The sequence below is a fragment of the Barbus barbus genome, assembly GCF_936440315.1.
Source record: "Barbus barbus genome assembly, chromosome: 32".
In the NCBI taxonomy this organism is placed as follows: Eukaryota; Metazoa; Chordata; class Actinopteri; order Cypriniformes; family Cyprinidae; genus Barbus; species Barbus barbus.
Genome location: NC_136760.1, coordinates 16,766,198 through 16,823,896, shown reverse-complemented (window position 1 = coordinate 16,823,896; position 57,699 = coordinate 16,766,198). Strand labels below are relative to the sequence as shown.

Below are 57,699 nucleotides of genomic sequence, written 5' to 3'. Positions count from 1 at the left end.
AAGAGTCTTAACTTTTAGAAAGAATATCTCTTTGGGTTTAAGACTTTAATCTTTGTGACTTTTACGGATCTTATATATGCACAAACAGCTTGTAACACTCCAACGACAAAGGAAAACATGAAATCGCATCATATGACCCCTTTAAATGAGAGACAATCACTCACTGATCTTTACTGAATTACTTTGTAGTTTTAACAAGAATTAATCTGTATTTAATGTATACAGTGAAGACTATGCAATGATATTATACATTTGATTATTCAGTTTCTGTATCTGGAGTCAGACGTCTACAGACTTGAAAAAACTTTAAACATTGTTATTTATTTGTGCTATTTACACAATTTCAAACAGGCCTCACGGGTAAAACCAGCACCAGAGCCCTGCAAATTCAGCTATAGTTCTGGATGGATGCGCTTTATTTTGCTTGACAAATTCTTATACAACCCGAAAATGTTTGGACGTTTTTTCAATTTGAATAAAATGAAAGCTAATAGGATTCCAAATCACCTGAGCCAATATTTTATTCACAATAGAACATAGATAACGTAACAAATGTTTAAACTGAGAAATTTTACAATTTTATGCACAAAATGAGCTCATTTCAAATTTGATGCCTGCTACAGGTCTCAAAATAGTTGGGAAGGGGGCATGTTTACCATGGTGTAGCATCTCCTCTTCTTTTCAAAACAGTTTGAAGACATCTGGGCATCGAGGTTATGAGTTTCTGGAGATTTGGTGTTGGAATTTGGTCCCATTCTTGCCTGATATAGGTTTCCAGCTGCTGAACAGTTTGTGGTCGTCTTTAACGTATTTTTCGTTTAATGATGCGCCAGATGTTCTCTATAGGTGAAAGATCAGGACTGCAGGCAGGTCAATTCAGCACCCAGACTCTTCTACTACGAAGCCATGCTGTTGTAATAGCTGTAGTATGTGGTTTTGCATTGTCCTGCTGAAATACACAAGGCCTTCCCTGAAATATACATCGTCTGGAGGGGAGCATATGTTGCTCTAAAACCTTTATATACCTTTCAGCATTCATAGTGCCATGCAAGCTGCCCATACCGTACCATGCACCCTATACCATCAGAGATGCTGGCTTTTGAACTGAACGAGATGAGATAATGAGATTTGCAAAGCCTTTGCAATTTGACATTGAGGAACGTTGTTTTTAAGGTATTCCGCAATCTTTTTACGCACTCTTTCACAGATTGGAGAGCCTACTTCTGAGAGACTCTGCCTCTCTAAGACATCCCTTTTATAGCTAATCATGTTACAGACCTGATGTCAATTAACTTAATTAGTTGCTAGATGTTCTCCCAGCTGAATCTTTTCAAAAATGTCTTGCTTTTTCAGCCCTTTGTTTCCCCTGTGCCAACTTTTTTGAGACCTGTAGCAAGCATCAAATTTGAAATGAGCTCATTTAGTGGAAAAAAGTGGAAAATTTCTCCGTTTAAACATTTGTTATGTTCACTATGTTCTATTGTGAATAAAATATTGGCCCATGTGATTTGAAAGTCTTTTAGTTTTCATTTTATTCACATAAAAAAAAAAGTCCCAACATTTCCAGAATTCGGGTTGTATATCTCCGATTGTATTTGTCTGAAAGAAGAAATTCACATACATTTAGGATGGCTTGCTTAAGGGTGAGTAAATTATGAAGTACTTTTCATCTTTTGGTGAACTGTTCCTTTATCACCAGTCGAGTGCCATGGGAGCAATTATAAAAATCTTGTTCATTAATTGCTAAATAAATGGTAAATATAGTGTTTTTTCTGGTAGCCTATTTTTCCTTCATTTATTTTCCTCAATACATTTTCAACACAAAAAAATATAAATGTAACTAAGTAATCTGACAAGAGAATCTGCACAGACAGTGATGTCAAAGCGAATGGGCGCGCCTGCACCACACCGTTTTATTGGTGCTCGCCCACACAAATCCATATACACAGAGCACAGACGCACACAGGCGCTCACAAGGTATGAGGTAATTGTTTGGTCACGTGACTCCTGCAGTAGCTGTCAAAAGTGATACAGCAGCGCATCCTTGACCAGCCTGCCCGCTTCCAGCTGATTGGACTGCGATCAGGTGTTAGGGATCATCTAGAAAGTGCAGAAACGAAAAATATGACTCTTGCTTGTGATACCAACAAATTATGATCTTATGAAGAAGAATACTTACTTATTAGTCTTTGTCTGACTCCCTCAAGATCCTAGCTGGTTTTTGTTTAATGGCTGGTTGATTCATACATACACAAAACAACGATAACCAATCTTTATACTTGATCCCTTGATCCAGAGTTATTACCCCGCCTATGTAGCAAGTCGATCCGCGTTGGGCTCAAGAGTCAGAGGAGGTGATACTGGGGTTGGAAAGTAGGGAAAGTGGGACAGCAGCGAGGCGTATGGTGTTGAGCACCCGGCTTTAAGCTTGATGTCTTGACAACGAGAAGCCTTCCAGTATTGAAAGGGGAAAACCTCAGTCAATGCCACATTTGGGAAGGTGGAGTAAATGGCATTTCAGCTGTTTTTGCTGCCCGAGCGCGGCGCTGCTGCTGGTGGTGACGCCTGAAGGGAGCTTTAACAACGCGGGATATATCTCTAGCAGCCGAAGATGGTGAATTCAAGTGTTTTATTATCGTCATGGCAAACGGAACCAGCAGCATCATGTTGAAATGCGTGGTCGTCGGCGACGGCGCCGTTGGAAAAACTTGTCTGCTGATGAGCTATGCCAACGACGCCTTTCCAGAGGAATATGTGCCCACTGTCTTTGATCATTATGCAGGTAAATATGCCAGCGTGTTACTGCGACATAATGAATATGAATCAACATTTCAGTGTCTGTTTGATGTATAAATGAATTTAACATTAATTTAGCGGTTTTCACCAGACCTCAGAGTGACTTGCATTGTATTGCGCTTGTGTTTCTATAATGGAAACCACCTGTGGGCTGAGGATGCAACTGGTGCACATCAGCATCCTTATGGCACGATTCATCTTCCTTTCACTTGATCAGAAATAAACAAAACTAATTTGCTTTCCTCTTTCGTTTGATCAGAAGTAAATAAAATCTGATTGAGAACCTTGATCACAAATTTGCATCCCTCTCTCACAGAAGTAAATAAAGCTAAATTGAGTAGCTTACCTCTTTCACTTATAGACTGCATCCCTCTTTCACTTGATCAGAAATAAATACTAATTTACATTATTCTTTCACCTTTTCAGATATAACTAAAACAGGACCAACAACATTTCTTAATCTAAATGCACGCACATTTAATCATGTAGGATCATTTCAGTCCCGTATTTAAACTAATAATTTGTGATTTTGTTTTCAGTGAGTGTGACGGTTGGGGGAAAACAGTACCTGCTGGGGCTTTATGACACTGCGGGTCAGGTAGGGTTATACCATTCCTCTCTCATTGGCTTGAGGCATTTTCATTAGCAATAGCAACTTGATCAATTCAGGCAAAGTACACAGTGGCCTATTCAGATGCGTTCTAAGTCTTTTTGGTATTATATGCATGTAATTTAAAGAGAGAGTTCATCCAGAAATGTAATTTGTCATCATTTAATTCACCTCATGTCATTCCAAACCTGTATGGACCTACTTTCTTCTGTGGAATGCAAAATCTGAAGTTGGCAGGGTGATAGTATGATTTGTATCAAAAACAATGCAATAAAAAGCTGTCTGTCCCAAAATTCAACTTCTTCTTTAATGTTCCACATAATGAAGAAAGTCATATGAGTCAAAGTAAGTCAACATGAGTGTTAGATTACAGATTTTTCTCATTAATCACTAAGCCACTGCCACACTCAACAGGTGAGTACACACTAGCGTCTCTCAGAGGAAAGCTAAACATGTGAAGCAGTTGGAATGCAACAGCTATCTGAAATCTTTCCTCTGTTTTAACCACATTGTTTTAACCTTCTTTCATGAAAGTGATCATGAAAGAAGATCTCAAGTTGCCATTCATCCATTGAACACTTCTTCCCAGAGATAGTCTAGTCTTGAAGAATAACTATCAGGAGGTTTAGCATTATAAATGGGAAGTTTAAAACTTGTGACCTGAAAGGCAAAAGCTGTGTCTGAATTGGTGTTTCTTTGATGTAAATGAATGTACTAATCTGGATGTACTAAATTTGTCATGTTGTCTTGTGACCTACTGCGTCAGTTGCGTTGCTTCACTGCTATTCATACATGTACCAACACATAGTTTGGTGTTGTGAGAACAACCTTACGAGACAGCCTGACATACAACACATACACTCAATTAAAATCCACTTGCTATTAGGGAAGTCGTGGCCTAATGGTTAGAGAGTCGGACTCGTAATCCAAAGGTTGCGAGTTCGAGTCTCGGGCCGGCAGGGATTGTATGTCCAGCGCTCTCTCCACCATCAATACCATGACTGAGGTGCCCTTGAGCAAGGGGGCGAACCCCCAACAAGCATAAATGGCTGCCCACTGCTCCGGGTGTGTGTTCACGGTGTGTGTGTGTTGTAAGGTGCAGGCTGTCTCGTAAGGTTGTTCTCACAACACCAAACTATGTGTTGGTACATGTATGAATCTACCAAACGAGTAGCTTTAAATGTAGACTGAGCTCTGAGCTTGATGCCTTCTCGCCCAAGGCCAATAATTCAAAAGTGGTATCGGGTGGAACTGTTAAAAAAAATCTGAAAGCTGAATATCTGTCAGCGCTCATAGTATTTGATCTCTGATGATTTATTTATTCAGTGGATTTAATGTCTAGTGAAATTTTCTTTGCTCTTTCGTTTGAACAGTTGAAGATGGCTGATTTCAATTAACATTCCACGTAGTTCCAATAAAGACATCAGAGCTTTTGTGCAATATGATTAGTGTGCGTAAGTTTAATTCAGATATGATATAGAAAACTGTATCCTCATATCTTCAGTGCTGTTTGAATGATGATGACAAAAAATGATTGCCAGGACTTCAGGACATACCAAATCCATGAAATCCACTTTGAAGTTCTTAGCTCTTAAACATAGTAGTGCATCTGACACGGTTGGCTTTTTTCCATTGAGCGTCATCCTTTAATAAGACAAAGAATGTGAGTAGTGGGCCAGATGTGTGGAAGTGTCACTGAGGGCCAAGCAGTGGGATTTAGTTTCGAGGCAGTTCAAACACACAAAACACTCCTCACGTTCACCCTCTCTCCACAGCTGGCACCAGTTAGTACCGTACAGAAACCATGACTGATCACTTGATCAAGATGATTCATTTAGCTGAAGAACTGGAAAGAGGTTTAAATGCAAAGCTGATGTTCAGTGTGGTATAGGACAGACTTAAAGCAGTTCACCCAAAAATGAAAAAATGTTTTAGAAACCTGCATGATTGACTTTCTTCTGTGGAACAAAAAAGTTAGTGCAATGGCCAAGCAGATTTTCTCTGTGAAAGTGAATGGTGACCATCCCTATTAAGCAGGAGTTTTAGTGAATAAAAACTTCCCTCACACAAAGCTATCAAATGGACACTCTGAATGTAGTGCAGAATCATATGGACCACTTTTATGACGATTTATGGCACTGTGGATATTTTTGGAGCATTTTGATGCTGAAGAAATTATGACAGTTTCATTTTTGGGTGAGCCATTCCTTATAAGTCACTTGGAAAGCAAAGGAGATTATGAACCGTGCAGTGGTTGAAGCATCAAGAGGTTGTTGGAAGAAACCAGATAGGAAAAGCATGTCTACTCCGCAGCGGTTCCACCAGTACCAGTCCGAATATAAAACTTATTATAGGTGTACCGTAGTGGTTCAGGACAAGCCAAAAACACGGTTTGGAAAATGGATTCATGATGTACTCACTTACTATATTAATTTAGTAAATTTTGAACTCAAAAAAGTTACGGACTGCAGCTTTAAGGTCAGGAGTCAGATACTTTGTTGTAAAATTAAAATTGGATTCCGCCTATCAATTCCTGTGTGCGCATCTATTTTTTTTTTCTTTTGCTGAAAGGTGGCTGTTGAAAATGTATTTGTCCTTCAAGAGATTCATTCAAAAACACAGATTCAACAAGTAAATCTTGATTGAGTCATTGAATCATTCCATGAGATTTTGTTGTCTAATATTTTTTTCTTTAGAATTGCAAGAGAACTACAGCCTCCATTTACAAAAAAAGTCTCAATTTATCCAGAATCGTGCAGCTCTATTTTTGTATGACAATGGGTGACTTGCCCTTCTCAGACATGTGTGTTAATGAGTGTATGCTCCATAGCCATGTGATTTCAAACCTCACTGGAAGAAGAGCAAGGAGCGACAGTTTTCTGGCACATTTTGTGCAGTGAATAAAGAGTATCAATATTGGAAAAATAGACAGGCGTTCATTCTGTTTTAGTATGTGAAAAATAGTTTCAAGCCTGTGGTTGCTAAGAAGGACGGCGTCACTTGGCTCATAAGCAGATGCATGTCTGTTGGATGCCTTCACTGGCTCTTCGTCTGATTGGTCCTGACATGTTAATTGCCTCAGGAGGAGTTAGAGAGTAAGCTGGCTAGTGTCAGTAAAGGGGCAACCTCTCAGATGTTGGCATCTGTCTCACAGCTCCATCGAAACCATCTAATCCTGACCTTTCATCCTCTACTCTCAGTCCTTCAACTTTTTCTTTCTTCACTGAGGTGATGTTTTAACATGGCTTTGAGTTGACAGGCTCTTAATGAGCCTCAGAGAGGGAACTGGGCCCCAGATGTGAAGTACAGCTGCAGTTTGCATTTCTTTTTCAATCCAGGAAACCCTCCCACCCTGGAGTACCCTACTGCTTTTTGCCCCTGCTTTTTATTTATAATTTTGTTCTATGTATGTATGTGTGTGTGTGTATGTATGCGTGTGTGTGTGTGTGTGTATGTGTATGTGTATGTGTGTGTATAAAATGTTATGATTTATTTACTTGCAGAACTGTCTGTTTCTTGGTTGTTATGGTCTCAGCAGAGCAGATCAGGTGGGGTACGAAGCAAGTCCCACCACAGTGGAACCGAGAGAGTGAAGGTTCTTGTAAATGAATGTGTCATTGTGATGGTAGCACCAGGCACAGCTCACTCACTGACATCAGGACGGGAGAGAGCATAGACCTATAGGAGTGTGGGAGAGTAGGAGGATGCTGTTCCAGAGTCAGTCACGAATCCCAGGTTAGAGCATTGAATTTGATGCTGGCAATTACAGGGAGCTAATGGAGTGAGAGCAAACATGCCATCGCATTCTGGATCTTAGCAGCAGACTGAGACCAATAATGTAACTGAAATATTGTGGATTCTTACCGAACACATTTGCTCGCACCTCAGGTGTTATTGTTTGTCTTGGTTGGTTGAGAACGTGTAGTCCCAGTCCGATTCAGCTCCTGGAGGAAGAGTGAGAGGAAAGACCTGACTGAGCTTCATCTGGGCTAAGTAATCTGCCTATGTGTGTTTATTCAGTGTACCACAAAGCAAGTTTCAATTAACCTGCATTGTCCGAGTAAACACAGCCATGAATTATTCTCTTTGGATAAAGGCACAGGAGCCTCTTTCTTCCTTCCTTCTCCTTCCCTTCTTCAAGTCCCCTTCTTGCTGAATACACTCGGAATATAAAACTTTCTGTAGAAAATCACCCAACCATTTCTTTCTTTTTCAACTTGCATGACTGGGCCTTGTGGTAATTTTAGTTTGCTGTATTTCAGTCTCTCCCTCTGATTCCTGTTGTCTTATGTAAGGAATGAGGTGCTAACAGCAAAGAGACTATCAACTGCAGATTGACCCACTTATTTCACTACAGCAAATCCATACAGATACATTCACATATTAATATTATAATTATTATACAAACGATTGACAAACAAAGACAGATTTCAGAATGTATACTCACACACACACATACACACAAACAGAGTTTAAATCTGATTGAATAAAGAGTGCAGGAAAACATGCATACATGCAGTAAATGGAGAGCAGGGGGGCTCTGGAGATAAATGTTTCATAGGAACAGCAGTGTAAAAACACTCTTTCTCTCTCTACCATATTGGTCTCTCTCACTCTCTCAGCTCATCTTTGTGTCTGTGGGAATCTTACAGAAGGAATGTACAGACAGACCGATTGGAATCTGATCTAAAAGACAAAGGGTGAGGGAAGAGAAAAGGGCAAGGCAATTGCACTCTGAGTGATGGATGGATAGATCCCTGCTTTATTAGCCAAGTGTTGTAAATTGTGCTGCAATAAAAGCCAGACACAGTACGATTAAAACACAAAACAGTTTAGCATAAATTTCAATAGATGCTGACTGATGCAGATATAAAATGTATATGTATGATGTATAATATAAAATACATACATATATTTACACAATCAAAAGTTCTGAATTTTTGGATTTTTTTTTCTGGTAGGAATTAATACTTTTTTATTCAACAAGGATGCACTAAATTAATTAAAAGTCACCTTTGACATTTTGTAATGTTACAAAAGATTTCCATTTCAAATAAATGCATGTTATTCATCAAATAATTCTGAACAAAAAAATATCACTGTTTGCACAAGAATATTAAGCAGCACAACTGTTTTCAGTATTGATCAAAATAAGAAATGTTTCTTGATCAAATCAGCATATTAGAAAGATTTCTGAAGGATTATGTGGCAATGAAGACTGGAGTAACGGTTGCTGAAAATTCAGCTTTGCCATCACAGGAATAAATTTTAAAATTTACCAAAATAGTTATTTTAAATTGTAATAATATTTCACAATATTGTTGTTTTACTGTGCTTTTGATCAAATAAATGCAGCCTTGGTGAGAATAAGAGACTTCCTTCAAAACCATTAAAAATATTAAACAATATAAACAACATTTACACAATAGCCATATGTTTTAGTACAAAATAGTATTTTTATTTTATATAGTCTTTTATATTCAACTGAAGGACAGAATTAAGAGAAGGAAGTGATGAGTAGGAGAGGTAGGGCATCTTGAAATGAATTCAAACTCATGTCATCTGTGCTAACCACTGAGCTGCTACTCCAACATACAAACATATTTTAAACTGAGTGTGTGTTAGGCAGAATGAAGGAATATATAGCTCTGATGTCTGTAGCAAGTAAAGCACAGTGACTAGGCATGTCAGAACAGATAACAAATGCCTGATAGTCCTCTTCTATCCTATATCAGATATTTGCTTTTGTAAGAAACAAAAAGGAGAAGGACAGAGGCAGGAGTTGTGTTATATAGTGGTATGTGTGGAGCAGAAACTGTACAATTGACTGTATTGTCACTGTGTTCATCATACTCCAGGAGAAATGCGTGCATTCAGAGGCTGTCTGTTGTCAGTGGTATCAGCTGGAGGGAGAGCTGTATGGTAATGACGGCAGCAGGCAGCAGAGAAGGGTGTTTCCAGGTTCACTGCATTAGACTGCAGTCTTGCTTTTTTCAGTCCATTTCCCTCAGCTCTCAAAAGAGCAGGGCGCTCACGCACACAGGTACACATACGGTTTCCACAGAAATGTCACATTTCATTATTAACAAGCTCTGGATCGTGATAAGCCGTCACAGGGTGTTTTCAAGGAGGTAAAGCACTCATATAAAAACCTGTTTAATCAACTGGTTTTCACAAGCCACAATCAAAATGTATTTTAACTTCATTACAAGACAGTAACGCAGCCAGCTGACTTTTTATGCTACAATAGAAACCAATGTTGTGGAAACTACTTAAAATTATGGGAAGCTTGTAGCGTGACAAGCTGCAGTTTGAATGTAATTCTTCTACAATAAACTACCTTCTAATTATAATTTTCTACATAACTTTATGTACAAATGTACCTTACGTGCATTTCGTATTATAAAGGCTTTTGCTTTTCAGATGTACTTCGAGGCTTTAAAAGCCTCGAAGTACATCTGACGTTTTCTTTAAAATTAGCAGCATTACTTTCTAGCTTCTATGTAGGCCTATAGGTTTCTATGTAAGTACTGGTACTTCTGAATGGGTTGAGGCTGGGATTTAGTGCATTTGAAGTAAAAGTACTTGATGAATATATACCATGTGTGGAGAGCATTCGTTACCTCATTTTTGACCAAGATGGCTTTTAGAGACTTTTGCATTGGAACTCTTCTCTCTCACACACACACACACACACACACACACACACACTAGAACTGTGAAATCAATAATATTGCAAAATATTATTACAATTTAAAATGGTCATTTTCGGTTGTATGACATTTTTAAATGTTTTAAACTATTCCTGTGATGGCAAAGCTGATTTTTCAGCAACCATTATTCTAGTGTTCATGATCCTTGAAGCAGTCATTATTAAGTTTTAGGTATTATTTTTTCATATAAACATTATGTACATTAATGTGGTCAGGGTTATAAAATACATTTATTATATTTTTTTTAGTGTGTATGTGTATATATAGCCTATATATGTATGTATGGAGTGTGCACTTTCAGTGCCACTTGCAGCACCAAATGGAATTGTAAAAATAAATGAATTTTCCCCTTTTGCCATTGTTTGGACAGAAAGGGTTTAATTCCACAAATTCATGCCATTCTTTGATCCAGTGTCAACTTTGTGACTTTTTTTTCCCAAAAAGATTATTTTAGGTGCTGCTAGTGCTTTGACAATTATACATTTCACCTTTAAGTTAGTAGCATCGCTACATTTCATTAGCGACTCCCCAACACGGACTTAACTCGTGTTAAATGTGTTCTCAGGAGGTAGCAGGAGTAGATAAGCAGGAGATGTGGGTGGATGATGTGTTGGCTTATTCTACATTCAGTTTTGGCAAAGGGCAGCTGTAAATAATACCATCCCTCCCACTCTGCCCCCTGTAGAATGTTTGAACAGACCAGAGGATGGGCAGTGAGTGTATTTATAACGCAGCCACCCCGCAGGGGCAACACAAACTCACACAACACTCTCACTTACACCACAGATGCACCTGCTCAACTTTTTGTTAGGTTATGTAGCAACAAATCTTGATTTATCATGTGGCAGGAACAGGACGGTCTCCCGAAAGCAGAAGCAAACCGTTTTGGGCTATAATTCTTAAGGTTATATATCGCAGGTTCATATCTGAGCCACATAACGCCACATTTGGCCTTGAAACATTGACAGATGCAAGAAAAAACATAAGGTTTATATCACTCGCCAATCTTCTTGATGAATGAGTGACTGTCTGGGTGTGTTGTGTGTAATGAGTGTGTGCGTACTTAATGTTGTTCAAAGTGAGCTTTCCTAAACTGTCCTATGACTATCCCTAAAGGCCCCAAAACACTGCAAGCTAATTCGAGAAAAATTGTTGGATAAAGTCGTAATTTGATTTCGTTGCACACGGAAAGTATTCTCGTAGCTACATAAAATTACGGTCGAACCACTGATGCCACATGGACTATTTTAATGATGTCCTTACTACATTTCTGGGCCTTAAACATGTCAGTTGCATTGCTGTCTCTGCAGGGTCAGAAAGCTCTCGGATTTCATCAAAAATATCTTAATTTGTGTTCCTAAGATGAACAAAGGTCTTAAAGGTCTGGAGTTTGGAACAACATGAGGGGGAGTAATTATTGACAGAATTTTCATTTTGGGGTGAACTATCCCTTTAGAGGGGAGGTCAAATTTAATATTGCTCTGCGAAGTTTCACAAGCGGAATCAAGTCATTCCGGTTAACACGCAGATTTCTGCTCGTGTCACACAAATTCAACATGTTGATCAACAGAAAACTGCTTGGTTTTAAAGTGACTACATCTCTGTGCAATAGACAATGGAGTTTTTTTAATGTTTTAATCTGACTGCACCTTAAGGCATCAGAAATCCTGAAGGGCTGCAAATTATGGAAACTGGCAGCAGTACTTTTTCACTCGCAATCTTCAGTTGGCAGTTGATAGTAACGTCCCTCGCGGTTCAGATGCAGAGGTGCTCCAAGATGAGAGACGCCATGGTAAATTACACTCTGAAGCTTAAACTCTGGCTCCACATTTCTGAGGTTTCATTTTTGGAAGCCCAGGATGGTTCCCTGTCGCAAATGAAATGTTTATACTGCAACGCATGGCCAGAGGCACATGCTGTTATAGTTTAGACACACTCTCATTAGATAGAATAACCATGGATGATTGCATACCAACACACATGCTGCCTGTGGAGAGACACAAATACACACGTCGGGAGAAATCAAGTTTCCAAAAATATCAGTCACATGTCCCCTGTAAATCCAGGCTTATCTGTTGTAGCGTCTGGGGTTTCTGGTTTCCAGAGGACATGTCTCTGCCGCCGCGCTGCTTTGGAGGATGAATGGGGAGATGGAGGAAAACGCTATTGAATGAAATATGGATTTATGGGTTAGGAGCCGTAATCTAAATCGTATTAATCTCTGCTCGATCATTGGGGTCAGCGTAATTTCTGGTTGCTGCTTAAGTGATTGTTGATAATGTTCCATTGCAGAGCGTTTGTGGACTGTGGTTCAATACAGCAGTGGATGCTATTCGTTACAATTTGTAGAGAAGAAAATACACTTTGAATTCAAAGAAAACTCATATTAGGGTAATTTACTAAAGTAAATGTTTCTGATAACTTTTGAGTGCATTCCTGATGCGCTTTTGACCATTGTTGACCTGATGAACAGTAAAAAAGGCGCAATACTTGTTTTTACCCAGTGTCCTCTGCTCTGACAGGAGGACTATGATCGCCTACGACCCCTGTCCTACCCCATGACAGATGTCTTCCTCATTTGCTTCTCCGTGGTGAATCCGGCTAGCTTCCAGAACGTGAGAGAGGAGTGGGTCCCTGAGCTGCAGGAGTATGCACCCAACGTCCCTTACCTGCTCATCGGCACTCAGGTACGCACACCTGCTGCTATATACAACAGCAATATAATATTCCATATACTGTAACTATATACTTTTTGTAATTGTAAGTGAAACAGTGCAGAAATTTAGCAAAAAACATTTCAAACACTAGTATGCTACAGTATACTGTTGTTGCTACTAGGGCTTTATTGTATTGTGCTATTGTCCTGGGGGGTATTAAAGAGAGATTTTAAAAAAGGGCTAAATCTAAAATAAAATATAGTTAAAGTTACAATGAAAAAACCTGGAAGGCTGTATCTTTTATGAAATTAATGACAGCAACAGGACTGACCAGAGTAACAGGGATAGCAGGACACACATTCTTCAACACAATGCACATATTTGTTTACATAATACTGTGAAGTTTTACCATTTTAAATTGCATTATATTGTTTTGCACTTAACTTGGCATAGTTGTATGACAATAGTAAAGAGTAAATTTTTCAGTTAAAGTCATTGATTTAGCATTAGATCTCTTGCGTTACTAAGAGATCCAATGTTTTAAGGGTATTGTAATTAGATAATGCATTCCATCTGTTTAACAGTATGGACATTGCATGATGCCTCTTCTCAGTCAAGCCTCATAAAACATCAAAAATAGAATATTATAGAGGAGCGAGAGAAACATGCTTTTGTTTTAAGTGTTGGAATCCTGGTTGAGAGATGATGTAACCACCTAGAATGATGCCACTTGAATGTACCATTATTTTACAGGGGTTTTTTGATGAGGGTAACAGGGCTGACATGACATTAGGGGACACCAATAAAATGATTTATATTTTATAGAAAAAAGCATGTGCTAAAAACATTGCTTAACACTGAGACTGTATTTAGAACAATTTGCAAATGTGATTTTTATATCATTTTGCCTTCATTTTGCTAAATAAATGTCCTGCTGAAAAAAGAAAAATCATGTTGAGGGACAGGCCAAAAACATTACCCTTATCAGCATAAATGATATTTAAATTATTTAAAATAATATTTAGTTAACTTTTTTGATGTAATATTGATGAATACATAGCATTATGTTTTTAAATCACAAATTTATTTATTGTAATAATTTTATGTTTGATTATTTCTTAGGGATGCAAAAGGCACTGATGTAGTGGAATGACCCATATTTGCAACACACAAACTAAAGACAATTTGTTGTTTTAAATGCTACAAGTGAATTTAGGCATCACAATATTATAATGTACAATTTAATATGGATATGCATTTTGAGAAAAATGACATTTAACAGTGGTATTAAATAATTTTTGTTGTTGTTTTCTTTTTTGCAATATTGCTCTAGGTATCCAATATCAACCAATATCAATATCAATCAATAAGTAAAAATATATCTACTATCAGCCAACGACCAATATAGTTCAATATATTGTACATCCCTATTGCAGATGTAGCCCAAGCACATTTATTTATTATTCTGTACCAACAAAATTACTGATGCCTTATTTATGTTCTGGGAAAATTTTATGTGATTTGTAACTGATGTGTGGTTAAACTGTGGTAATATTATTGATTGAATATATTGATTTGTGTGCCATCATGAAAGGTTCAGTCACACAGTGTTCATGGTATGATATTGTCCAAACGGCTTATGACTGTGGTTTGGCAATTACTATAACCTGTGTATGTGTGTTAAGAGTGAGGGTTTGTCATCAGCCCCAGTCTTGGCAGGTCATGTTTATTGCTGTGTGCATGCCTCCTGTCTTTATCAGACCACAGAATGAGATGAATACAGATGCAGTGAAATCAATAAGAAAGGGTGCCAGAGAGAGCCACAGGAATAAGGACCCTGAACTAGGACTGCACCATAAACTGGGATAAAACCAAAATCATGATATGGCTTAGTGCGATTATCAAAGCTGCTCCATGCAAACTCATCTGTATTTGTGAGTTTGGGTCACTTTAATGGGCATTTGGGAACGCAAAATGCTTCCCATATTTGTAATGAGGATCGCTTATCAACAAAAGAGAAGCTTTAAGGGCTCCCAGTGGTTTTCCCTCAAAATAAAAGTTTGATGATTTAACGTTTAGAAATAATGTCCATAAATATTAGTATTGTAATTTTACAGCTGCAATGAAATATAATCCTTTTTTGGATATGCAGTAAATGAATTCCAAGTATTGAGTTTAGAAGAGTTTATTTAATGTAAAACTGACGTCAGTGAAATATTAGTATTTATATCAGAGTATTATTTCTTATTTAGTTTTAGTATTTTTTTATTTAGTAGTAATAGTAATAATAATTCCACAAAAAATAATCATTCTATAGCCATATTTTTTTATAGCCATAATGATATATAACCACAGTTTTTGGACCAAAATTCAGCAAACTTTTCGCAGTCATGATTTTTATCCAAAACTTCAGTTTGATTGATAGAGCCCTACAAAGCTTCACTTCTGCTGGTGACATATTTAAAGGAAACCTGTTCAATTTGTGCTCCACAAGCCTAATTGGAAGATGTGAAGGAAGTACTACTCTGTGGTGGTTTTGGTAATACGTCAGTGGATGTATGGAGAGTGGCTTTTTGTGGAGAGGAGCTGGCAAAAACTCAAACTTAGATGAAGTGGAATTTTAATTGGAATCAGTGAAGACGGAGACCCTCCTAGACCACTGCAGTGGTACATTTTAGGTGAAAGGGGAGTTTGCAGACACATGCCACCATCTGGTCTTGGGTTGAATTTCCTGGAGCCTTCTGCTCTAAAAACAAACCCCATCGTATGGAATCTCATCTGCCGTCCTCAAAAGAAATGCAGAGAGCACATGTGCTTGTACAGTTAACCCCTCATGTTGAGCTTGCTTAACTGTGAATTTGTCTCCATTTTTGACTGTAGATTGACCTACGGGACGACCCCAAGACTATTGCCAAGCTGAACGATGTTAAAGAGAAGCCCATTGTGACAGAACAAGGCCAAAAGCTAGCAAAGGAGGTGAGAAATGGATAGTTCCTTTTTCTCAAGAACAAAATAAAACTGAAACTTTGTACTAAGAAAAACTCAGACGTGAGTCAAAAGGAAAGCAAAAGATTGTCGTGACTTACTGGTTTGGGTCTCATTTTCTATTCCTTTCCAGATTGGTGCCTGCTGTTATGTTGAATGCTCAGCACTGACACAGAAAGGCCTGAAGACTGTGTTCGATGAGGCCATTATAGCCATTCTGGCTCCTAAGAAAGGTGCACTCAAGCGAAGACTGGGCCCACGCTGCATCAACTGCTGCCTCATCACATGATACACCAGCTCAAGGGCATCCAGTGAACTGACGGTGACCAACTGACGACCAACCAGATTTCAATCTGACTTCTGAACTATAGCAAGCGAACCAATGGGCCCAGTCACCTATAAGTCCAAGTTATGGGCGAATGACAAGAGGAACTGACAAAAAGACACATTGTTCAGGGAGAAATAACACAAGAACACTAAACATTGAGAATGGAATACAAAGAAAATGGACAAAATGACTTATTGAACATACAAGCACAGAGAACAGACACCATTTCTAATTACTAAAAACAATCGAACTGTATTTCTGTGTCTGGCTCAGCAAGTATGAGTTCATTTGAGAGATGAAACCCAGACAAGCCTAAACAGCACAACCAAACCCATCGGCCATTTACAGAAGTAAGACTTTCTTCAAAAAGGGAAACTCAGCATCTCAATTTGGATTGCAAAACACTTGCTTTTTACAAAATGTCTCAATGACTTTATTTACAGGAAGAACGAGAGGAATGATCGAGTAAATATACTGCCATTAGGATCATACAACAAATTAAATATTTATTCTACAAAAAACAAACACAGAAACAACAGATTTTTTAGTGTTGTAAATGGGACCTCCGAGTCAGGCAGCATTTCTTGGAGCACGTACTGGGATGGACAGACTCCAGCCTGGATCTCTTTCTCTCTCAGTTCCTGGTGGCCTGTGATTGTGTCCTTCTTTTCCTCACTTGAGCTTGTAGGTGAGTTGTTTGCGATGCCAGTGGATCCAGACAGGAGCAGCGAGGAGGCCAGTCAGAAATCCAGTAGTTGCCCCAAGGGTACAGGAGATGGGCCAAACCTGGATATAAGTACCAGAAAATGAATATCCAAACTCTCATTTTGCAGGAGCACAAGTGACTGACTGCAAATTCTACAGAATCACTGTGGTGTTTTACCAACCAAATTTTCTATTTGAGACTCCTTTATTCCTCTTTCTTTTTTTAACGTAGAGTTTTGAGTGTTACATATTGGTGGCCTTGCCTCTCAGGTGTGTGCCGACTGCTTTGCATTTTGAATTTTTCTTCATATGATCAAGGTGATTTTGAATGTTATTTGTTTTTTTAATGAATTTCTTGCAGTCCATGCAAATATGTTGAGTGGTCTGAGTGGTCTTTAAAGCTTCCAGCACATCGTGAGCAACAAAAAAAGCCTTTATAAATAGCAGATATATGGAATGCAAATCTAAAAATTAAAAGGCACAATGGTTTTATGGGGGTACAAAATTAACATGAAAACGTGCTGTTGATGCCCAATGCGCAGTGGATAAACAATGTAAATTTAATGACTTGCATCAAAATCTTTACTAATTATAAAAGTTTTTTCTAAATCTTTGCCTTTTTTTATTTAGTCTTTTTGCTTCATACATATTTGAATGCCTTATTTCAGTCTTGCACATAAATTAAGATATACAATTATTTTTCTGTTATATTAAGAAAAATAATCCTTATATTATACCAATTAAATGACACACACACACACACACACACACAAAGATACCGTTCAAAAGTTTAGGATCAGTAAGAATGTTTTGAAAAACATTTCTTGTGCTTACCAAATCTGCATTTGGTAACACTTTATTTCGATAGTCCACTTTAGACATTCTACTAACAGTAAGTAACTTTGCAACTACATGTCAACTAGCAGTCATTAGAGTATTAGTAGACTGTCTGTTTAATATCTTCTAACACTTTATTTTTATGGGTCCACAACATGCAATATACTAACTATCAGAAACGTTGCAAGTATACGTCAACTTATTCTACTAACCCTAAACCTACCCTAACAGTCTACTCTGAGAGTTAGTAGATATGTAGTTACAATTTAATGAGAATTAGTTGACATGTAGTTAAAGTTACTTATAGTTAGTAGCATGTCTAAAGTGGACTATAAAAATAAAGTGTAACCCTGCATTTTTATTTGATCAATAATATGGTAAAAACACTAATATTATTGCAATAATTATCATTTAAAATAAAGGTTTTCTATTTTAAATGTAATTTATTTCTGTGATGGCAATGCTGAATTTTCAGCATCATCACTTCAGTCTTCAGTGTCACATGATCCTTCAGAAATCATTCTAATATGCGGATTTGGTGCAACATTTCTTTTTATCAATGCTAAAAATAGTTGAGCATTTTTTTTGTGGAAACCAAATATATTTTGTGATTTCTTTGATGTAAAGAAAGTACAAAATAATAGCATATATTTAAAATATAATGTACTTGTCAAATTTGATCAATGCCTGCATACTTTCTGAATAAATGTATTAATTTATATAAAATAATAATAATGACCCTAAACTTTTGAATATATATATATATATATATATATATATATATATATATATATATATATATATATATATATATATATATATATATATATATATATATATTCCCTTCTCTTCATGCTTGATCTCTAAATGACTGAAGATTTGTGTCTCAGAATTAAAAAAAAAAAAAAAAAAAAGTCGGCAAAATTGATTATTCAATTATCTCAAGACCATAATATGGGCTGCAATATTTCAAGAGTGTCATGGCAATGAGAAGGAGAGAGTCTGTGTGAGTCACTCCTCTCTTCCATTCTCTAAAGCTATAGACATCTGGATTGAACCACGCCAGAGTTTCTCGTTAGTTCACACTCCCATCATCATGTGTTGAGGAATCACTGTACGACAGCTTCCTCTCTCCCATAATGAATCAGTCTCATCTCTCTGCTCTCGTCTAGACATCTGTGTGTAGACAGTGTCAAAAAGCACACATGGGAGACTTCAGTGTGACATGTTGAGGGCAAAACGAGGGCAAACACTGGCCTCTGATCAATGTCTCTGTACCACACATGAATAATTGAAGTACCAGTGCAGTCTTTCTATGCTTTGAGAACGTTACATTTTTCATGAAGATTGGTTCATTCTCAACAAAACCTGTCTATGACTTTCCTACATGGTTGAGAGGATGTGCATGTTGTCTAAAAGTGTTTTAGTGTTAACTACACATAATTTGTTTTCTATTTGACAATGATCCCTAGTATAATGATTTCTTTCTATTTTTTTTATATATTTTGAAAAGTCTCTTATGCTGATCAAGCCTGCATTTATTTGATCACAAAACCGTAATCTTGTGAAATATTCTAATTTAAAATAACTCTTTTATATATTTTAAAATATTATTTATTCCTGCAATGGCAAAGTTGAATTTCCACTAGTCATTACACCAATCTTCAGTGTCACATGATCCTTGCAGAAATCATTTCGATATGCTGATTTGGAGCTCAGATATGATCAATTATTATTGGTGCTCAATTAGCCACGGCAGAAATCTGCTCTTCACTGAGCATATCTATGGAACTAACCAATGCTCTCATTAAGCGACACAGTTTTGAGGGGCTTATTTTGCTTAACACATAATAGAGAGAAGAGGGTGGAGGGGAGGCAGGCTCAAACCTGCCTCACCCAACTGAGCATCACATTTCAATGAGTCAGAAGCATGTACGTTAACTGCTAATTGATATTTCTATTGAAATGACTGGAATTTCTGAGAGCATTGTGATATTGCAATAGTGTAATGACACTAACCTGCCAGGGTCTGTCCCAGTCGAGAGGAATAGGGAAAGCTCCCAGCCAGGCCCCAATCACACTACAGCCAGTGGTAATCTGAAGAGAGGTGTCCCACACTGACATCGCCCTGAAAATCACACATGCTTAATAATAACATCATAACATTGGTGGTAACAAATTAACATGAACAAAATACAAACATTGCTCTTGAATACAGAAAATTAACCATATCAGAAGTAGTGTTCATATAAACATACACTACCATTCAAACATTTGGGGTCAGTAAGATTTTTTTTTTCAAGAAATCTATACTTTTATTCAGCAAGGATGCATTTAATTGGCCAAAAGTGACAGCAAAGACTTTTATATTATTACAAATATATAATGTATTTTAAATAAATGCTCTCCATTTGAGCTTTCTATTCATCAAAGTATCTTGAAAAAGGTATCATGGTTTCCAAAAATATTAAACCGCACAGGTGTTTTTAACACTATTTTATGATACTCTTTCTGTAGCTCAAAGCCTTCCTGTAGCTCAAATAGTAGAGCATGGCGCTAGAAACGCCAAGGTCATGGGTTCGATTCCCAGGGAAAGCAAGAGCTGATAAAAATGTAAAAAAACAAAAACTGTAACTTGAATGCAATGCAAGTCGCTTTGGATAAAAGCGTCTGCTAAATGCATAAATGTAAATGTACCTGAAGGATTATGTGAGATTTTCCATTACAGGAATACATTACATGTATCCAAATAGAAAACGGTTATTTTAAATTAAAATAATATTTAATAACATTACCACGTTTCTGTTTTTTCAGTCAAATATATGCAGCCTTGGTGAGCATATGAGACTTCTTTGAAAAACATAAATCTTATTGACCCCAAACTTTTGAATGGTAGTGTATATAAACATTATATTAGTAAAAACAACACTATGTAGGGTACTAAACATGAGGCTGGTATACAGTGCAATGATGTAGTATATAAGAGGACTATGAATGTTCGATGAAAACAGCTACGTATTTACATTAGAGAGACAAATTTCCTGCAGTGCTTAAGCAGAGATACTGCAGCTGTATAACCAACACACAGAATCTCTGATTATCATACCACTGGAACATCACTAAATGATAGTCCAAACATTCTGTGGTCTTGTTTCAAAACACTTCAGTGATATATACAGAGATGCTTTAGTGGTTATATTATTAAAATGGTGATATACACAATCAGAAAACAAGACCCAGCTCAGGCCCCACCCTACACCGATGAAAAAAACAGGATTTGATCTGAGAGCATTAAGCCACACTTAACTCCAGTTACTCATATATGGGGATTTGAGCATTGCAATTGTCATTTCAAAATGGGGTTGCTTCATCTATTCCAGATATAAGGTGTTCATCCAACAATAATCCCTTCTATGTGAAATTCTGAGAACTAGTGCTCCCATTCGCCAAAGTTGGACAAGGTCTCCATCTAGTGGATTACAGCCACTGAGGACTTTATCTGTGAGACAACTCCACACAAACTTCTCACCAAAGCTCTTCTACACCATAAAGAGAGGAAGAAATAATTCAAGTGGTTCATGTAGAGAGTTTATCCTGCACTTACCCATCTCTGCTGAAAACCCGGATCCAAGCCTGTACATTAGGACCCAGGATACAGAGACATCTCAATGTAGTGAGTGTAGACAGCAGCACGGCCAGAGAAAATGTCTCCACAGCTGACCTACAGTGTGAGGTATGACTTATACATTGGTATTTTACATTTTGGGCCAACAAATAAACAAACAAACAAACACATACTTACTCAAGCAAAGGTGCTCCATATAGTACCACCACCGTATGAAAAAAGAGGCATGACAGTAGAAAGTACATACAGGATTTGAACAATCTGTTGAGCTGTCAGAGAAATAGCAAATGAAACTCAAATTATGAAAGTCATCGATTATTTTTTAGGTGTCATTGGAGAACATTTTGCCCATCTCTACCTTGTAGCTAAGTGTGTTCTTCTTTGTTGGTGGGCTGATGCCAAGAAGCCAAAACACTGCAATGTTGACCACAGCAACAGATCCAGCTACACAATACAGCCAAACCATGTGGGTCCCATAGACAGAGAAGTTTTCCACAAAGACAGCAGGCATCACAGTTGCCATGAAGATGGAGGAGGTAATAATGGCATGAGCCGATGCCATGCCCCTGATCTCAACATCCCACATTATGGAGGTTAAATGGCGGTACCTGATAAAGTACAATGAGAGCAAATCAACAGGATTAATAACAAATTCCAAAAGAAAAGTTGTGTGTCTTTGAAATAATTCCATATAAGGTCAAAGAAAGGACACAAAACACCCAAAAGAAAATAACCCAAAGTAATAATGAGACTGGCCATCTCCGGTTATGAAAATAAAGGCAACGTATATATAAAAAATATATAAACTATATTGCACACAGCTAAATTAATGATTAGTTTAACGATTAATTCAATTTACTTTGAAGTATATACTTACCGATGGAGTAGTGTGCCCAGTCAAAGTTTATATCCACAAATAAAAATTCCTAAACTAATGCTTCACCAGATTTATCGAGTACTTAAATATGTACAAATTACAATCGTACTCTTTCTAAACCGAACGCCAAAAGACTACAAATAAATGTAAAATTCAAACGCCGGCCGTGTACTTCCGGTAGAACGAAGACAGCAACAACCACTCTCACCTAAATAACACATAATAAAATATTCTAATAATAAAACAATTTAATCATTATTATTTGTATTATTATTAGTAGTAGTAGTATCCACTGTTAATACACACAATTTTTAGTTTCTCGCTAAATACAACCAAAGACTATAGACTTTGATAACTATATTGAGTGGTATTTGTTAGGACTTTTATTTTGAAAACGTATCATAATACGTCTCTAAGCAGTGTTTCTAGCTTCGTTTTACAACAACGGAGAACTATCTAGACGTGTTAGCTAAGATTTTCTGATACATTTGAAGATGGTTTGCGATAAGTGTAAGTTATAAATCATATTGTATATATCAAAGGGTTGTTTATTTTACACCAATATGTCTACGCCATTAATATTGTAGTTCGTATGCAATAATTCAATAGCTTTGGCTCGCTATCAAGATCAGCGAGAGAAACAACAAAAGTGTGCTATAAATGTAAACATCGCTTGTAGTTTATTGTGATTATTGCCTCGACGATGTTAAACATTAATGTGCTGTTTATTCGGACGCCAATCAAACATGAAATTTGTGTGCTGTGGGACTTTTGTGGATTAACGTTAACGTTTCGTGTGTTTTGATGGCCTCCGCAGGCGAGAAGAAGCTGGGGCGAGTCATCACGCCTGATACCTGGAAAGATGGGGCTAGAAACACAACCGGTAATCGTTTTAAACATTCAATAACGTTAATGTCCATTACCCTTTTACATATTTATATTTGTATTTCGTCATTACTGAATACTAACCTGAAAACCGCTATATTACAGAGAGTGGTGGTCGAAAGCTTAATGAAAATAAAATGCTGACATCAAAAAAAGCCAGGTTTGTTGCATGGAATTGTATGCTTCACCATCACAGTATTGTAAAACATTTAGATTTGAAAATTGTAATAATATGTGAACTATTTTGACAGATTTGATCCTTATGGGAAATCTGGATTTGCCACATGCAGAATATGCAAAAGCTCTGTCCATCAGTCTGGTTCACATTACTGTCAGGGGTGTGCTTACAAAAAAGGTGAGATGGATGGCGAGGAAATGCTTAGGTGCTCTTTTGATCCATCCGACATCTATATTATGTTCTCACCACCCCTCTTTTGCTACTTTTACAGGAATTTGTGCTATGTGTGGGAAGAAGGTTCTTGACACCAAGAACTACAAACAGACCTCAGTTTGATTCATTATTGGTTGATGGAGATTCGTCTTTAGCTGAGAAGGGGATGTTTGTGGATGTCTGTGTTGACTCTTCCAAGTGTTGAGAATGATCTCTTGAGTTCACAAAAGAGTTTAGTTTGCGGCGAAAGGAATGCACTAGTTTATGACTGTATTTATATAAAATATCAGTGGTATTTTTCTCTAAACAACCTTAGAGCAATATATTGGCTTGTACTGTTTGGACAATGTAGATGACTTCTTTGAGTACATTTGCTGGGAAACATGTTTTGAAAATGTTCTTATTCTTTTGGAACCTTTTTTTTAGGAATAATTTATCATTTTTAATACTACCGAACATGAAGACAGTGGTTAGGCCATAAGTTCTCTTCATGGCAATTTATTGCCCTTTTATTACTTATTTAGCCGTTAGACGTTACCAAAGTCTAGACTTGGACTTTTAAATGTTACCTCTTCCCACAATGAAAAAATATGAATATATCTATCTTGCTTGAAGTGATATTTCCTCTACTGTTTTCAAGGCAGTGTCACTATTAAAGAATCTAATGTAAATATGAAACGAATAGACAGTGACATAACAATATAATACAGCTACAAGTTCAGTGTACAGTGATGTTTATAGTCCACTTCGTATTTTCTGCCACTGGTTCTTTTTGTCAACACTGTTCCAGATGTTTTCTGGAAATCTGTTGTTTCCCTTTTTAGTAATCATTTAGAATTTCATTTCTCTTGGACCCACATAATTGTATAATAATAGGGTTTGTAGAGAGTAACTTTTGTTCTTGTGGGTCCTCTTACAGTATTTGTATTTTTTCCCCATATTTTAAGTGTGAGAAATCACGACAAAGCAATACTTATAATATCCTTAATATAATTTCCTTAATATCAATTCAATTAAGAATCATCCGGGACACCTATTACAACGTGAGACTGTTTTTACATCTGTAAATATTTATTGACAAATAAAATTGTGACAACATTTTGCAGAAATCATTTATTTGCATAAAAAAGTAAAGACAAATGCTTCTCATAATGGTGCTTTATTGTTGCAGTTGGCATAGTTGACATTTGTTTTGAGTTCTTATACAATTCAGTTCTATATATTATGTAAAAAAAAAAGGGACAATATCCTAATGGCAATGTTGTTTATTTCTAACCATATATAATTTATGCCACACGGTAATCATATGACAATATATTATCAGAATATATGACAAAAATGTATTTCTTTTAAAGTTATATACAAATTAGTCCTAGTATCTTCACTTTGTAAAACGCCATAAGGTTAGACAAATGTCTGAGGCAATATGTAAATTTAGTAATTGTTAATAACAGAAGTAAGATAGAAATATCAGTTTTAAGGCAGCTGTGTGAATGTTTGGCCATTCAGCGTTAGTTTCTCAAAGGCTTTTGCTCAAAACTAGTTGTTCATGAAACACTGCTCCTTTGATATTCACATTGTCGATATGCAATATATGCAAACAGTGAAGACCCCTGAGTTTCAGCAGTAGGCTGAGTCTCAGTAGCTGGTGGAAAAATCTACAACTCTGGCTCAGTGAGATTCTCTTAGCACCATTGGTTTCAAATGTAGAGAATATTCATTGACCTGTTTGGCTGTAAACACACTGATGGAGTTGGAGCAGGGAAGGAAGTGTGATCACTGTCCACCTTTGGTCAGGGCCAGGAACTCTTCTCGAGCTTTTGGATCCTCTCTGAACACACCTAGCATGGTGCTGGTCACAGTACGACTGTTCATCTTCTGCACTCCACGCATGACCATACACATGTGACTGCAACAACAAACGTCCATTCAGGCCACAAATAACATTTGAAATACAAATTTTCATGCGTATTATTGTAGAAATAATTCAACCATGACAGCCACTGTAAGAAGCATCTGAATGACTGTACTGTATTCTGAGCTTTAAAGTTACTTGAAATCTAATCACATTGATCTGTATTAAGAAACATGGGTTTATGAGAAAGAAGGCTAAGATATAATCTAATGAAATGATTGTGTTTTATCTTTCAAATACTTACGCTGCTTCGATGACAACTGCCACACCGACGGGTTGCAAGGCCTCAGAGATTGCCATTGCTATTTGCTTTGTTAGGCGCTCTTGGACTGTAATAAACAAAAATTAACATTAAAACACTGAAGAAACAACAAATGTGAGGTGCAGCATGGATTCAACAGTAAATTCTGAGGCTGAGATTGAGAGATGCCAATGCCGAAAATAAATGTTATACAAGATTATATATAACGTTACTATATAAGTAACATTAGCAATTCTACCGTTCAAAAATGTATGGGTATGTACAATTTTCAATGTAAAAAAAAAAAAAACCTATTTTATTTTTAAATCATTTTTTGTTCAAAAATATAAAAATAGTGATATTGTGAAATATTACAATTCAAATGAACTGTTTTCTATTTTAATAAATTGCAGCATGTCATTTATTCCCATGTTTGCAATGCATAATTTTGCAGAGATCCTTCAGAAATCATTCTAATATGCTGATTTGTTTTATTAATGTCAATGTTGAAAACTGTGCTGCTTAATATTTTTGTGGAAACCATGATGAGTCTTTTTCATGATGAATATAAAGGACATTTATTTGAAATAGAAATCTTTTGTAACATTACAAATGTCACTTTTGATCAATTTAATGCCTCCTTGCGGAATAAAAGTATTAATTTCTTTAAAAATACATTTATAATATTAATATTGGTCTATCTCCCTTTTTAGATATCTAAATAATAAGACAGTTGTGATAATTACCTTGAAGTCTGCGACTGTAGATTTCAACGATCCTAAGAGGGACAAAAATTCACAGCACGTAAGTTAAAAAAACACACACCAAACACGTAATACTTATCAGAAAACAATTCAATAAGTAGGTATTTCCTTCCCAAAGAATGACAATAAATATTGTATAGAACTATATATTTAAATGGTAAACATTCAAACAATTTTGTGATAGTTATAGATATCAATGGTGTCTCATGAAGTCTGGTTTATTTTACTCAGGCAAAGGAAGCACCAGGCTGAACATGATATTTTTTGAGGATTGCAATGTTAATGGTTCCCACAAGCACCCCACAGTGGAGGTGGGAGTTGAGGGGGATTTCCTCAGCGCCAGAAGTCAGCTAGTCTGGGGTTTTTCAGATGACAGGACACTGTGCCAGGCTTTGGATCTAAGCCTCAAGTGAATGGGCTGTGATAACAGAAGAACTCAGCCACTTGTAACTAATACATTCTCTTTTTCAGACCCACTCTGATGTGAGAACAAGGCCCTTTACCGTCCGTCTGAGACTAGCACACTAAATTTTGTCTGTGTGTGTGTGTGTGTGTGTGTGTGTTTGCAAGTTGTATACTCACCTCGCAAGCTTACTGAGACCAACGACCTTTTTACTTGGCAGATATCCTATATGAACCTACAGATTAATTAACATAAAACACATTTATTTCTTATGTACTACAGTTCATTGAAAAGAACCCATTGACCTCCCAGCAAGCAACACTCTCCCAGGCCCAGACAAATGTATGCATCAATGATTCCCTTACAATACACGAAACCGCCTTGCCTAGCAGTGCAACATCAAGCATAACATAAACTGAGTGGCTAAAAGCATCTTTCATTGACTTTATCAGCAGATACTGAGACATACCTTGCCAAAAAATGGTACTAGATGATGTTCACAAAGTGAAAACATGTCAATATCTTTTACAATAACTAGCTCCTCGTGGTCTTCATCAAAGATGGCATCATTAAGGACATCTGTGGAATAAGAAAAACACACATACAAAAGTTAATTATTTAACCATTTTGATGGGGTTTGCTCGAAATGAAAGGGTTTATAAAAGAACTTTGAAAACAATATGCATTAAAAGCCTTCTCATAAATCAGGTCAGTTCAGGAGAAAGTGTGAGTAGTTTAAGTGGTCCTTCACACCAATCAGATTATTGAAGCTGGTGCTTTCAGCATCTGTTGCAGACTAAATGAGCAATTCCAGAATGACGTGTAAGTAGGCTGTTTTATACAATACCTCACCGATGAAGTGGAATTGTCAAACACACCATGGGTAAAATTATTTTTAGTATTATGTGACTGCCCAAACTGGATCAGAATGATGTGATCATAATTATGGCTACATTCATACCCATAAATGTAACTTATAAAACCTAGTTTGGTGATGAGGTAAGAACTATTGAGAACTAAAAAAAAATCAGCTCTGAAGGGGTTAATAAAACAAACAGTGAAATTTTAATTTAAAAAATTAGAAACAAAAGTCACAGTGAGCTATCTTAAAGAAAGCACAAAATTATTCTGTGGTGTATTTGTGTTTTGTAAAGCTATAATAAAGAAATAAACAGTAGAGTATAAAAAGAGTAATAGCTCATAAGAGAAATAAAAAGCCTATCCTAACGTTAGCTGGAAGTGTTCAGGTTGCTATAGTAACATCCTCCGGTTAAACTGATTTCTGTTGTAATTTCCTACTAAAACGTTATTTGAGACCCCTATATTTAAAACAGAATACCAAAAATCAGGTGAAACTGTATAATGCAGTTATTTTCTGCATAATAATAACAACAGCCTAATACTTACCGAAGATGGTCTCGTGGTAGCCTTTGGTCAGGAACTGCATGGCCTTCGCAGCACGGAGCGGGGTTTTGAGGAGCCCCTGCCGGTCCGTGTTTTCTCCCAGACCTCGCAGGATGGTTGTGTACGCCGCCTCCAGAGCAGGTAACCGCGACTCATCCTCTGCCTCTTTCCGGGATGTCTCGTTTTTGTGCTGGACAGCGACTTTTTTCGACTCGACTGTCAGCTCGCTAAAGCCGTTACGGCAGAGATACTCTGTGACAATTTTGCCATTGCACAAACCGTTCAATTCTGCCGCCTTTTGGTATTCCATTGAATGTACTTTAAATGACTAATTAAAAAATAATAAATTTTTAATAGGCTATTATTGTTTATTTAAAAGTACAGTCGCAAAGCAAACAGATGTAGCCTATATTTTTTCAGAGCTGCAGCCGCTTCCCAGGTATGCTATTGATCGTCGTAGTGCTTCTGAGTTGAGATTCAGTTGCAGTCTAAGTCTCTCCCACTCAGCGTAGCATTTATAGGAGCCCTCCACTATCACTCTGTCCAATTGAACACGTCGGTTTTTAGTCTGAGCACGCGCTCTATTGTGTTTTACACATGCAACACCCTTTTTATGGGGTGTAATTGAATAATGCGTTACAGTCATGCAAACGGAGGAAACTGATTCGTGATTTGCTAGTCTGAATGTAAAGGCACAAATGAGCGTCAAACTTCTGAGAATTATGACCTCACGTGCTCACACATAAGCTAGATCCCCAAAAGCTGTATTAGACACGTCAGATTCTTTGAAAGTTTTAAATAATAGCCTAATAATAATAATAATAATAACAATAGCCCATTAACTATACTTAATGTTGTTGTTAATTTTGTTTTTGTTGTTGTGAAATATAAATGCAAAGGCAAACAATTCTATTCATTTGAAAGCTGTACACAAATGCCGATTGCATGTGACTTCCCATTGATGTCTACTGTGTATACCTAGCTTAGGATATTTTATATCCCCTCATTAAAAATCTAACCATCACAAATGTATTTGCATATTAATATTAGGCTACATTAAGTCATTATTTTTTATGTTGATTAAGTCATATATTCCTCATATTTCTTAATGATTTAGTTACTGTCATTGTGGGCACATTCAGTTCCTATGATGTTAGCAAAACCTGATCAAAGTCAATAGGAATTTTTTAAAAGTATTATTTTTTTTTTTTATTGAAATCATATGACTGAAGTATTAACATTAGGGTCATTCCACATAGCAGCATATCCAAGACTGATTTCTGTGACAAAGCAAGTTTTCTCCAAAAAGGTCAGTTTTCTTGTGATTTTTGCTTGAAATTTAATCATGTGAACGTCATGCGTGGACTGTTGAGATTACAGTGGGTTTTGTTATGACTGAATGCAGCTAAACTTTACAAAAAGTAATGAATGAGTGATTGAATGTATTAACAATCAATGAATTGTATGTATAGATTAACATGAATGTTTATGCAATTGTTACTTACAATGTTCCAGTATACTCAAATGCATTTGCTCAGAAAGTACAAAAGAACACAGAATCCAAGATCATAATCAAAAGGAGATTACTCCTTTATACAATGTACTAAAATAACTCAGCAACTCCATTGCATCAGTATATTGCGTCACCTGGCCTTTTTTCTTTCTTGTGATGATGGTGAAGGTTCTGGTACAGCTGGCCTTTGAGAGGTGAAATGGAAAGCTGTCTGACTGACCTAAATTATTATTATTTGTTCCTTGGAAAAGCATCACAATGGAATTCATCTATATCAGTTTCATTTGCATTGAGGTGGGGTTTTTTTGGGGATAGTTCACAATAAATGTTCAATGATTACCCAACAGGCACCGGACGTCAATATAATGTCAGATTGACGTTGGACCCCAACTTCGGAGAGACGTTGAATTTTGGTTGAAAATGAAAATCGGGTTGACGACAGAACCCAGCGTCATGTTGACGTCAATCTCCAACGTTGGACAGACTTTGCATTTTGGTTGAAAATGAAAATCGGGTTGACGTCAGAACCCAACGTCAAATTGATGTCAGAACCCAACGTCAGATTGACGTCAATCTCCAACGTTGGACAAACGTTGCATTTTGGTTGAAAATGAAAATGGGGTTGACGTCAGAACCCAACGTCAGGCTGACGTCAATCTCCAACGTTGGACAGACGTTGCATTTTGGTTGAAAATGAAAATCGGGTTGACGTCAGAACCTAACGTCAGATTGATGTCAGAACCCAACGTCGGATTGACGTCAATCTCCAAGGTTGGACAAACGTTGCATTTTGGTTGAAAATTAAGATCGGGTTGACGTCAGAACCCAACGTCAGATTGATGTCAGAACCCAACGTCGGATTGACGTCAATCTCCAACGTTGGACAGACATTGCATTTTGGTTAGTTAATGCCACAACCTAAAAATAACTGAAGAACAACGTCAAATGATGTTAGAATTTGACGTTGTGTGGACGTTACCATTATGACGTCTATGCGATGTTGGGTTTTGGTTGCCATACCTGACAACTATATATCAGTATTTGACGTCAATGTGATGTTGGCTTGAGACGTTGGCTCGATGTTGGATTTTGGTTACTTCACAACACAACCTAAAAACAACAAAATATCAACATCAACTGACGTCGGTCTTGGACCTCAAATTAACGTTGTCATTAGACGTTGGCTTGACATTGAATTTTGGTCACCTGACGTCGCGACCTAAATCTAACCTAATATTAATGTCATATGACGTTGTGTGCCTGCTGGGTATGTTTATAATGTTTGATGGTTTTACATTATTTAAGATTGTAAAATTATGTTATTAAGTGATATATTTAAACACATACACCAATCATAGGTCAAACCATTTCTAAATTTTTTGAATTATAAAAGTCAGACGTCAAGAACCATTGGGGAACCAAAACATATAGCTGAGCTGAAGGATCTAGCTCACTAAAAAGCCAGAATTCCCATCACAAGTGGCAAGACCTGCTGCGTGCTCTGCTTAATGTAGACCTGCTTTGACATTGTACAAGGGTGATGCTGTTCTGCTGTTAACAGGCCTGACGTCGCCAGTGTATGACAAGATCAGGATATCGGAGCATGGCATGAATCACAGCATCCATGCAAGCAGATCAAATAAGCCATGTTACCGTGGAGACCAGGCGAACAAAATGCTTGCCCCTCAGGCTTTGTGCATTGTTCATGACCCATGTGCATGAACAGAGTAAGAGTTTCTAACTCGTTTAAAAAACCTGGAAGGAACAAGCATGTATTTTTATACATTATGTGATGTAGAAAAGCTGTTCCTCTTTTGCAAGATTTTGCCAAATGTATTATTTAAAGGGTTACAGTTGAGGTCAAAAGTTTACACCCCCTATTCAGAATCTGCAAAATGTTAATTATTTTACCAAAATAAGAGGGATCATACAAAATGCACAAAAATGCTGGAAAACCAAAGAATTTGTGGGACCTGAAGGATTTTTCTGAAGAACAGCGGGCAGTTTATCTGTTCAGGACAAACAAGGGACTCATGAACAACTATCACTAAACAAAAAACACAGCTGTGGATCATCCAGGTAACAACACAGTATTAAGAATTAAGTGCATGTAAACTTTTGAACGGGGTCATTTTTATAAATTCAACTATTATTTTCTCTTGTGGACTACTGTATATGTAAAAATCTTTTATGTGAAATATCGTATTCAGGTCAGTACTAAATAAACAATAACATGCATTTTGTATGATCCCTCTTGTTTTGGTAAAATAATTAACATTTGGCAGATTCAGAAAGGGGGATGTAAACTTTTGACCTCAACTGTAGTTCACCTAAAAATCAAAAAGTCGTTCCAAACCAAAGACTTTCTGACCCTCCATAGACAGCAAGGGTCCTACCTCGGTCAAGGCACAGAAACTTAATAAGGACATTGTTAAATGGTCCATGTGACATCAGTGGTTCAACTGTAATTTTACAAAACTACAAGAATACTTTTTGTGAAAACAAAATAAAACAAAAATAACGACTTTAATGTAGAGCTGTGCAAATAATCGAATGTGATGATCATGCGCATCTAGTCAGTAAAGCTGGTTCTGTGAATAGTATTAAATCTCCTTCACATGCTTTCGGATGGAGTAGCATTTAATACACAGCGCTGTAGTGACAAGCTACGCAATATTGCATTCATAATCGCAGATTAATCGCATTCTATTATGAATGCGATTTTACCTATAGCTTGTCAGTGAACTACGGCTCTGTGTATTAAATGCCACTCCATCTGAAAGCACGTGAAGGAGATATACTTCACAAAACTAGCTTTATTAACAAGATGAGCATGATCATTGCATTCGATTATTTGAACAGCCCTACTTTAAAGGGTTAGTGTTAAGATAGCAGTAGCAGATGGAGGCCCAAAGTGACAGAGGAAGCCGTTGGTCAGGTTCAAGAATACATTTTATTCGCCACACGATGAGTCACTGTAGGTGCAGCCGCACGACACAAACAGCACTTCCCATTCCCATACTAAATTTCTGGAGCCTTTTTATAGGCCTAACTCCTCCCCTGGTCCGGGACATACCATTTGAAAAGGTAATTATGTTTCACATAAATCACATATACATATAATAATAACAATAATACATATAACAACTCATATCTGCAGATACACACATAACACACACATTATGTACACACAAATAATAATACCAATAACTCATAAAACATTTCTTTTGTACAGCTATGACGGATGGAACCCCCGGTGACGTCACACACACGGACTACCAAGATGGCGCGAACACCATGTATAAATAGACCGGATTTTTAACTGAACAGGTTTGGCAAATGACTCGTGAAATGTCGTAAATATATTTGTATCACTCTTAACACTGTACTTAATAAACCATATAAACCAAATAATAATGGTGAGGTGATTTATTTCTGTACATAAGACAACAATCCTATCATGTTATATACACTGATGTTACAGCCACTGATTCCCCATATAACTCATGTAAACCAGGTAATACCAACATACGGGACATAATACACCACAACACACCTTTAAACATACAATAACATCAAATTCTACACAAGTCCGTGTATACATGATTGTCAGTGCCGGCAAACAGACCGTGTTAACATGACGCCGATGTATGTATGAACTGTGCGTGTGTATTCAGTCCGTGCATAGTCACATGCTTACCCTGTGACAGTTAGTTCACCCCAAAATGAAAATTATGTCATTAATTACTCACCCTCATGTCGTTCCAAACCCGTAAGGCCTTTGTTCATCTTCGGAACACAAATTAAGATATTTTTCGGATATATTCGGAGAGCTATCTGACCATCCATAGACAGCAACGCAACTGAAATGTTCCCAGGTCCAGAAACATAGTAAATACATCGGTAAAACAGTCCATTTCACATCAGTGGTTCAACTTCAGTTTTGTGATGCTACGATAATTTTATTTTTATTTTTTTTTATTTTTTGAGAATTTTTTTTTTTGAGAATTTTTATTTTTTTTGTGCAAAGAAAACAAAAATAATAATTTACTCAACCATTCTTCTCCCCTGAGTTACATCGTCTGCCATTTTAGAGAGTATCACAATGCACACGCACCTTTCCCTCCGAACATAAACAACGCTGATTACATCAAATACGTTCGTGTATACTCTCCAAAATGGTGGAAGACGTAACTCGGGGGAGAAGAAAACTTGCTTGTAAACTTTACAAGCAGAGAAAATAGATGCACATGTGTCGATAATGGTGGAGGACTGTCACAGGAGAAAAGAAACCGTTTAATAAAGTTGTTATTTTTGTTTTCTTTGTGCACAAAAAGTATTAATTTAGCTTCATAAAAATTATGGTTGAACCACTGATGAACAATGTCCTTACAGTGTTTCTGTGCCTTGACAATGGTAGTACCCTTGCTGGAGGGTCAGAAAGCTCTCGGAGTGCATCAAAAATATCTTAATCTTTGTTCTCAAAACGAACAAAGGTCTTATGGGTTTGGAACGACATGAGGGTGAGTAGACAGAATTTTCATTTTTAGGTGAACTATCCCTTTAACAGCTACATAAACTGTTTTTTAAACATTGAGCAAAAGATAACTGTCCAAACTAAAATTTTGATCACCATATATTAAAGTGCCCGTATGGGTTATCAAAGGTTCATATTTTGGTTTTGGGAGTCCCCAACAACAGGCTGACATGCATGCAAGGTCAAAAAAACACTTTCATTTTCTCATAATATGCATTTATTTTTTACCTTACTTACTCAATGACTCCCAAACAATTCGCTCAAGGATTCATTTTTCCAAACCCCTCCTTTGCATGATGCTAATCTGCGGTGATTGGGCCGATTGGTCTCATTTTCATTTCATCATGCCATGTCTGATAAAGCAGGGTTTGAGAGCGCAGTGCTGCTTTGTGTACAGCGTTACCGGGGAACAAGCTATTTTGCCGCTCCAAAAGCGGCATCTAGTGGCAAAGAATGAATTCTCATTTTCATTCAGACCAACAAGTGGGCGGAAAATATGCTAATGTTTCATGTTGACATCAACATGAAACGGCTTGGGATTCGTTTTAAAAACGTCTGGTTTCAATGATTCAGAGTCCACTCTTTCTTTTGAGAGACAATAACTTTATACACTGTGCACTTTCAGATTTAAAACTTTGCAGGATTTTTTCATTCACTTAGAGCTGTGTTAGACTGCATGAAAGGTCATTTTCAAAAATCCATAATAGGGGCCCTTTAAGCTCTTTAGTGGACACGAGCTAAAAAAAAAAAACTGTGGAAACCTATGTTATTTTTAGTATTATTTATGTGCTGTTATAGTATTTATTAATATTTTAAAATTATTTTTTATTTTTAGATTTTACATTTTACTTTTAGGTTAGGTTTCCTTAATTTTTAGGTGCTTTTGTCAATTTTATTAGTTTTTTAGCTTAGTTTTCAGTTTTAGTTTTAGTAATTTAGTACAACTTGTACTTATTTACTGATATATTTGTTTGATTTATTGTTTTTATCTAATATTTATATTTTATTTCAGCTATATTTCGGTTTACAAAAAAAATAAGAGTGTAGTTTTAGTTAACAATAACAACACTGAATAGATTGGCATGAATAAGGCAGGGATAGGCAACGTCGGTCCTGGAGTGGCGATGACCTGCAGAGTTTAGTTCCAACTCTAATCAAACACACCTGAACAAGCTAATCAAGGTCTTCAGGATTACTACGGCTACAGGCAGGTGAGTTTTTTTTCAGGGTTGGAACTAAACTCTGCAGGACATCGGCACTCCAGGACCGATGTTGCCTATCCCTGGATTAATGCAAGGGTCAGCTATAATAAAGAACAATTTTAAACATTAAGGTTGAAAATGTCTTCACAAGAAAAGAACACCCTGGACAGATGGCCATATATTTAATTTTTATTGAGAAGAATGTGTCTAAAAAACATGTCTGTGATGTACAAATAAATTGCAATTTACAGACACATGTAAGGCCACACAGGAGATGTTAAAACAGGAAAAGATATCTCTGCAAATCAGTGTGGAGAAGTTCTTCACGCACTGGACTTTTGTATTTGCTGATGACGTGAGGAACGAAAGCTGTGTCGATCACGCTTGAGATACAGGCCATATGAGAAACCACATGTTCTGAAACAGAAGCTTCCCTTCACAAGAACATGTATTGTATACAGCGGCAGCCACATTCAGCACATGGCGATACAAGTCAAGATTTGATCAGATTTATCAAAAAGTTCATCAAAAAGTGAAATCATGTTATTTATTCTGACAACAGCCAGTGCTCCACACCGAGATCTGTTCTCATCATCATCAGTCTCTCTGGAATGACATGAAGAAACAGAACAAACTGAGACAGACTGAATCCAGAAGAACTGTGGCAACATCTCCAAGATGCTTCAAGAAACCTACCTGCAAGCAATACAGTCTTGTTAAAAGTTTTAGGCACTTGTGTAAAAATGCTGTAAAATGAGGATGCTGTCAAAAATGTCATAAATAGATTTCTTTTTTTATCAATTAACTTCTATTAACTATTTAAATCAACATTTGTGTGACCATCCTTTGTATTTAAAGCAGCTTTTGCCCTAGTTGCACTTGCGCATAGTTTTCTTGAAGCATATTTGAGACGTTGCCACAATTCTTTCTGGATTCAGTCTGTCTCAGTTTGTTCTGTTTCTTCATGTCATTTCAGACATAATGGATGATGATGAGAACAGATCTCGGTGAGGAGCACTGGCTGTTGTCAGACTCCTTGTGCAAACAAAAATCTCACTGGATTATTACAATTAATGGCAAAATTAATGTTTGGAAATGTACACTGATATTTCCTACTGACACACTACAGCAAAAGATTGAAATAGCTGATTTAAAACCATTTTAGCTGGTGAAAATACTAGTGTTCTAATAATTTTGGCCACTACTGTATATTAAAAAAGAAAACAGACATTTTAAAACTGTAATAATATTTCACAAAATTACAATTTTTCATCAAATAAACGCAGCCTTGGTGAGTATGAGACTTTCCAAAATGACAATAATAATAATAATGTCAAAACGGCATCATATGCACGACTCATCCACTATATATATATATATTTTTTGGAGGCATATGATAGATTTGTATTGTTTTAGTTTTTTGAATTAGTAGATGAAGTTCACAAACCATTGACAAAAAAGACTCAATGATTTGACATTTACATTTATTCATTTAGCAGACACTTTTATCCAAAGCGACTTAAGATTAGTGAATAACTTTGGTGATGTCAGACTTTTCACTTCATGAAGCTTTTGCATATGGTTTGAGATATCTGTGAATATAGCACACAAGTTGCATGACTATAGTTGGGATGTTCTTTATGCTTGTAAGCTCCAGGTTTCATTCAATGTAACTGTATGGAAAAGAGCAGTAGATGCACATTTTTCTAAATTTGAATGAAAGCCATTCGGGTTTGGAATGACACAAAGGTAAATATTGTAAGTCTTTTTTCATGCCAACATGCACTGCAATCTGTAAAACATGAGCTCTGTTCCTTCTTGGCATGTTATTACTATTGAAAATATTATTATGAAATACTATTACTATATTTAATTTAATGCTGCCTTCCATTCTAGTATCACGCCTTAATTCCATGGAATTTGTATTTCAGCCAAAGATCTTGTGATTTCTTAGTTCATTCACATGAATTCTCAAAGCATACCAAATAGACCAATCTAAATATCCTTAGAAAATCCTTTTAAAACAACTCGCTTTCTGTAAGTTTTAAAAGTCTTAGCTTTGAAAGACTTGTGTAATCACTAAAAAATGAACAGCTTACAGTGCAACAAATCAGATAAAAAAAAACGAATAAAAATAACACCCATCATTAATCTCACACTAAAAAAGTTCCAACATAACAAATGCAGTGTATAAATAAATCAATCAAATTTGTGTTGTGGTTGAAAAGCGCATTTTTATGTTTAAAGCAGATTAAATCAGTAGAGGGCAGTATATCACTTTTAATTATTCCATAGAGATTAATTGAAACAACTTTCATGAAATGGGAGATGGGGGTTGACATAGCAAATGACCTAAAACTACTGCATAAAATTTAAAAGCTTTTTTCTATATACCTCAATTTAACAATAAAGTGTGAACGTTAAAGGATATTTTGACAGTTCCATCCAAATGTCTCCAAATATCAAGAAACAAATTAGTATCCTTCCTCCAATTTATAAGGTTGGACACATTTTTGCCTAATCTTGCTCATGTGAATTTTGCTGATTTAGACTTTCTAAAGTCGCATGGTTAAGTAATCCACATTGAGCCCTATCAAAGTATCTGAGTAGGCTACTGTAACGAGATGAAAAACATATGTTGTTAGAGTCCAAGCACACATGAACTTCACTGATCGTAAAGGTCAGTAGTTGACACTGTGGCTTACAGGGGTATTTTAAAGAACAGCCAGCCTTTGTCGCAGGACATGCACCCATGTCACCTGACTAGGGGACACTGGATAAAGGAAGACTCACTCACATGATAGTCAACACTGTCTCCTTTTCTTAGAAACTATTTATAGAGAAACTCTTTTGTATTTCACTTTTTATCTTATATGTTATAGCTAAATATAATTTTTAAAGATGATTTTTCATTACACTCACAAATTACACATTATTTACATAACACAACTGAACAAAATCCAATAAATGAAGTGTTTGACAGCCATTTCTCGACGTGCAACTTCAAAAGAAAAAAAAAATATTTTAAAAGTAACAAGCTTTAAATTAAGTTTTTTTTTTTTTAGATGATTCTTTCTTTCAATCGGCAACATTTCTCCATACAGTATGGTGTCACTGTGGTTGTTCGTGTTTCTAGTTACATAATCGTCCTACATTACACAGACTACATACAGATCAAAACACGTTATGCAAGTTACGATCCATTCGCGCGAGTTTGCTTTTATGTTGTCAGCACAGAAACTTAAGTCTTAATTTGTGTTTATATCTTGTCACTTGAGCAACCAGCTGAGTCCTGAGGCTGTCGTCCATCACCACTGTCTGGGGCTGGATTTAGTGAAACCCGAATCGTGAACGAGGCGTTCTTTTGAATCGGATCTCTTTTTATGCAGCCGAAACGGTTCACAAACCTCGCCTTAACGATTCGATCTGGAAAAAAAATTGTTCGGACATGCCCGATTCGTGGTAGTAAGCCGAAAGGAGAAGATAATCAGAAAGAGAAGATAATTCGAATTGTGAACTGAGAATTTAATGAGGCGAAAAGTAAGTTACTTTAATTCGGAAATGCTACAATTAGGCTGATTTTGTATGTCAAACATTGTATGTCTTTATGTTTTATCAACATACGAAAGCGAGTTTTGGTTTTAATAAATATCATCGTAACACGTGGAAAACATTTTAGCCAAGAAATGTAAAATAGTTTTAGTTAGTTTAGCCTAATTTCAATGCAAATTGTGCTTTTATGCATATTAATCGTGGCTTAACACACTGAACTATATGATATTATAATAAGTAAGCGAAATACCATTATTTATTGTTTCCTAATGCAATTATTTATAAAAACACTATTGAACTGCCAGACGTGCCTATATTTGGCTTTATTCCGAATGTTTCAGGGATCACGTATAGTCGTAAAAGAACGTTTGAATTATTGAACCGATTCTCTTAAACCAACTGTTCAAACGAACCGACTCGCTGAATTGATTCAGACGTCCCATCACGAGCCGGGAAGTGACGCTTTCTTCCAAAGTCTTTCCCCATCCGTATCCGCCGGAACACAGAACTTCGCGCAATTGGAGTCCGTTGATGTCAGTCAACAGCAGCTTTGCCACCACCTCTCCTGACTCTCTTCTCTGCTGCACTTGGCGACCACATCGGCCGTCAGGGAAAGAAATGCCAACGGGATGAGGAGATCGTAGGCCATGTAAATACAAAATGTTAAATACGAGTTCATCGACACATTGACGTGCAGTTTGCTTTTCGATTATCGCAGTTATGGGCCCAATCGTATCCCGTCCGTGTGTTTTATTCACCACCGTCTCTAGCCTCGGGAAAATGTACCCGATTATTCTTGATAGCATTTTTTTCGCTAACAAAAGAAGACACCCGAAAAAACAATAAAAGAGCACGACAGAAGGATCGGTGAGTTTATCTGAACGCGCATCGATTATTTCATGTTATGGCGAATGTTCTGTCTTTTAACTATTTTTTTTCAGTCGGCCCCCTTTCTGATTGTCCGAAGCCGGTTCATCTAAAGCAACCAAGAGAAATGTATAGAGACACTTAAAATGCCGTGCATTGAGTCATTCAGCACAGACTTAGATTGATGATCCACATATAATTCATGCAATTCAGTGTTTCTTATAGTAAGTAATGTCTGGTGAGAATTATGAAGATATCCAGAAAAATACAGCTATTTCCATGCCTGGATTGATACCTGCTTGCACTGTTAATGCAAAGGCCTACACTAGTCTATTTAACATGAAAGTTTACGGCATGTTAGTAAATAAATAATGTAATTCATTTTTTAGTTGACTTAAATTCAGGCACATGGCAAAAAAAACAAAAAAACTAATTTGTTTATTAGGCGTATACACATGACAGCTCATGAGATGACATAACATGTCAAACAATAGAAATGCTTGGCCATTGATTAAATCCGACCTGAATTCAGTTCTGTGATATAAATTACTGTTAAGAAGATAAACCCTTTCATTTTTAAGGTTTTTTTTTTTATACCTATTTCTCGAATTTCATGTTTTCATAAATTAAAAATGACACAAAATATATTAAAAATATGAATTTTAAGCTAAGAGCATACATTTTTATATAATCAGTGTCATAAATTAACTTAAATTAATCAAATTAAATGTTAAAAACATCTTGATAGCTGATGAAATTAGGTATATAAAAGATAAAGTTGAAATTATATTACACAGTCCAAAGTAAAAATCACATTTTGATCAAATAAGAGAAATGTCGTGAGGTTGAATCAAAGCATAGCTCAGTAGCTTAGTCCATATAATATATATAAATGTAGTTTTGTTTGTCTGAGTACAAGGATTTTTTTTTTTTTTTTTTTGCACTGTTTTGTCCCACTTCTCAAGAATCAGTGTAATGCCAATATTTTGCTGTCATAGGGGCAACTTTTATTTTTTTATGCATATCCATTTATTTTTACCAAGTAAAAAAAATCTTAATTTATGTTAGATACTATAATTAAATCTGTTCATTCTGAATTTGAACAATTTTGACAAACGTGTGAAATGAACTCGTGAAATTAAATTTGAAAGAAGCCATAAATAATCCCAAGGTATCATAAGACAATCACCACTAGTATTTGTTTTTGAGACAGATATGTGAAAGCTGCAGGTCACTACAGTGTCTGCGGAGAAACAAAACCGTTAATTGAAACTCATATGTTATGTCAAATGTTAGGTAACATAGAAATTATAAAACATAGAAAAATAGAAAACATAACTTCCAAGAGGCAATTTGCCTAGAACCTTGTTTAGTTTCTGACTCCCGTTTCTTCGAATTTGCAAAAAGTGCATTGATCCAAGTGGTGTCAGGTGGGAAATGTTACTCAATATAGGCTTAATGCCTATCCATATGTCCTAAATAGGGGGTTGTGGCCCATTGTTGCTTAAGATAAACAGTGGTGTAACCTCAGTAGGCCCATAAAACCTCCTTAACACCACACCTTTACAGAGGTCTCTTTCCCCAAAAAGTGGAGTTTGAGGATGCCTGGGAACATTTTCTATTTCTGCAGACCTGCCACAGTGCTAAATATTGTTGGTTTGTTCTGAAAACAAATTAGCTTTTGAAATATTACCTGCTAGTTCAGGGTATCACAGATATATTTGTTTGACACGTAAGACAATTAGCAGAGAGTGAGAGGCTCTAAACTCCTGCTGGTGTATTTCCGTGTGCAGAGGTTAAGGCCTGTCCAGATATTTTAGTTGTCTTGAGCAGGGCTTAGACATTGCAACAGACGTTTCCTAGAAAGCTGCTTCACTACACTAAGTGCATCATTAATACTCTACAGTAAGGCCTTATTAGCTAACATGAACTAACAATGAGCAGTATGTTTATTTACAGCATTTAGTGAAGTGACATTCAGCCAAGTATGGTGACCCATACTCGGAATTCGTGCTCTGCATTTAACCCATCCAACGTGCACACACACAGCAGTGAACACACACACACCGTGAACACACACCCGGAGCAGTGGGCAGCCATTTATGCTGCAGCGCCCGGGGAGCAGTTGGGGGTTCGGTGCCTTGCTCAAGGGCACCTCAGTCGTGGTATTGAGGGTGGAGAGAGCGCTGGACATTCACTCCCCCCACCTACAATTCCTGCCGGCTGGGGACTCGAACCCGCAACCTTTGGATTACAAGGCCGACTCTCTAACCATTAGGCCACGACTTCCCCCACTTATTAATTATTGTTAGTGTTAGAAAAAAATCCTAACAGATATTTCTTAAAGGTTTGGTAAATTTTGACATTAACATATGATTAATAAATGCTGAGCTAATGCAGTTAATGTTAAGAAATGAAACGTTATTCTAAAGTGTTAACATCTGGTGTTAACTTCTTGGTGGCCAGGTTGAATGATTCAAATTAGTCTCAAATATCAATGCTAATAGGTTTGTTTATTGGCTATTTATTGTTATTTTATAGATTTGTTTAATTAAAGAAATGGAGGTTCCATGTGTCTTAAAATGTATATTACACTGCACTTTTAAAAAATAAAGTTTCCGAAAGGAGATTTTTGCAGTGATGTCACAGAAGAACCATTAGTGAACAGTTCTTAAAAGAATCATTTTTCTTAGTGTGAAAAAAAACATTTTATTATTCTAAAAAAAACTTTTTAAAGGATCCATTTTGCAATGGAAATATTCCATGTAAAAAGTTATTCATGGAAACCATCAATGCCAATAAAGAACCTTTATTTTTAAGCGTCCTCTGTTCAAAGGTTTGGGTTCTGTAAGATTTTTTTATGTTTTAAAGGGTTACTCCACCCCAAAATGAAAATAATTGCTCCATTGCTCCTAACGCCATTGCTGAGGCTCTGTCTGTTTTATCTGTTGTGCAAGGAAGTGCAACCCACCCTGTCTATCTGCTATCCAGGGCATGGATGTTATCATCAACTATCAGTACGACTCTATTACTTGGTGTACTCATATTTTACTTCATACAATACATATGTTTTTCATTTAATATAGTTTCTTATCGTCAGAGAAGGGCATACTTTACATCCAGTAGATTCCGCAGTTACTGAAGGTGTATGTGGTTGATAGGGGCTCTTTCTCAAACTCATGTGGTGCTCAGACTTTTATCAAAAGAGCTCAGGCACGTACAGCATACAGGCGAGATCTCTCTGACCAGAAGCTGAATTTTAGTGTGGATGTTTGTTTTAAATGAATGTGCAGATTTGCGAATGTCTGTCCAGAATGAGGCGGACTGCTCCGGACTGCTTCCTCTTCTGGCCCTTGGGTGCTAGAGATTTCTGGTGTAGAATTTGGCTGCAGTATTAGGTGAAGGGGGGCGAGACCGGGGGGACAGAGGGGACTGGGCCCACACTACCAGGAAGCTGCTGCTCTGGGCAAGGCTTGTTAGCGTTCTTGGTAGCAGAAACCCAAGCTGAGCAGAGAATAGCATAGTGTTTAATGGGCTAGTGTTTTGTGATCTGGTGCCAGGATTCATCCACAGACAGTTCTGTTGCATCTTGTCAATGGTAGAACAAGGGGAACACAAGAACAGATCTACTAATCCATTAATATGCTCTAACTGGTTAAATCAAAAACGTAAGTCATGGAGTGCAGAGTAATGAGGGTTTAAATTGGTAAGTACAGAAGTATCAAGATTTGCTGTTATTTAATTAATATATATATATATATATATATATATATATATATATATATATATATATATATATTATGTATGTATGTATGTATATGTATATATGTGTGTGTGTGTGTGTGTGTGTCTTAAACTGCTACTGGAAAAGTAGAATTGATGAAGTAAATGTAGGATTTGAAAAAGCCATTCAAACTCATCTTATTGCACTGCATTTAAGCATCATGCATTTGCTAAAAAGGTCATAGTAAATGAAAATGTATTATGTAAATGTAGGGAAAATACATAGTTTGGGGTCGTCGTCGTATCTGCGAGTCTTCTGTGTCACGTCACCTGTAGCGTTTTTTCCCCCTGTTGGCAAAGGAATGGACCCACCCTACTCTGGCTTACCTTAATGTTCTTTCCCTCGTCTAACCAATCGCACTCCTGAAGCCTAACTTTTAGATGCTGCAGGCAACTGTCCATATTTCGGACAGAATGCATTTGTATCTGCTGTAAATTATGGTGTTCCAGGTTAAATGGTGATTACCGCATGAGGCTGCTGTTTTTGTTTGTTTTGTTTTGCGTGAGGCTGCTGTTATGAGGTAGCTATGAAGATTGTAAGTTTCGTTATCGCTACATTTAGTTTGCTACCCTTTGCAAAAATGCTCCTCAGTCTCGACCTTAACATTTGTCTCACATATCAGTAAGCTATTACTCTGACATGAAGTCGATTTGAGAACTGTTCAACCTACAAGTAAAGCACAACGTTTAATGTATAGTAATATCAGTATCACTCAGCTCAAGTCAGGCAGTGCTAAGCCATAGCTAGTGTCCGCCTGTTTCGGGATGGAGAAACACATCGAGTTTAGTCCTTCAGCTGCTTCAAAGATTCGTGTGCTGAAATGAAGATTTACAGTGGTTTATTTGCCCTGACTAAGTTCATGTAACATCTTAACAACAATCCTTGTTGATTGTAGACCGTAGTTGTCGCTCAAACATCTTTTAATCATATAAAGCTTTTTATCCTTGAATGCTGCACTGCAAAAAATGCTTTCCTACTTAGAGTTTTTGTCTTGTTTCTAGTCCAAATATATCTCCATTCTTAAATCAAGAAGCATTTTCTAGACAAGTAAAAATTGAGTGAGTTTTTCCTTAAAACAAGCAAAATAATCTGCAAATGGGGTAAGCAAATAATCTTATTTAAAATCCGAAAACAAGATTATTTTGACTTTTGACATTTTTTTCGCCATTTTCACCTTCTTTCCAAAGCACTCTGAACAACCATGAACCGCGTTCTCTATGAAGATGGTGAAGCACGAGGAACCGAAGGATAAACAGATTTCCATCTACTGCTATATTATATATGTTTACGGAGATGAGAACTAAAAAAACTGCCCTGGAAGGGCCAGAACAGCTGTCAGCGTGGACCATAGGCACCGATCATGTTATTATTGCAGAGCCTCTCCGATCGAATGCAGTTGGATTTCCCTCACTGTTTGAGTGAGAGAAAGCACCGCCTGCGCATCCAGTTTTCCCTTCTCTCTCAGATATTACAAGTGCGCGTTTTTCAGTGTGAACAGTGGGCACCGACCGGCATGGATGGCGAAACAACCTTGTCAGAGCTGTAATGCGGCCCAGAAGTGCGTGTGGTGTGTGCTTGTCGTGCGTCTAAAATCTACAATCTACATCTACATACCCTCCAAAAGTTTGGAAACGCCCTAGGTGGAGTTTAGTTTGTCACCTTTTTCACTCCTGACGAGTTTGCACCCCTGTAATTAAATCCAAAAATTCTAAAGTTCTAACACTTTTTAACTACATTACTTAAAATATTTCAAATGTTATACATAAAATATATTACAAGGTAGAAATTAATGGTTATGAAGATCTAAGAAAATTCCTTTTTATAGTGAGATCCAGAAGTTTCAGGACCGAAAGCAAATGTTTTCATACTAAGTGAAATATTTAAGATTTTGGATTTCCAGGTTGCTAATCATGTAATTAAATTTATTACACTGATCATGTGAACTCCTTTGTACAGACAGTCAGATGTTCTTCCACTGAAGCACATGATGCTCTTTGGATCATTCTCAAATCATGCTGAGGAACATGATCATCATCAGGTTTGACACAGACTTATGCCGTTCATGCAGTTGAGTACTGCTGTCATTGAAGTAATATGTAGGTGTACAAACCAAGTACTGAGAGATTTAAAAAAAATCTGTTAAGCAGATAAACCTGTAAGTAATTAAACAAATTTGTATTCAAATGAAGTGCATTTTCACTTTGTTGCCCATAGGCCCTCTATAGAGTAGTCTATACAATTGGTCTTTATTTCAGTCCTGATATTACAATATCAGGATTATAATATATCGTAATATAACTATATATATAAGTATTGTAATATAACTATATACATAAGTATTTACATATACATTGTTCTTGGGTAATTTATAGTGTCTGTTTAGGTATGATTTCCACTCGAGGAAGGGGCATTGCCTTTGCCAATATCCTGTCTCGACCCATTTTTTGAGCCAAATATTTAAAAATAGTTTTGTTTGTTTGCTCTTGGGGTACGGTTCTGTCTCTTAGCCACACAAGGGAGCCCCACAGTCAAACATGAGCCTCCCCTGTGTCACGTGCACAGTATAAGAAAACATTATGGATGGAAACATTTGACAAAATAGCCTGATTCATTACATCATGTATGTGTTATAGGTTATTTCCTATAAGATTATCATTGCATAGAATATATACACATCCTTCTAAGACACATTTGCAACTCCTTCACATGAAAACCCCTTAGGTATGAACTTTGCATGGTTGAAGGGTGTACTCTAGTTCTGGTCTTTTGCCCATGGGCTTTCCTAAGACAGTATATTGAAGATCTCCACAGTTGGTGTGTGTTGGGAAGTGGTTGACTTCAGGTGATAGACTTGGCCTTTGAGACCAGCGTGCACTAGGAAGTTAATGTACATTCATTCTGGTGTGCCTCCTCACAACTACGTTTGCCAAGGCTAGGTTATATAATATCAATTTACCACAGTTCTAGTCATTTCAGTAGTGCTAACGTTGGTCATGCAACACTTTTTGCACAACACTCTTGTTTCAATATGCAACTTTTTTGATTGGGAATCTAAGCAAAAAACAAATTACCTTTGGCTTCATGTTTAGCTCGAAGTTTCACAGAATACATCTTAATGAAATCTTTGACCCCTTTTCATGAAACCCTCTGACCACCCTGCACCACAATTTTACATTGTTATGTAGTGCAAGTTCATTCTGGAAGTGGAGCAAGTTTCTGAGTTTGGGGGAAAGGTTAGTCTTGTTGGCCTCTGTTCACATTGTCGCCATAGCTGCACTGCCAGATCTGAACTTTGATTTATGGTCATCCTTTATGCTCTCAGACTGGCTTTGAAAGGGACAAAGACAGGGTAACCAGAGGAAAGATGGGCAAAAAAGACAGTAGAAAGATTATTAGTAGGAATTTAGTAGGATTTTGCTGTATGTGCAGTCATGTACCGTACTGGCATTTAGCAGGAGGTTCTGCCAAAATGTCACCATATCCAATATTTAGAAACATGAATGAAGGTGAGGGTTTAAAAGTACAAGGGTATTATAACTTGCTTGCTTTTGTAAATATAGCTTGTAACTTATCCAGTTTAAAGAAAATTTAAATTCTCAATTAAAGTTGAGATTCCATGCCATTTAGCTACTGTAAGTGCATTTATTACTTTTACTTCATTTACAGGCCGCTAACCTGATGACCATTAGCACAAAGGATGAATCCACCATCATATTAAAGCAACATGTCTATAACAATTTAGGGTTATGCAAAATTCAGGATTATATCTCTCTCTCAGTTCAGGAGTTGGAATTTGACAGAATGAGTAATCTGCCTGTCTTTCATGGCTGTTTATACTTTATTTATTTATTTTTTGGATGAGTTTGGATAAGACTGGGCTGGAACTGAAGTCCGTCTCAAGTCTGAGTCCTAGACCACATTTTCAAGAGCATTTGAACTGGACCCTTACTCAAATGAGCTGGTCTCGACTAGTTTTAACTATACAATTTTACAGAATTGTCCGCACCTCCCACCCCTAATCAATATCAGAATCCATTCTGATGCCAGTTGCTGATTTTCTGTCAGCATCAGAAGTCATAAGTTTGTCCAACTGAAATTTGTAGGACATTTACATATGACAACCAGCAGCCTCTAAAAAAACATGACACCCATCCTTTGCCTCTCCTCTATCTGAGAGAAAGTGAATTATGCACTGTAGCTCTTTCTCCCATATGACCTACATTCTGTTGTTCTTTTTATCAGGAGACTTGATGAACTATCATTAATTATTTATGGCAGTTTTTCTCTCTGGTTCAGGCTTCTCTTGTGACATATTTTACATTAAATAATTTGAAGTCCTGGTTTTTGATTGAAAATTAACGCAATGACATGCTTTGGTTATTTTGTGGGGGATTTTTTGTTTTTAATATGTTACTGGTTTTATTACTATTTATTTAAAGTTTTTGCAACTCTCTTACTTTCCATAGAAATACATGCACTTGGCTTATACAGCTTGCTTTATGTGTTCAGAGGTGGAAAGTTCATCCTGTGAAAGGTACATGTGCTTAATAAAAAAGCTAGTTTTTCTGAGCACATGCAGTTCTCGAGCTCATGCTTCACCTGGAGGCGATCCCTACTCTATTTTTTGCTGACTCTCGTTTGGCCTGTTCTGACTTTTTGGTCTGGTCTATCATGGTGGTGCTTTTACAGTTATATGTGAAGAACTGCCAGTGAACAGTTAATTAGCTCAGACACAAATTCATGTTTATGTTTGGGAAGAGTGCATGAGCTTTTTCAAGATTATTAAAGTTAAAGCCAAATCAAAAGTTCTTTTACACAATGATTAAGGAAGATAGGATTTACAGAGCACATGCAAAATCTCTGAGTTCATTAGCTGCTTAGTGCTCTGCTGTGGCGGGTCAGAAAAAGACAGGCCCAGACCGGCATTGTAACTCAGCCCACGGCAGCATGTTGATGGGAGCAGTTCCATGTGTTCATTTTTAGCGCTGGCCTTGAGTCTCAGTGAGTCTGCCTGGCAACACTTTAATCACTTAGGGCCTGTTTACACCTGGAATTAACATAAGTCTCCTGTGGTCACTTAAGATTGCATCATGTATTGAGTGATTCTGTATTGCGTCATGTATTGAGTGTTACTGCCTGTTGATAAATCATAAAAATATAATCACTTTGCAGTTGCAATGCTTATTGGTTTGAGTATTTTAATGTCTGTATTAGTTGATGTTTAATTATGCTTGACCTGTAACTGTCAGAGTTCACATTGATTCACTATTATAGCCATTATGTGCAATTATTTTAGAATTATTTTTTATATAATATTTTATGGTGGTAATTTATAGGTAAGTCTTTCATATGTTGGACCCATTTAAATTAATAAATGTTTCTATTAAAAATATTTTACTTGGCAAAGTATAAATGTTTGTAAATTGGTTTAATTAATGTTCAGGTTACATCTGGATATATTAATGAGTACTACACAGGCAAAATGGTCACATTTGTTTCTGACTTCCTCTGAACGTGGAATAAACGCAGTATATTTAGAATTAACTTGTGATTAGATTACCCAAGATAGACGTATAAATGGGGCTTTAGTCAACCACATGCACACTCTTATGTCTGTGCTTCTTCATTTTTTGTACTTATAACTAGATGGTTTTCATCTCATTGGGATTTGACATCATGTACTAATAGAAGTCTGACTTTTTGTTCCAGATCCAGGAGCCCCCACCTCATGGAGAAGGTTGGCAAGGTGTGGAGCAACCTTAAGAAGGGATGTCAATCTCTGCTCCACACAGATGGGGGTTCTCGCATTCAAACGCCGCCACAGCTTCAACCGCAAACAGACACGTTATGCCAGAGTGTGGACGAGGCCCAGGGAGACAGCATTCTAGAGGCTGCTAGTCCCTCTAGCAGTATGGCGGCACTCCCTCTAGTGGCATGGAGGACTGGTGGGAGTGTGACACGACAGGGCCATAACTGTGTAGTGGATGTACCCCAGATACTAGAGATCACAGTTGAGCAGGATACTGAAGATGCTCGTGCTCCCTTGGGAGCCCGCAGAGACTCTTACTCGCGTCATGCACCTTGGAGTGGAAAGAAGAGGCACTCATGTTCCACTAAGGCTCAGAGTTCTCTGGAGACGACAGATCAGCAATCAGGCCGGTCTCGGCGCAAACATGGGACTGGTAGCAGCCATGAAGAGCCGGAGTCAGGGGCAGCACGCTCCCTACGACAGCAGATTCATGATACAGTGGGCCTGTGCCTCCCACTGCGCTCATCCTCTCGGCACACTCACCTTCCACCACCTAAACGTAAGATACAAATCACAGAGCTGATGCTGGAGACGTGCCCCTTCGCACCAGGATCAGACCTTGCCCGAAAATGGCACCTCATTAAACAGCACACAGCACCAGTCACAGTGACATCAGTAGATTCATCCTCAGATGCTTGCGGTGCTACCTGTGCATCACCGGAAGATGAGGAAGAGTGCTTGAGAGAGAGAAGACGACTCAGCATCGAGGAGGGTGTTGACCCACCTCCAGATGCCCAAATCCACACAGTGGAGGCTACCACAGCCCCTATGGCTTCCCTTTATAAACTGGGACCTAAGTTGGCCCCTGGAATGAGTGAGGCCCTAGGCGATAGCCGGGGGGCAACAGCAGCTAACTGTGACTCTGAGGACGACGATACCACCACTCTTTGCTTGCAAGCACGCAGGCCCAAGCAGCGACATGCTTCAGCGGAGGGCCTCCTGAGCAGCAAGCAACAGGGGCCTTGTAAGGTGCACACTCAGATTGACTACATCCACTGCTTGGTTCCAGATCTGCTACAGATCGCAGCACTCCCCTGTTACTGGGGTGTGATGGACCGATATAAGGCTGAAGCGCTGCTGGATGGTCGGCCCGAGGGAACCTTTCTCCTGCGAGACTCGGCTCAAGAAGACTACCTGTTTTCTGTTAGCTTCCGCCGCTATGGCCGTTCGCTGCACGCACGCATTGAGCAGTGGAATCACAACTTCAGCTTTGATGCACACGACCCTTGCGTGTTTCATGCAGCCACCGTCACGGCACTCTTGGAACACTACAAGGACCCTAGCGCTTGCATGTTCTTTGAGCCATTGCTCACCGTGCCTCTGCACCGGACCTTCCCATTTGGCCTCCAAAGCCTGGCTCGATCAGCCGTTTGCAATGGGATCACCTACGATGGCATCGGGGCACTGCCACTGCCCCCTGCTCTGCAGGACTACCTCAGGGAGTATCACTATAAGCAGAGGGTGCGCATACGCTGGTTTGAGAGGGAGCCAGTCAAGGCCAAGTGAGGCAGGGCAGATACTTCTCAGCTCTCCAGCAGAAGTAGTCCATTCAGCACTTTGCAGAGGTGGAGGAATTGTTTTTTTTTCTTTTTCTTTTTTTTTTTTGTGTGGGGGGACGGGTTGGATTGGGACTGAAAGGAGGGACCTGTAATTGAACACTATATAAGCTTCTATCATTTTTTTTATCAAAGAAATTACATATACAGTAGCTCTCCAATGTGCACATTTCACTACAGCTTCTGGACTAGGAAGAAGCAGCAGAGATCTTAGTCTAGTTTTCCCTTCTCCCTCAGTTGCCATGGCTGTGGGGGAATCTGCAGATACAGATATTTTCATGCCCCTCCACTCTTTCACTTCTTGACTATGTGGTTTATAGCCATTTCACTTTGTGTTGTACCGTTCACCTGCCCTTGATTCCCTTGCATTAAATTTGCATTGTTAATGCTTATTCAAAGTAATATTGCAGACAAATTTTGAGGGGAGGGGAAATGAAGGGTGATGTTCAAATATTGCTTTCCCAGCTTCTTTCATCATCCTTAGCTTTCATGGTGCTCTGTCAGTGGTTCCTATGGTAACAATCTGTGCTCATTCCGTCGTTAATGGAGGAGGCATTCTAGAGCAGGACACAGAAAGGCTTTCACCTTGCTCAGTGAGCACGAGACAGAGAAATCCATGAACGATGGATTGACCTTAAACCATGTGTCCAGACAGCTTTTGGGAATGCGTTGCAGCGGAGAGAATGGTTCTGTGGCATTCTGCTTCCAGGAAGCGTTAAGGATGATGTACACAACGTGACACTGTGTGGTGTGAGAGCGCTTGGTTTTCAAAAAACATAGTTACTCACACTCTGCGTTCTGTTGCTGTCAGTATGTTTTGTAATCATTAATTCCTACCACTAATTGCACAGGGAGGGTGACTAATTCTGTATCGTCTTTTTTTGTATTGTTTTGAATGGTCTATCAGTGCCCTGGAAGTTGAGCACTGGTTGAGAGCACTTTAACTTAACTGTGCTTATGTTAGTGGGTGAAGCAGAGGCGATACATAAACCTGCTACACTGGGACCATTGATTTTTAGGCATAAACACCCTCCTATATAGGAATAAACACTACGCTCACTTTGTCTAGCCCACATTGTTCTAGAGAGGACAGAGTAAGTTTTGAGGCAACCCCATCAGTGCCATTGGATTTGGGTCAAGCTGGCTTGTTTAGCTTGATTTTGGGATGATTTAATAATTGATTAAATGGTTCACCTAAAAATTTAAATTCTGTCATTGATTACTCACCCTCATGTCGTTCCAAACACAGAACACAGATTAAGAATTTTTTTGATGAAATCCGAGAGCTTTCTAACCCTTTTTTAAGATCATCCCTACTACCTTTCTGGGCCTTGAACATGGTAGTTGTGTTCTATGCAGGGTCAGAAAGCTCTCAGATTTCATCAAAAATATCTTAATTTGTGTTCTGAAGGTGAACAAAGGTCTTACAGGTTCGGAACTACATGAGGGTGAGTAATCAATGACAGAATTAAAATTTTTTGATTGAACTATACACTAATGATCTGTAGTCATTTTTTTTTTTAAAGCAACTAGGAGGAAAGTTCACGATTTAAATAATAGAGTATAATCACATTATTGGCCCCTAGGCCAAGACCAGCCATATCCGCACTTGAATTTCTTTAACTAAAATGAGGGATTTCAAATGCCACAGGTGTTTTTGATAAATGCTAGACTCTCTTGTCGTTTGCTCCATCTAGACCTAGATCACTTAAGCAGTGTGCCTTGACTGCCTTCATACATCTAAAGCTTTTAGTTCATCATTTGTTGCATTCAGTGGATGTTACTAACAGTGGTCCAATTGAGTGCCAATGGTGCTGTGAGACATCCTCTTCATGGGCCTGGTGCTGATGTATGAAGCATTTTGAGTACTGCTAGGGATATGAATTGATTCCCACATCTTTCTGACTTGTTTTCAATTGATGAGATCAGGTAGAACTGCCTAATGCTCAGCTCAGGCTCGCAACACCTAAACAACAGTATGGTACCGTGCGACTATAACCAGCTTTGTGTGTTTGTGTGAGTGTGTTGCACTGCCCCTGACCTCCCTGTCAACCGCAAGAGACTTCTGCTGACATGAAAAGTTTTGTTATCCGTTCCTCCCAGGCAACACTAATCCACAGTCTATCCTGATGCATTTAAAGTTGTCTTCCTGCACGTTATCCCGTTGAGTCTTTTTCCTTGCACAAGAAAGGATGTCAGGGTCATCCTGGAAAGAATTCAAAGCCCTGAGGAGGGAACTTTGAGGCGACACTGACTCACCACTGTGTGGTTTGTTCTCCCTCACCTCCTCTCTTTCTGTATGGTGTGGGTGAAATGAGTGCAATTTAGACAGATGAACTTAGACGGCTTAGATGGAGCTTGTGAACCAGGTTTCAGGTTGACATGGCATCTGAAAGGGCCAGCTGTCCTGCTTACCGTTCACCTGTAAAAGTGTCATGCTTGGCTTCGCTCCAGACACTCCTCAGTGCACTAACTCATGAAACTTGACATGTACCTACCTATACCTGTGTGTACCAATTTTCATCAGGGGTGGAACATTTGCTCAGTCAGATGGGGGCAGAGATGGGGCCCTGGTGCCTCTCCCCCCAGTTTTCCCTAGTTTTACTAAAGACTTAATGGATTAAAATAGATATCTATCTGTCTATATAAATATATATTGATACAGATTTTAAGATGAAATATTTTTAATATTACTAACTGTAAAGAAAATGCAATAATCTTCTTGGGCTTAGCTCTAATGGTGACCCATGTGAAAACTGATGTGAGTTGTCTGAGAAGTCTGTCTCCTTTGAAATTGTCTTCAGGTTAGGATCGTTATGTTCACATCATAAGAAAAATGGACGTGGTGCAATGTGTCATAAGTGTATGAGAGAGAAACTATAGATTAATATGACCAAAGGTTTAAGTTTGGTGAAAAAGTGTCAATGTGATAGCTTTTAGATACCATCCTCACAAAATGATTACAAAAATGTTCCAAAATAAACATTTTCAAAGTTAAATAGGGCCTTGTTTAAGACCCCAAAGGTGCTAATTGGCTCACTGTATGGATTTAGAGACTTTTAGAAGTGCCTTTTCTTAAATTTTCTTACCCTTTCTTCAAGGTCCCTAGTATGGATAATTTGCATGTTGCAGCAAATTAAAGCAAAATTCCCTGTTGTAGAAAATGCAACAAAAACATATGCATTAGTTTTATTTCTTTTTCTACAAGTGTGTAGTTGTGCCACAAGAAAGTTGAAAATATCTCAAAGAATTAGCCTGCACAAAGCTTTTAATCCCCCATGTTTTAGTACCCAATTTAAGGTCTGGATTTTATGATGAAATATTTATAGACCATCAGGTGTATGATTGACTCAAGAGATCAGTCAGCATGGATGGAGACCTGATCACAAAGCAAGATGAAAGGTCATGATTCTCAGATGTGATACTAAGGTTTAGATTGACAGCGTGTGGCCTCACATGATATACGCCTGTCAATAAGCTGGTGTAGCTGGAATTTCTTTTAGAAAATAACAAGACTATGTTCAAATATTAGAGAGAAAATCGTTTTGTGTGCAGAGCCTTGCACATTACCAACAGGGAAGGTTTTCTGTTCAATGTTATTTGATCTGTTTCTGTACACAAACTATAGGGAGGTTGTGTTCGACAATGTTTAGATAGAAATAAAAGACTGACTTGTATTCAGTTCTGTTGAATCTGTTTCAGATTCAATAAATCACAAGCATCATCATGGTAACTATGTTACTGTAAAGCTCTATATGCACATTTGTTTTAGAGAAAGGGGCTGAAGGTGAGGTTTAGGACTGGGATGACTTCAGCCATGACCTGCCTCTGTATTTCTGATTGGACCCTTGGGACTAGCTGAACCATGCACCATGGGTTTTCTGGAGTGACGTGGTTATCACTGTCTCTCACCCTCTTATGTTTCAATTATTGTTTTTTTATACACTGCCCAAGGTTTGTACTGTACGATGTAATTACTCGCACTTGATGTCATTTCTCTTATCTTTCCTTCATTCTCTCTAATGTACAGTTAATGGTACCTACTCCCAGGCTGTTACTAAGTTGCTCTGTTGTATTATTTTGTTTGACTTTGGGTTACAATTTGCTGTTTTTGGGGGGCAGAGGGTTGCAGCTCCGCATCCCCCTCTTTCACCAGTACCTGTCACTCTGGGTGCTCTTGGCTTATGCTTTTTTGTCTTAATATTCAAAAATAAAAGTGTTGTATGTGTAATGTTTTCCTTGATTTTCTTTTTTTATTTAGCACACTGTGACACCAGGTTGCTTCTACCAGGACTTATGAATAAAGTCTATCAAATTTGTGGTATTGGAAAAAAAAAAAATTCGGAAAATTTAGATTGAAATTTTGAATGTTTGAAAAGGTCACCTCTATTTTAGTTAAATTGCTAAATTAATTATAAATCTTGAAAATGTTAATGCATTTTCAATTACATCTTTTTTGTTTTAAGGTAGCCCTTGCTTAGCATTGTGCTAACATATTTTACAAAAATCGATTCGCTAGAACAATTAAGATTTGATAATGTGCTACATTTTTGATTAGGCACTGAGAAAAGGGATCTTGCATGACTCTAAGACTGAAGGCAGAGTCAGGTTGTCATGCAGTGTGTTCTGTTGAAATCAGGTCAAATTAGTAAGTGGGTTCAGTTTATCCGCAGCAAACCTTTTTAATAACTGAAAGGCTGCATTGTTTGAGGAGATGGAAGGTAGGTGGAAAAAGATGATGTAATCTCCATCTAATGCACTAGCCATATCGAACCAGTATTATGTAATGCACTTTTTACCAATTCTGCATTAATCTACGTTCCATGTGTTTTCAGTCCCCTGTTCGGGACGCTTCAGGTCAGTGGGTAGGGACCTGCAGGAGTTCAGTGTGGTTGGAGTCTGACTTGAAGACACTGTACTGCGCTATAAATATACCCAGACATCTGGGCCTTGCCAACATTTAGAAGTTCACAGTAAGGTTCTCATGGTCTTGTATTAGACACAATGGAATAACTGTTCAAGTGACATCTGGTTCATCTGGTCTTGTCATCCAGCTCAAACAAGGTAAGCAAAGAAATAACTAACCTTGTTTCTTTCTAGCAGCCAAGACACCTAAACACTGTAATTTTTAAAAGATTCTTCTTCTGTCTTCTGCTAGTGACTTTTGACATTTAGAAAAAGAAAAATCTTATTAATTGACATTCAGGGCCTCTGTAATGCTCAGCTCTATCCCCTTGTGGCTCAAAATACCTTTCTTTATTGGCTGTTTCGTAAGTTCTTAGAAAATGTACCAGGTCACTCACCTCTTATTGCTGGACCCAGTGTTGAGATTCCCTCCTCCTCGACTCTATGATGAGTATAATATGTTGTCAGTTCATCATTAAGGCTCTCCGTCTCTTTCACAGAAACGGGGAGGGCAAGGGTCGGGTTGCATTCTCTCCTCTGCACGCCATGTCTGGCTGGGGTTTGTAAGACACCCGTGTAATGGGCAGTGGACTACCAAAAGACATGCAGTAAACCTATTCATCAAATAATCCACATCAAAGTTGCCCTCGAGAAATTAAGCGTGTGTTCTTTCTTTTTTTTTTTTAAGCCATCTGCTTTTTGCTGGATTAAACTTGATACAGTAACTTCTAAGAAGTCTATGATTTGCTATTGATTAAGGGTTCTAAGAATTAGCTCCTGCCAACGCTGAAATGTAGTTAAACTGTTCTCACACACAGACAGTTGCTAACAGGAGTAGGTCTTTTTTGGAGGTCTCAAGTTCAAGGACCTCATTTATAAAATGTTGCACAGAAACCATCCTATATTTGATCTTATGATGATCTCTCAAATATGCCTCTCTCTCAGATGTGAAATCTATGATCTTGAACTTGCACGCAACTGAATGGTTTCAGTTCTCTGCCTTGTAAACGACTTAATAATTGTCATTAACATATAAAAGATCACCAGTCATCATCCAAATCCTTTCATTTAGAACAGCAAACTGCAAGAACAGCTTACATTTCCAAAAAAGTATGAATTACAAAAGTTCCAAAAAGTATGTATGTCTGCTCAGACCTTGACGTGATGCTAAGCACTTTTCTACGTCAAAGGCAGTTTTTACAAATGTCCGTTGGTGTGGATTTAAGCGCACACACACTCTAAGATTAGATCTGTGCGTATGCACGCTTTATAAATGAGGCCCCAAGTGTGGAGACCCAAAGAGGGATTTGTGCCATCTGGAAATCTGCACTGTAGCTGAATGATTGTCAGAAGACACACAAAACTATAATTGTCTTTGTGTATGTGAGAATTTTCTGTCATACCATGACTTCTTTAAGAAACAGTTAACCAAGGTATGAATATTCTGTTGTTTACTGTTATTTAAAATAAAAAAAGGACAACAGTAGGCCTACTTGCAATAGACAGTAGATTTCAAGCTTCAGAAAGGACCATAAAAGTATGTGATAGTAGCCTATGCAACTCTTGCACTGTATTTAAAGCCATATAATGGCATGCGATATACCGAAATTAAAGTCATTATTCACTTGACTGCTTCGTAAGAAATAAAGAGTGAATCCTTCTTTTCATCCAAATCTTTTTAAAGGGGTCATGAACTGCCTTTATATTGTTTTGTACTGATCTCTCGGGTCCACTTTTTTTTTTTTTTTTTTTTTTTTTTTTTACGTAAAAAACAAAAAAACTATTTAGAAGTATTTGTATATTTTGTGTCCTGTTTTGACCCCCCTCATTGGAATGCT

The 57,699-nt window shown here is 37.5% G+C and overlaps 5 protein-coding genes across 5 annotated transcripts; 3 read left to right on the top strand and 2 right to left on the bottom strand.

The window, feature by feature from the left end:
• The first annotated feature begins 2,319 nt into the window (after window positions 1-2,319).
• LOC306851946 (rho-related GTP-binding protein RhoQ-like) lies at window positions 2,320-17,408 on the top strand. The gene is made up of 5 exons (XM_079388481.1): window positions 2,320-2,782; window positions 3,336-3,394; window positions 12,642-12,806; window positions 15,657-15,752; window positions 15,895-17,408. Exons 1-5 carry the CDS (start codon window positions 2,641-2,643, stop codon window positions 16,048-16,050), a joined length of 618 nt encoding a protein of 205 aa, XP_079244607.1. The 5' UTR covers window positions 2,320-2,640; the 3' UTR covers window positions 16,051-17,408.
• On the bottom strand, window positions 16,481-22,343 carry LOC306851945 (phosphatidylinositol-glycan biosynthesis class F protein-like). The gene is made up of 6 exons (XM_079388480.1): window positions 22,134-22,343; window positions 21,615-21,864; window positions 21,434-21,525; window positions 21,236-21,352; window positions 19,651-19,759; window positions 16,481-16,875 (listed from the first exon to the last, which is right to left on the bottom strand). Exons 2-6 carry the CDS (start codon window positions 21,840-21,842, stop codon window positions 16,762-16,764), a joined length of 660 nt encoding a protein of 219 aa, XP_079244606.1. The 5' UTR covers window positions 21,843-21,864; window positions 22,134-22,343; the 3' UTR covers window positions 16,481-16,761.
• Window positions 22,344-22,536: 193 nt separating this feature from the next.
• LOC306851894 (cysteine-rich PDZ-binding protein-like) lies at window positions 22,537-24,557 on the top strand. The gene is made up of 5 exons (XM_079388386.1): window positions 22,537-22,643; window positions 22,951-23,016; window positions 23,124-23,178; window positions 23,270-23,373; window positions 23,468-24,557. The coding sequence occupies exons 1-5, from the start codon at window positions 22,628-22,630 to the stop codon at window positions 23,530-23,532; spliced, it is 306 nt and encodes a 101-aa protein (XP_079244512.1). The 5' UTR covers window positions 22,537-22,627; the 3' UTR covers window positions 23,533-24,557.
• Window positions 24,467-28,840, bottom strand: LOC306851893 (GTP cyclohydrolase 1-like). The gene is made up of 6 exons (XM_079388385.1): window positions 28,140-28,840; window positions 27,202-27,311; window positions 26,912-26,967; window positions 26,312-26,343; window positions 25,569-25,653; window positions 24,467-25,318 (listed from the first exon to the last, which is right to left on the bottom strand). Exons 1-6 carry the CDS (start codon window positions 28,444-28,446, stop codon window positions 25,186-25,188), a joined length of 723 nt encoding a protein of 240 aa, XP_079244511.1. The 5' UTR covers window positions 28,447-28,840; the 3' UTR covers window positions 24,467-25,185.
• Window positions 28,841-39,460: 10,620 nt separating this feature from the next.
• Window positions 39,461-51,356, top strand: LOC306852046 (suppressor of cytokine signaling 5-like). The gene is made up of 2 exons (XM_079388643.1): window positions 39,461-39,807; window positions 49,301-51,356. The coding sequence occupies exon 2, from the start codon at window positions 49,320-49,322 to the stop codon at window positions 50,904-50,906; it is 1,587 nt and encodes a 528-aa protein (XP_079244769.1). The 5' UTR covers window positions 39,461-39,807; window positions 49,301-49,319; the 3' UTR covers window positions 50,907-51,356.
• The last annotated feature ends 6,343 nt before the right edge of the window (window positions 51,357-57,699 follow it).

Excerpts from the sequence above, each read along its gene's own strand:
- LOC306851946 (XM_079388481.1), top strand. The coding sequence starts at position 2,641 with ATGGCAAACGGAACCAGCAGCATCATGTTGAAATGCGTGGTCGTCGGC. Across the intron at positions 12,807-15,656 it reads ACCTGCTCATCGGCACTCAG|ATTGACCTACGGGACGACCC; the intron begins GTACGCACACCT and ends TTTTGACTGTAG. Across the intron at positions 15,753-15,894 it reads GCCAAAAGCTAGCAAAGGAG|ATTGGTGCCTGCTGTTATGT; the intron begins GTGAGAAATGGA and ends ATTCCTTTCCAG.
- LOC306851945 (XM_079388480.1), bottom strand. The coding sequence starts at position 21,842 with ATGTGGGATGTTGAGATCAGGGGCATGGCATCGGCTCATGCCATTATT. Across the intron at positions 21,526-21,614 it reads AGAACACACTTAGCTACAAG|CTCAACAGATTGTTCAAATC; the intron begins GTAGAGATGGGC and ends TTTCTCTGACAG. Across the intron at positions 19,760-21,235 it reads CGGGTTTTCAGCAGAGATGG|GGCGATGTCAGTGTGGGACA; the intron begins GTAAGTGCAGGA and ends TGTGATTTTCAG.
- LOC306851894 (XM_079388386.1), top strand. Across the intron at positions 23,017-23,123 it reads TGGGGCTAGAAACACAACCG|AGAGTGGTGGTCGAAAGCTT; the intron begins GTAATCGTTTTA and ends GCTATATTACAG. Across the intron at positions 23,179-23,269 it reads CTGACATCAAAAAAAGCCAG|ATTTGATCCTTATGGGAAAT; the intron begins GTTTGTTGCATG and ends CTATTTTGACAG.
- LOC306851893 (XM_079388385.1), bottom strand. The coding sequence starts at position 28,446 with ATGGAATACCAAAAGGCGGCAGAATTGAACGGTTTGTGCAATGGCAAA. Across the intron at positions 27,312-28,139 it reads CTACCACGAGACCATCTTCG|ATGTCCTTAATGATGCCATC; the intron begins GTAAGTATTAGG and ends CTTATTCCACAG. Across the intron at positions 25,319-25,568 it reads GCAGTTGTCATCGAAGCAGC|TCACATGTGTATGGTCATGC; the intron begins GTAAGTATTTGA and ends TTGTTGTTGCAG.
- LOC306852046 (XM_079388643.1), top strand. The coding sequence starts at position 49,320 with ATGGAGAAGGTTGGCAAGGTGTGGAGCAACCTTAAGAAGGGATGTCAA.